Source organism: Engraulis encrasicolus, chromosome 1 (assembly GCF_034702125.1).
Source record: "Engraulis encrasicolus isolate BLACKSEA-1 chromosome 1, IST_EnEncr_1.0, whole genome shotgun sequence".
Taxonomy (NCBI): Eukaryota; Metazoa; Chordata; class Actinopteri; order Clupeiformes; family Engraulidae; genus Engraulis; species Engraulis encrasicolus.
Genome location: NC_085857.1, coordinates 37460160 through 37521651, shown reverse-complemented (window position 1 = coordinate 37521651; position 61492 = coordinate 37460160). Strand labels below are relative to the sequence as shown.

General features: G+C 43.4%; 5 protein-coding genes across 8 annotated transcripts in view; 3 read left to right on the top strand and 2 right to left on the bottom strand.

Moving 5' to 3' along the window:
• Positions 1-4040: 4040 nt before the first annotated feature.
• LOC134451274 (E3 SUMO-protein ligase CBX4-like) lies at positions 4041-10279 on the top strand. Its single transcript, XM_063201610.1, has 5 exons — positions 4041-4272; positions 4493-4536; positions 5108-5173; positions 6689-6755; positions 6957-10279. Exons 1-5 carry the CDS (start codon positions 4204-4206, stop codon positions 8583-8585), a joined length of 1875 nt encoding a protein of 624 aa, XP_063057680.1. The 5' UTR covers positions 4041-4203; the 3' UTR covers positions 8586-10279.
• A 5669-nt stretch (positions 10280-15948) lies between these two features.
• Positions 15949-19890, top strand: cbx8b (chromobox homolog 8b). Its single transcript, XM_063220183.1, has 5 exons — positions 15949-16160; positions 16263-16306; positions 16658-16723; positions 16861-16927; positions 18607-19890. The coding sequence occupies exons 1-5, from the start codon at positions 16092-16094 to the stop codon at positions 19657-19659; spliced, it is 1299 nt and encodes a 432-aa protein (XP_063076253.1). The 5' UTR covers positions 15949-16091; the 3' UTR covers positions 19660-19890.
• Positions 19891-21371: 1481 nt separating this feature from the next.
• c1h17orf67 (chromosome 1 C17orf67 homolog) lies at positions 21372-25276 on the bottom strand. The gene is made up of 4 exons (XM_063220082.1): positions 24733-25276; positions 22743-22834; positions 22082-22203; positions 21372-21668 (listed from the first exon to the last, which is right to left on the bottom strand). Exons 1-3 carry the CDS (start codon positions 24953-24955, stop codon positions 22087-22089), a joined length of 432 nt encoding a protein of 143 aa, XP_063076152.1. The 5' UTR covers positions 24956-25276; the 3' UTR covers positions 21372-21668; positions 22082-22086.
• A 1476-nt stretch (positions 25277-26752) lies between these two features.
• On the top strand, positions 26753-43365 carry dgke (diacylglycerol kinase, epsilon). The gene is made up of 11 exons (XM_063201597.1): positions 26753-27857; positions 29461-29638; positions 30162-30281; positions 31322-31465; positions 32021-32178; positions 32934-32982; positions 33203-33316; positions 34332-34403; positions 35719-35846; positions 36850-36961; positions 38005-43365. Exons 1-11 carry the CDS (start codon positions 27385-27387, stop codon positions 38266-38268), a joined length of 1812 nt encoding a protein of 603 aa, XP_063057667.1. The 5' UTR covers positions 26753-27384; the 3' UTR covers positions 38269-43365.
• A 4130-nt stretch (positions 43366-47495) lies between these two features.
• The window catches only part of trim25 (tripartite motif containing 25), a 14072-nt gene continuing 75 nt past the window's right edge, over positions 47496-61492 (bottom strand). Inside the window, exons 1-13 of one of the 4 annotated variants that reach the window (XM_063201535.1) lie at positions 61470-61492; positions 60387-61060; positions 59969-60064; positions 57435-57668; positions 56387-56555; positions 56222-56248; positions 55241-55303; positions 54633-54833; positions 54141-54182; positions 52334-52420; positions 50511-50573; positions 50054-50235; positions 47496-48843 (exon numbers count right to left, since the gene is read on the bottom strand). The exon at positions 61470-61492 is cut by the window's right edge and continues 75 nt beyond it. In XM_063201535.1, coding sequence (XP_063057605.1) covers positions 48478-48843; positions 50054-50235; positions 50511-50573; positions 52334-52420; positions 54141-54182; positions 54633-54833; positions 55241-55303; positions 56222-56248; positions 56387-56555; positions 57435-57668; positions 59969-60064; positions 60387-61004 — 2148 coding nt within the window. In that variant the 5' untranslated portion in view covers positions 61005-61060; positions 61470-61492 and the 3' untranslated portion in view covers positions 47496-48477. The remainder of the gene's footprint in view (positions 48844-50053; positions 50236-50510; positions 50574-52333; positions 52421-54140; positions 54183-54632; positions 54834-55240; positions 55304-56221; positions 56249-56386; positions 56556-57434; positions 57669-59968; positions 60065-60386; positions 61061-61469) is intronic. The other 3 variants (XM_063201544.1, XM_063201552.1, XM_063201561.1) reach the window with 3 other exon arrangements.

Genomic DNA, 61492 nt, shown 5'->3' with positions numbered 1-61492 from the left:
ACTGGAATCAAAAATCAGCTTTGCTGATGTGAGCAATACAATGACATACAAACCAAATGCTGTCTCACTGAGTACACACAGTTAACAAAAAGCATGAATAAAACAAAAAAATAATTAATTAAACAAATAAAACACTACAATAAGATATCTTCGCAAGCAATCCATGATATTAGAACACAATGTACAGGAAGTTTGGTGTTAAAAGGAAAGCAGGGGTGTGTGGTCTGCTCCATGAGAGTAGAGTAAAAGGCACATTGTCAGCATAATGCTGCATGGGGCAGGGAGATAGGTCAGCTTTTTAACTGCTGATCAATGCTGATCAAGTGCTGGGCGGTGTTGGCCTGTTTGACATCGACTGACTGGAGTCGTAGGTCATCAGAGGCCATCAACAAATAAAGAACATTTTAAGTTTGAACAGCCCAACACATCATGTGCACACACATGGAAACTGAACTGAGGATGTTGTACAGAAAATCGTCATGTTGTTCGTACAATGGCAGGATCTACCTTACAGCAGTTGTTTTATTTTCCATTTAGTTGTTTTTGTCTTTAGTTATGTTGGGGTGTGTATCACACCTCTCAAAAATAAACAAATTATACATTATTATGTATGTTATTTGGTATGGGGACTGTCAACTGAGCTACCGCCTAACAGTTTCACAAATGAGATGAGTAACGAATGGAATAAAACACCCAAGGAGATTCATGATGTGCAATAGATGGACCTACTACCTTTCGGCACTTTTGTTCAGCTGAGACAAGAACCAATTTTTAAAAGCCCATATCTCATACCAGGAGAGTCAGGGGAATTCATGCCTACTACGGTCCTTTCACACTATAAGACATTCACTTTCGGATACAGACTTACTCATACCTGACCCATATAAGAGACTTTCATAAATATTTCCTTCCTGGTAGATCATAGTCTGTATGAAGTTTTCCCTTTCATACTGTAGATGAGCCTTCATTCAGTGTTCCTTCATTCAGTGAATTCCAGTCTTCCCAGTCTTTATATCAGCCTACCCCCTTTTTCATTTGAATCCTTGTTTGTTATGTTTTCCTGTTGGCATCAATGATGGTCAAGTGTCTGTAAATATGACTTGAATTATATCTACAACAAATGATAGACATCTACATGATGATGCCCAATACCAAATCCCCACAGCACTCCCCCTTTTGTAGACTCAATAGAGTCAGCATCCTGTCACAAATCCCATCATATCTTACACTCTCAGGACTCACGATGTTCGTTATGTAGGCTAGCCTATACATTTTTTTTTAAAACTCACTTCTCTCACAGTGTGTCAGTGACTTTACCAGCACTGCGTGTGTAGGCTTTAGAAAAATAGATCTAAAACCAGTCCAAGTTTCTCCTAAGTTGTTGGCGTTTATAGTTTCACCAATTTAAATGCGTGTACAGGTTTCTGAAAATTCGGTGTGGGTTGCGGGAAAATATCTCTGTAACGGGAATACAGTAGGCTACAGACTTTGAACTGTCTGGCATTTTAGAACAGCTCGTAGGTAACCATTTAAAAAATCTTTTAGATTGTTAGTTCCTCAAATCACCAACTTGTCGATGCGTGAGGAGGAGAGATGTCCATGTCACTTGAGGAAAATTACCACCACGAGAAACGAGACAAAAATGTTCTCAATATCAGTGTCGTGCTTCGTGAAGAGAACACATTATGTGTGAGAGATGACCTCGGTAATAGAACAGGCTTTCCTTGGGAAGGGAGAGCAAATAAAAGGTTTGACTTAGGGTTAGGACCAACAGGTATCCCTGGTATTGGGGAACAGGTGCGGTCGGTCCTATTGCTTCCACAATATCAGATAGCCAAAGCAATGTCCGGCAACTTCTATTTTCCCAAAATATGTGTTGCAGTTCGCAAGAATTGTCGACTCCGTTGTAGAAAAAGAAAACCCCTTTATAAGCGACATGATCTAACCTGGTGGATTTCACCGTGGTTCCCCCCTTGTGCTTATCTCTTCCGTAGTTACATTGAATTGTATAACTTCGATGCGGCATAACAGTGAAAGAGAAGTACTGTTGTTAATGTGTGTCTATTCCCCACAGAGAAGGCATGTTAATAGCAGTGAAAGTGTTGTGACGGATACACGTGCGTTGTGTTCTGTCAAACCTCAACACACGTGAGCTTTGTACCCTGCTGTAGAGTGGAGAAAAATACTTTCAGAGGTGTCCATTTTAGAAACCGTGTTGCCACGGTCTGCCTCGGCGCCATTAGAGGCTATATATTGCCATTCGCCATAAACCTTTGAAAGATCATGCCATGGCAATGTCTTTACGCACCAATGTTTTATGGCCATATCAGATCTCAACAGTGCGAGCTGTGCGTTGTTAAGGTCAACTGAAGGGGACTCAAGACTCCTTCCAAATAACAGGCGTATCAGTGTAGACTATTTTCCAAATATTCACACATAACGCGTATTCCATGATATATTTCACCATGTTTGTGTTATGATCTATACAACCAATCTATCGTTCAAAACCTATGGTGCCTATGGTTTGACATGTAATTGTGTTGCACTGGGATCATGCGACGACGAATCTCAAGCAAGCCCACGTCTGTTGAAGGAGAACAACAATGCAAAAACGCAGTTGGCCAACTATACTTTCCATGTTCTAACCCTTCACATACTTATCATCCCAGCTAAAGCGATAATGAAGCATAAAATCGGCAGTGCCGTTAAGACTTCATCAGATATTTCCCAGCCGTTTCTGCTCATGCCCTTATAAGGAAAGGCAGTCGTGCCTGTTTGCAATAGGCTGAGGATTGCCGCCTGAATAGTCGCTGGTGGTTTAACCCCTCGAGTGCTGAATTTTTTTGAGAACTTGTTTTTTCTCTTCCCTTCCTTTGGTTATTTTATGACACGCTATAATTCAAACGGGCTTTTAGATGCATAAACAATAGATAAGTATAGTGTTTAGCATGTGAACGACTGTTTCAGAGCACACTGGGGTGTTTCTGTGTCGTGCGAATGCCGAGTGCACAACACAGCCAACGTTTTTTTCCCCTATCGTCGTGTCCAAGCCTTCCTAAAGGGCACATAGTTGATTTTCCATGGCTTAGCAAATGAAATGTAATAATATGATCGGTAGTAAAATGTCTGAAACGGCAACGATGCGGAATAAAGGAGGGTTATACCCCGAGGTGTTCATGCGCCAAACTGCAACGGAGGCAGAATTGCCAAGTGCGAAACCAGCTGGTGCCCGTCAGAATTCAGATGGCACAAATAAACGCGCTTTAGGAAACGCCTGCGGGTTTAACACAGACTTAATATGACCTACATATTCTGTAGCCCATGGACTACCGTGTAGAACACCGTATTATCCATCTGTGTTTATACATTTTGTGTATGACAGTGTGTTTAAATAGACGCTTTGTCCACTTCAGGTTTTCTGTCCAGGTTATATGGAGAGGCTACGTGTGACCCATTTCAAAGGCACTCTCTTCCCCGCTGTCCTTCAAGCAGTTTTAATTTGCAGACTTCCAGACTCCCAAATCTCATTCTGCTTCATTATTTCAGATTATGGCAGTACTCTATGGGTTAAGATCTGTTTGCATCAGCATGCTTGAAACACTATCTAAAAGGCCTATTTGAGATTGGAGAGCTTCCAATATCGTCATTTGGTTATTCGCCCGATTAGGTGGGATACGCGCGAAAAGGCATACGCGCCAAAAAGCCAAATGCCCCTGTCGTTTGTCAAAGAGTTTTTTTCCCCAGTGGGTGGACAAGTGTTTTAATGGAATATATGGGCTACCCCCATGCTTTGTTGGTCATTGTCGTTTTGGATACCGGAGCACATTACTGTGTTAAAATGGACGACTGTCAACACGATTCTGACGAGTTGTGTATAGTGCAATAACGCATCACATAAATGATAATATAAAGCAGAGGAAAAAAACAAAGTATTGCCACCCTCGAACCTCCCCTCCTCTGGCTGACGTCACGTCAATGGTCATTTGCATGAACTGTTTTCCACGGACTTATCCCACACACTGCACACTCCAGTCGAGAGAAGAGGGAGGCAGCGCGACCGAGTGAAGGAGGGTGACCGAAGGCAGTCCGACCAACTAAAAAAAAGAGTACACATGTTTTGTTTTAAAGAGGGAAATAACCATCGAGTCGTTTGACCAGCGTGCTTCCACTCCTGGTGCACTCAGCATTGCAAGAGCACCAACCATGGAGCTACCCGCCGCGGGAGAGCACGTCTTCGCGGTGGAGAGCATCGAGAAGAGACGGATCAGAAAGGTTTGAGTGTGCACAATATTTCCAGCCTATTGGAACACTGGTTCGCTTCACGTCGTGTGCGCAGTGTATCCAGAACGGAGTGTGTCGTTATTTTAGGAGCTTTGAATTGCGTACTACATGGAAATATAACCGAGCGTAAAATAACCCGATGGTGTGCGAAGGAGCTTTCCAAAGTTTGTTTTCCTCCTTTTATTAACACTCCTCTGTCTTTATTTCGCAGGGCCGTTTCGAATACCTGGTGAAGTGGAGAGGGTGGTCTCCGAAGTAAGTGGTGTTTTCCCCAACATTACATATGCCCCACTGGATGCTTGCGTTTATGGGGAAAAAAGCCTTTCTACGACAACGACGTGGACTTAGCAGGATTTAGAGTACAGAGTGCGTGATGGCTTGTACGCGCGCCATATAATGCGCGTGTGTATGTTTGCAAGAAATACCAACGCTTGTTTACTTTTGTTTCACCAGATCCGTCACAAGTAAACGTAATCTGAAACCTTGCTCTCCAGTTTCAGTTTACTAATAACATTGAATACACCGATATAATGCATCGTCTACCCGACGCCATGTGCATTGTATGTTAGGCTACACATATGGACAGTATTTTGCTTATTTGTGTAGCCGTGTGTTTAAAATACGCACGTCATCATGCAAGAAATTGTTCGGCATTAGGATGCAGACGATTCTTGTTGAAGAACAACCATTCTGAACGGTGCATTTGAGGTTGTTACCACGAGTGTCTCTTGACATTCGTGCACCACCACTGCCTCTCTTTCTCGCGCCCGTGATCCCCCTCCCTCATCTAATCTGTCTCTTTCTTCCGTCTGTCCATTTCCCCTAGATATAACACGTGGGAGCCGGAAGAAAACATTCTCGACCCACGACTTCTTGTGGCTTTCCAAAACAGGTGAGAGATATGGATGCACGGACAGGACTATTTGCGCTGACCTTGTACCGTCGAGCGAGCGAGGAGGAGGGGTGGCGCTGTCAAGGCTACGGCCCCCAGTGCTCCCTCTCACAAGCACGGGGTGGATGTGCGCATGCGTGTAGTCCAAGTGACAATCTAACGGTGCTGGCTGTGCCAAAAAGAGGCCTTCCTGCTTCACGGTTTTCAGCGCAGACGACCAGGCCATCCAAATTAATGTCAGATGCATTAGTCTGGTCATACAACATTAAAGATATTATTTAGCCCCCAAGCAGATGTTTGAAAGGACAGACAAATTAGCATATAAACTGCATCTGGAAATAAAAATGAACTGCAACATCAGGTTGCTCCTTTGACACGATATAATCTTTTGGTTACTTAACAACAGTGTATCAGATTATGTAGGCTAATTGCATACAAATATGTATTGGTTACACTAAAGAAGATAGTGAAAGAAAGTATTACCAATCTTAAATTGAGAGGTGTTAGCTGGCAGAAATCCTACTTATGCCCCAGAATCTTTTGGTAACACTTTATTTTAGTGTTTGGCCTACATCTATTAGCACTACATACAATGTTAATGCCTGCACAAGTAACCTGTAAGGCAGGTACTAAGCAAACGCTAAGGCTTACTAGGTCCTTAGGAAGGTTAAATAGGTAATAAATCCCTTATTGTGCATGAACAAGACATTTGCGAATTTGCCTAACAAATGTTTGATTTTGCTTAGTACATACCTTACAAGTTACTTATACAAGCACATAGTAGGCCTATGTATTAATGCTAATAGATGTAACACTAAAATAAACCAATCTTTTAAGTGTGGACTGCAGTGCATTCACAGCTTGGAATCTCAATTTTGTGTGTAGGCCTATCAGGACTAAGATGTTTGTTGGGACAGAGTCTATGTTTCCCTTAGATGGGAGTTAACCACTACTATGTGAAAGAAGCTCTGTGTTTTCAAGGATGTTGACACTTCGACTTACTTTCCCACACACAACTGAGGCACTGCATCTACGTATCTGTGCCTGTTTTTCCACCATTCACGTCTGTCAGGAGAACATTTTGTTGTGGTTAATTGCATTGTTCCCTTGGGAAATAATGTTAATTTTCTGAAAATAGACAAATTGCACATGGCTATAATGTGACCAGAATAGCTACAGCTACTTACTGATGTAAACAGATATGCAATTGCTTTTGGTGCTTGCCAACATGGGCACATGTTCTCTTCATGGACAGAAAATTACTATGTTTGGATTTGACCCAGCAATTGGACAAGACAAGAAATTACCAGAACTACACACAAGGAATCTACACATTTAGAAATTGTAGACTGTTTGAACAATTGTATTGCAAAACATTACTAATTTCTGTATGAGATTGTTACAGAAAACAAGATTTATACTGTTTGTGAACCGAACACTGATTTTCATGTTCATGTAGGTGTCATCAGAAAGATTATTGTGCGCTGTCATTTATTGTATCTTTTATTATTACAGGGAGCGACAAGAGCAGTTGACTGGTTATCGTAAACGAGGACCCAAACCCAAGCACTTGCTGGTACAGGTAAGATAAAGAACAGTCTATAGCACAAAGTTAAAAATGTACTGCACTCTGTTGTCTGATCACAGGCTAAAGAAATAAGATCAAATTATAAGCAATGTCACCTCAGACTCCAAAACATCCTCTTTCTCAAGAAAACCAATTTCAGCGAAAGTTACAGACATGCTTCTTGAACGTGTTTCTCCTTTTTCTTTTCTTTTGCAGCTTCCCTCTTTTGCGAGGAGATCAAGTGTCCTCTCGGGCCTCCAAGAAACATCTCTAGATCTAGATGACGTGGTGAAGCCCCTGCACAAAGTGGAGCCGGTGCAGCAGCAGCAGTACCAGCTAAACAGCAAGAAGCACCACCCGTACCAGCCCAACAGCAAAGACAGCCAGGCCGCAGCAGCAGAGCAGACGCTCAACGGCAAGAAGAAGTTCTACTACCAGCTCAACAGCAAGAAGCACCACCACTACCAGCCCGACCCCAAAATGTACGACTCTCAGTACTCCTCCCAGAAAGTGCCCAAAGTGCCTCTGGAGGCGTCGCCTGCACCTGCACCTGCACCCCTGCTGCCCCCTCCTGCTGCTCTCGGCTGGGGGGGCCTCAAACAACACCCCCCGCCGTTGAAGCACAGGTGGCTGCAGCGGAAGCAGGACTCCCAGGACGATTGCCTGAGCAAAGTGAAGGACATCACGATGGAGCTCAAAAAGCTCCCCGCCATCTTGGACGGCAGCGGGAACAACGGTGAGCCTAATGAGGTGAAAGTGAACTCGCCTGCCAAGGACCACCAGGGCGGCGGCGATCAGCAGCCTCGCAATGGGATTAGCAGCAAACTAAAGATTGTCAAGAACAAAAACAAAAACGGACGTATCGTCATTGTCATGAGCAAGTACATGGAGAACGGCACGCAGGCGGCACGCATCAAGAATGGCGGCGATTCGGGAGACGCTGACAGACTGTCCGGCGGAGACCATAACAAAGTGGATAACTTGACATTGGATAAGAAAAAGACGGTGCATAGGCAGGGGCCCACAGCAGAGCATGCACCTCACAAGAGGAGCAGCAAAGAGAAGGCCCATGAGCTCCACAATACAAAGACAATCAATGGTCACCACTCACCAAAGGCCTCTCTTACAACAGACAAGTCAGCAGCAGCAACAACAGCAGAAACCAATGAATCCCAAAGTGCTCAGGAGCTTGGTGGTGGAGATCAGCCACTGCAGCTGACCACCACCAAGCCCGCCACGAACCCTTGGCTCCCAAACGGTACGCTGATGCCATCTTCCTTGAATGGCACACACACAGACTCTCGGCACAAGTCCTCCTCATCGTCGTCCAACAAGCGGCGACATTCGGAACACGGCGAGGAGCAGGCGGGAGGCAAGCGCTTCCTGGCTGCCAGGAGTATCAGTGTGCCTGTGGTGCCTCCCTCTCCACTTACCTCTCCAGCTGCGGGCCATTCTGTGGATCTAACAGGCCAGCAGCTGTGTCCCACCAACGGGCAGGAGTCGGACTATAACTTTCTGCACTCAAACCCAGAGGAGCCCATGGACTTGAGCTGTGTGCGGTCCAGACAGGAGAGGAATGGATTAGCTATGGTCCAAAGCGCCACCACGCCGGAGGTGCCCCAAAGTGCCACGCCGGAGGTAGTACCTGTGGCTGAGCCTGCGGCAGTGTCAACAACAGCAGCCGCAGCAGCAGCAGCAGAAGGAACAGCACCTACGTCAGCACCCTTAGTGCCGGCCGGGGAGGATACCGCCCAGGCCTTTAAGCCTTTCTTTGGGAACATAATCATCACTGACGTCACAGCCAATTGTCTCACCGTGACATTTAAGGAGTATGTCATGGTATGAGACGTGGCTGGATTTCAGGACTACATGAAGAAGACTACTGACCGTTTATTTTGGTTTGTTTGGGGATTTTTTTGTAAATGTGTACAAATGTATATTGGGATTGGAGAGAAAAAAGGATATTTTCAGAAGAGTTTGGTTATAATGTAAAAAAGAAAAAAAATCTTGTTTGTCCTCATAACTTTGTATACTTATTCTTTTTTTATTATTATTTCACCTTGCCGGTAATTACAGTGTGATTGACCCAGATGGATATTTTCTTACCCAGTCAACTCACTGCATTGTGTTTAGGCTGTTGGTGCAATTTTAACATAAAGCACTTGTGTAAAGTGTTCCGTCACTTGTTATTTCCTAATTGTGTTGCGTTTTGAGCTCGCTGTCATCAGAAGTCATCAGAAAAGGGGAAAGGAGCCCATTGCTTTATCCACTTTCCTGTGTGTGTGTCTGTGTGATATCACAGTTGTGTTTGGACACTTACACATGGGTTTAGCTTGTGGGCACATGGGTAGGGCCTATAGCCTGTGAAGATGCAAAGTAATGAACGGAGGTGTCAAAACCCCAGCTCAGAAGTTTACAAAACCCTGCCACGGTTTCTTTCCAACACAGGTGACTTGAATGAGTAACTCGGCTCACCTGTCTCAAGGACTCATTTCGATCATGTTATTGAGAGCTGGTTGGGTGAAATCAAAGGAATTGTTATTTTCTAATCTGAGGATTGACACATCTGGTAGAGAAACAACACCTGAGAGCTTTTTTTTATTATTATGATATCAAACTGAGATAGAGACCTGGTGGCTACAGATTCCATGCACAAGCTCACGTGAAGGACCTTGGTATCACAATGCACTTTGCACTGTTCTTCAGAGTTTAAGGAGTGACCATTTGTCAAGCAGTGAAGATGATAATTTGTTATGTAAGGGGTTGGCAAAGGTTGACAACCCTGTTTTAGTCTAAAACATGTATTTTAGGTTCAGAAATGCAAAGAACTGTGTTAAACCAGATATTAGATGCTTCCATTAAACTCTAAAGCTAGAGTAATGAGAGATTATACAACATTATTTGTTTGCTGTTTGTTTCTGAAAGGTTCGAAACAAATCTCTTACAAGAGATTCTGCTCATTACTCATGCCCCTGTTGGAGTTCATATTTCTCAAGCTATAGATGTGAATTCTAACCTAGTGATGGTCCCTTCATATTAATTTATGCTTTTGTTGTTTAGAAGTCCGTTTTAACTCTAGTCAGTGCCTTAATTTGACCCTCTAACGTAAACACAAGACGACGTATAACATGAATTGTACATTCCGTTGCTAATTGTCTAAGATCCGTCTTTACAGCGTCTGCAATGTTTGAGTTTTGTTAAGTACATTTTCTGCTGTTAAAGCTGATCAACATTGATCAACGTATTGTCATGTCGGTGAAGTTATGTTCCACGGGGTCTCCGCGTGGGGCTTTGAAGACCCGAACATGCAATGTCCCGATTTGTCACTGATTGCGCTTGATATGTAGCCATACCGTTGACGTTTTCTAACAATGGCAGTGTCAGCACTTGGTACACAAGATGAATTGTGACTGATTCTGTAGTTTGGACAAAGTCAGTAGTTCTGTTGAACACAAAAAAAGTTGCTTGGAACTCCTGTAAAAACAAACCAACAAACAAACAAAAAAACAATCGCAATAAAAAAATGTTGAAATACTGCATATTGTGTCTTAATCGATATATCCTACACTGCATGCAATAGTCTATGTCAAACACATGGAGATGTCTGTGCGTGCTTAGTGCGTGCGTGTGCGTGTGTGTGTGTGTGTGTGTGCGCGCGCGCGCTCTTGATACCTCAAAATCGGCCATGGCAGTCGGACACCCATTCAGACATTGATTTAAAACTTACCAGTAAGATGTTTTTTCCCCGTCCAAAATTAACTGATAGAACTCTGTAAGTCTTGGTTTAAGAAGCGTAGCTCCCAATCAATCAATCAAACAATCGAAACGTATTTATATCACAATAACACAACTATAAAGTGCCTTAAAGTGCTTTCAAGTAGCCTACACATACACATTCACAAACCAGCTCATAGAGGCTGCCAAGAAGGTGCCAATCATAAGAAAGCTCTCTCTCTCTCTCTCTCTCTCTCTCTCTCTCTCTCTCTCTCACACACACACACACACACACACACACAAATAGTAACAGTCACACTACATTATACACTCACTGAAAGAGTGTGTATGATAGTTTTACTTCTTTTTAGGCTACATCTATAGTTGGATAATGCGTATTTCTCTGCAAGTCATGCCGAATCTACATTCCTATACCGCTCATGTCCACTAACTGCCCATGCATGATCCAAATGCGTCTGAAAAGCTTCTTGTTACTTGTTTCATAATTCTGCTGGCAGGTAATTTTTCACTCGGATATAAAATACACGAATTCAAACACTTAGGCCTACCTGTCCGCAAAACATTTCCTTCCTTGGCGAGGATGACAGCGGTCGTGTAGAAGTTGAGTGCAAAATAGGCTGTAAAAAAGATCAAACGTGTTGCATCAATACCCATCTCAAGAAATTAAGATAGAAATTGGGAAGTTGTTAGCCTTCCCACAAATCTGACTGATGATTTAATAACCTCCACATTTAGCTCAGTCAAACTCAGTGTCCAAATAAATATTATCTGTAGTGTAAGAGAAACATTTGACATTTTGGAAGGTGTGGATTAGACAAGGGCATGTAGCGTATTCCGTCCTATTTAACACAAGGACGACTAGGCGCATTGGGTTTGAGATGTTTTCAGTAAGCTGAATATATGTACGTTAAGTTCTATGTGGAATTTGAACTTCTTGGGTGGGATAAAGTAGGCTAAGTAAGCGAGGATTCACCGGCGAACTATAAATTAGTATAAGAAACTAACATGGCGGACACCAGCGGTATCATCAGTGTTACAAATAGTCGATGCTTTCTAATTTGAAACGTATTTACACGGTCGCTTTGGGTGGGCTGAAGACAGCACGATGAAAGCTCGAACCCACCCTAGAGCGAGCCTCATCGACCATTTCCGATCTCCCTTCAGCCGCGCGGCTGCATTCGATAAGTAGGTTATTCTCCTCGCAGACGAGAGAAAATGGCTGTCTCGCGCAGCCTATCCAGCCTTTTTTGCGATCGTAGTGGAAGAACCATGGAGACTGGCAGTATAAAATTCCCTGTTCGCTGGCTTTGCCGACGAAATTATAAGGACATACTTGGAATTAGTTTGCCTACATTTCTATCAGATAGGCCTACATTTAGCGGGTTAGATGTCATTCAAAAACGCACTGGCAAAATGACAAATTCTTCACACACACCTCTCCACAAAGATGATGGACTTTGATATATTTTAAAGCAGTTTCGTAGTTCAGACTATCAAAGACGTTTTAGTTTTAGGTCCTTTCTTTCTTTCTTTCTTTCTTTCTTTCTTTCTTTCTTTCTTTCTTTAGTTAACCATAACCCTAGTGAAAACGTCTGTCTCCAATTCTCAGAGAGGCAATCTCCATTTCGTTGCTGTTAATTAATATTTTCTGCTTGTAGCCTATTTGGACTAAGTCTGAGAGACTTCAGGTGGTGAAAACGGTGCATTATTTTGACGACGCGGGCACGGCCAAATTTTTTACATTTTACCATGTACATTTTCTCCAATTGCTAGAAAATCCGTCATTTTAATAAGACGCGGAAGCCAACCACTTCAATTCAACTTCTGTGTTTGACATAGGCTATAAAGGAAAGATGGATGTGTAATACTGACTATAGGCCTATACTCCCCACCAAAAAAGAAAATTTCCCCCCAGCTTGTAAAAGCCATTTTCTGTCATTTGGTTGCTCTAAATAGGGTTGATATGACATGGAAAATTGCTCGGTCAGTATATGCACAAGTGCATGCGCAAGTTACAAGTCTATGCACAAGTATAATAGGCAGTGGGTCTGTCCAGTAGCCTGACTGCAGGGCAGAGTGTTGCACAAACAGGTATTGTGGAAGGTGAGATACCCAGATGCATCGTGGCATGGCCAGATGGGCTGTTGCTGATGGATTGAATGTGTGGTGAGATGAGTCGACACTGCATGCCCATGCATACCCTAAAAGCCGCGCGCGCGCGTGCGTTTGTGTGTGTGTGTGTGTGTGTGTGAGTGAGTGAGTGAGTGAGAGAGAATGAGAGAGAGGGGGGGGCGAGGTGTGTGTGTGTGTGTGTGTGTGTGTGTGTGTGTGCGCGCGCGCGCGCGATAGCGAGCGCATGCACGCGAGGCAGCTATTTTGCCGCGTGCTCTGTTTATTTCTGTTTATAAATCGAGCTGCTCTCCTCTCCTGCATGCTTTGCTTGTAGGCTGTGGTATAATGGCGGTTGCCCAGAAACGAGAGAGCCAATAATCTTCTAACATGTCTACCGCGCACCCATATACGGCTGTACCCGGTACTGCAGTGCAGACGTGCCGAAACCAATAGCGTGGCATACCATAAAAGGAGTCCGTTTCTCGCCGTCTTTCCCCGTGGTGCAGTAAAGGCATTAGAACAATTTTGATTGGAAAACCATCTAATATAACTAAGGCACCCCGTAAGGATTGTAATGTTAGACAAAAACGTGGCAAAAGGTTGTTTATTTGGGCAATCTGGATGGGTACACGGCGTTCCTTTGTCCTCGGACGCTTATTTGCACGCTTGCGAATCACGGTTCCCCCAGTTATTGAAATGCAAAACCATACCGAACAGCCCATGAAAGAACGATCGTTTATAAGAGAACATGGTGCTTCAAAGTCCGATCAGTTAAATTTAAGTAAGGCTATATTCGCTGCGCTTTGAATGCAAATCCACAGCACATTTACCTGCCGCAATACACAAGGAGCCCACGAGAAAATGGCCCAATACTAATCAATTGAATGGCCTAATAGCCTACTAATTGAATAGCCTAATAAAGTATAATCTTTGAGCGTGCAGTCAGGAACAAAATAAAGAGAGATAGCACGTCAAAAACTGCCCATATCTTGGTCCTGTAGCCTACATTTTTTATTGTCACATAATATCTCAACCTATGAACAGTTCAGCGAGTCATCGATAGGTAAAACGTCTGTGAAGAGGCTTCTGATAAAATGTTTGGGCAGGCTGTGGAACTATCAGGTTACCTGAATAGGTTATACAGGTATGTCCAAATTAACAAATGTACCGTCATATATAATAAGGAACCACGTCATGCAAAGCAGCCTGCAGTCAGTCGCCATGTGTATAACATAAGGTTTGTTTTTTTCTTCCTTGACTATTACAAACTCATTCGTTCATTCCATCAGGCACGTAATCCCCTCATCCTCAAACGTCTCTGGGCAGTGCATCTGAAATTGCCACATCTGTGCCAACAATTAGACGATTCATGTCAGCACGCTAATTGTATCTGAACTCTTATGACATTTGAAGTAATATGATATAGGCTGTAGTGAATCATAACACAATGAACATGTTCTTGGAATAAATTACATTCTATTACGAACTAAATTATTATTGTTGCTTTATTGATGGCACAATTGATGGTATTGTTTTTAAATAACTATGAAATCAGAATGTATTATCAATAGAAAATACATCTTTAATCTTAATATTTTAAGGAATGACGAAATTGCCTGTATTTTGTCTGATACGTCAAATAGGCTATTTGATTGTGAAGTTATCTTACTTGTTAACTGATTCATAGTATTGAATGAGTGATTCATTGTAGGCTATTTCACAGTATTCTCTAATAATAGCCGAATAATAATAATAATAATAATAATAATAATGCCATAATAACAATTATTATTATGCCTATTAATAATAATAATAGCCTATCTCTGCTTTAAAAACTATCTAGCTTTAGGCCTACATAACTGGAAAACATAATTATAATTATAAATGAAGCTACTCCCAGTTCTCATGTGCGTCATGTGATTTAAACGTAGGCCTAATAAATAACTGTTAAAAACAACATCAACAACGATTAAAAAAAAAAAACGTACATACATATATACAAACAAACAAAAAAAACAACGCTGGCACCCTCCCTAATGATAGGCTAAGTCCAGGTATAGATGATTGCAACATGGTGGAACTGCGCAAATATTTGCGTCAGTTAAGGTGATTTTCCTGGAACTTGATGATGGGCCATAGGCAGTGGTTTGGACGTTATCGGCTCTGATGGTCTTGTTTTGGGCATGAACAAAGGCTTTATCTATATATATCTTAATATATATATTCCGACCGTATTCTATTTTAGATTACCTTTTTTTAGAAAGAGAAATGAGTGCGGAGGGGTTATGTCATGTGTATATAGAGATAAGGCAATGTGTGTCAGGCAGGAAAATAGCTTGTAAACCTTGATTTAATTGCAAGGGGTATTTAAACATGCCAAGCACGCATGTGTGAACCACTGCGGTCAGCTAATAGCCTTTCCTCCCAAATAAAACAAACCGCTTGAAAAGACACTGACTGAAGCCTTTATTTCTGTTTATTGAAATGATTTGTTAGATTAATTTTGTTGTTTCCTCGCGTAGAACAGGCATGCGCCAAAGCTGTGTACATATTCAATATATGGGGGCTAAAGCTGGGGATTGCAAAAAAATAAATACAAATTTGTTTTAAAACATGTAGACTAATTTTCAGAGCATGTGTGAAAACCTATAGATTTAGTAGCCATTATTAGGCTGACCCTCAAGAGCTGTCCGACACCCGAAGTGTATGCCTTCCTTTTCTTTTTTGTTTCTTTTATGTCCACTTTTGTCTGACCTTTGACTAGCGATAAAAGTTCAGTTTAAAAAACTAAACTCGCTGATTAGGATTAGATCAGTTAATCATCCTTCCTTTGACCACTTCCACAAACAACTTTGAGAGAAAGCGTTATCTAGAATCCCGCTTTCCTCGCTGTTTGGCTGGAGAGCGAGGCGAGGAAATCTCAAAACTGTTAAAATGTATCACCTCAAGGGAGACGTCCGGTAGAAGAACAATGTAACTAGTTGGGATTCTAAATTCTATTCAACCGGATATTTTTATAGAATGTTTCCTACGCCACAGCAACCATTTTGGTGCAACGGTTAGCCTTGATAAAAAGTACCCGTGCGATTTTATGCAAACACAAACGCCTTTTTAGAAATCATACAATCAAAAGAAAGATTCTTAGCATCCTGTGAAGTTTTGCAGACCACAGATTATATGACCCACACAGATAGATTTACGGTGTGAACTCTTCTTTCCACTAACCCATTTTCCCTCCTGTCAAGAATGTTGGGCGAACATGCTCCTCCCTCTCACTTAGCAACCCCGAGCACGTAGCAACAGCTAAGCCAATGGTCTTTCATTAAACGGTTCCACCGACGGCGCTGCCTCGGCAACATATTAAAGAACGTGGTGACGTCTTTGCTGCTCGGTGAGTATTATGGGCTGTCTGGAATTCTGAACCGAGTGGGGAGAGAGAAAAAATATCCATCCAGCAAGCAAGCAAGCTGCGTACCAAACTAACGGTGGGAAGAAGACGTAAACATGGAACTGTCTGCGGTTGGTGAACGGGTATTTGCTGCAGAATCTATCATCAAACGGAGAATCCGACGAGTGGGTATACACAGAACTATGTCGATGTCGTGTTTTTGGGTGCACATTTTCACGCTGCAGCTCTAACGAAGCGTTTTATTTCCCCTTTCTGACGTCTCGCAGGGTCGAATGGAGTACCTCGTGAAATGGAAGGGCTGGTCGCCGAAGTAAGTAACGATCATGCTAAACATTAGCCAGTTAGCCTGTTATCTCCATTGCCGCTGTAGGTATGGACGTCAGTTCGCCGTTTCGTTTGCGGATACCCTCAGCACGGTTGTGGCAGCAGCGGCATGGGCGAAGTAGCAGCCTACCGAGCAGTATCACACTGGCTGTCTGTGGTGGCAATTGTGTCGCTAGCTCGCATGCTAAGCGCTAACTGGCTTGGCACCAAACCCAGTCTCAAAGCTGGCAGCGGTTCACATTTCGTTTCTGGTGGTCCAGAGTGTACAGTTTAGAACGTGTAATTTATGACAATACTGAAGAATTGAGTCACGTAAACATGTTATTCCCCTCTTTAGATACAGCACCTGGGAACCAGAAGAAAACATTTTGGATTCACGTCTCTTCGTCGCTTTTGAAGAACGGTAACGTAACACATTTTGCCACACCGTGGTCCAGAGCACATTTTTTAATAAACTATAGTCTGAACCTCATGCACATGTGTCTAAAATGTCTGTGGAAATCATCTTGCCTTGGTCATATGCATGTCTTGCCGTTGCAGAGAACGCGAGAGGGAGCTTTACGGGCCAAAAAAGCGTGGACCCAAACCCAAGACATTTCTTCTTCGGGTGAGTTAATTCCCTACGGTCAGACATGTACAGCCCGGGAGAGACGTATGTAAAGTGACGTCAGGGCAATTACGTGCCGCCGCAACCACAGATAAAACACCCCGGGCATCATTCCAAGCGCGTGGAAATAACCCTCTTTGATCCCTCTTACCGCATCCAAATGTGTGCTGTACAGAGCAGACCTCGATTTCGACCGAGTTTTGAGAGTACCAACGTGCGCCTGTATGGTCATGTTTCACGTTTTTCAGTCGTGCAATTAATTAAATGTATACCGTTGAATCACAAATTGCCAGTGACCAAAACCACCTTAGTTCAGTAAGTGAAGACCTGTCAAGTGTTGTTGGTCACGCCAGTGTAGTGAAACTGTAACTCTTCTATCCGCTAGATGTGTTCATTAGTTTTTCCCACCTCTCTCCGCTATTTTGATACTGTATCAACTTTTCCCAAATCAATGACCCCACCTCAGTGAGGCTGTTGTATAATGACTAAAATACGTGCACATTCAAATGATTGAGATCTTCTGAGTGTTTCTAAACACTGCACGATGCTCGCTCAGGCTGTATAATTTGTCTGATCTAAGTGGCTCATGATTTTGGCATTGGTTTCAGTATTTGCTGCCAGTTCAATCCAGTATTGCTTACTTTTCTTTTCAAGCACTCAAACAGGTTTTGGATTTGATTATGTGACAAGTTTGAAAGTTTCTAGTAGGCCTATTGAAATTATGAAATTATCACTGCTTAATAGCTGAAGACGGGGGATCTGAAGAAAAGGAAGGTTTTAATGGTTTCATTTAGTATGTTAACAATTTGTGTTGAGTGAAAATCATTATGTCTTGCTTTCCAGTGTAGTTGCTGATGAGTCAAGAGTACTTCATTCCTTTGAATATTATTGACAGTACTCTGATTTTGGCTGTTAATAACCCAGAGAATGACATAAAAAAGTTGCAAAGTTAACACCCTCCCACCTATGCTCTCCACCTTGATGGTGATCATATAAAAGAAAGAAGGACTGAGTTACTTCAAGTCATTTGTCAGCTGCAGAGTAGAGAATGAATTGGGAATGAAGGTGGCAAGGAGGGGAAGGGGGGGGGAAGAAAGAAAGCTGGTGCAGCACATGTCTCTGTTTTATATCATTTATCCAGGTGCATAGCAGTGGCATAACGTTTCAATACAAAGTATTTCCCTCAGAACCCTTGCGGTTCTTTTTACTCTTTGCACAGGCTTGATCCCATTCCTGCTTGCAATGTATTGTCTTATTTCGCAGAAGCGTGGGCACGCCGTGGGGATTTTTTTCTTCTTCTTGAAATTGTTGTAAGAGATTTGGGATGGAGGCCTTTTAACCTCTTTGTGCAGAGCCCCTATCATACACTTGTTGTTAATAAACTGTTAGCTGAGACCCTCACTAATGTCATAGCATTGTTAAGATGTATTTAAGATTTATTTATTTTTTGTTAAGAGCTTGCAGGCCCATCTCTACAAAGGGGCCAAGACTGCTTATCAAGTACAGTATGTGTGGCTGGACTTCATACGTTGTTTTTATGTTTTGAATTTAATGTTGTGGAAATGGCAAGTGAAGTGCAAGACAAAATCTCTTGGCAAACAGACATGGAAGTATGATCGTATCTTATCTGAAGTCCATTATTAAGGGTTTCACCTCACTTCTTCTGTGTTTTTGTCCAGGCCCAAGCCAAGGAAAAGGCCAAAAGCTATGAGTTCCGCAGCGAGACCACCAGCCGCTCCCCCATGGCCGTGTCCTACCCCAGCCCCGAGCCTGTGATCACCCCCCGGGCACGGGAGGGTCTGCGGGCCGTGGTGCCCACCATCTTCCCCCCGAGCACTGTCAACCGGGGGGAGAGCGTCCGCGTCCGACCCCCTGAGCCCCAGCACCGGCTGCCCTCACCTCCTCCTCCTCCTCCCCCGTCCTCCGCACTCTCGCGGACCATGGGTGACCCTTTCCAGCAGCGGATCCCCAAGAAGAGGGGGCCCAAGCCCAAGCTGCGCTTCAAAGACGGCCTGCTGTGTGCTGCTGGTCCTCTTTCCCGGGAGAGCAGAAGCCAAGAGCCATTGGGGTACAGCAGCAGCAGCATCAGCAGCCCTTCCAAGCTGTTGAAACCCAGCATCCTGGGTGAGAGTCTAGAGCGGGACTCAGATGGGAGGATGATGAAGCTGGGTCACCACGGTCACCACCACAACCACCACCCACACCGGCCGTTCCACAGCGCAACATGCTACCCTACCAAAAGCCAGATGAGGCTGGGGTCAGGAGGTGGCACCAAGCCCCCACACCACCACCACCACCATCATAATCACCACCACCACCACAGTAGTATGAACTCCCACTCCCACCCACAGCGATCGGGCCTAGACGGACACGGTCACCACAGGACTAAAAGCTACCTGCTCCACCACCACCACAGCCCTCTGCACTTGAAGCACTTGGCACATTCTAGCAACCCCTTCCAGAAGAAGAAGAAAAAGAAGAGGGAGGAGGATGCCCCCCTGTTTCCCCAACCTCCGGCAGCAGGGACGACTCTGTGCCAGCCAGGCCTCCTGGCCAAAGTGCCCGCGGTTCCTCCACAGGTCCCGGGTCAGACGGAGGAGGACCTCTCCTCCTGGAGGCCACCGTTGGGCAACCTGGAGAAAGTGGTGGTCACGGACGTCACAACAAACTTCTTGACAGTCACCATCAAGGAGAGCACCACAGACAAGGGATTTTTTAAGGAGAAAAGATGATTTGATTTGTGCCCTGACACTTTTGAAACCAGAGCGTGGTCATGAGTTTAATTTTCAAAAAGTTCTTTATGAGTGTTCTTTGTTATTCTCAAATTTTATACATGTGTGTATATATGTATTAAAAAAAAGTTTACCAGTTGTATGTGTTTGTTTATAACTCCTGTATATGTACATGTAGTGGACTTGAGTAATTGAATCAATTGAATTCATGTACAATCTGTTCAAATAAGACTGACTTTTACCAAACGTGTTCTGTTTGTTGAGAGCCTTTACGCACCGATTCATTTTGGATGCCGGTGCATTTCTCCTGTTTGAGTAGACATGTTACTAATATTTGAAATTCCCGAAGTACACAAATGTTTCCCTCGTTGCTGTTGAGTGTTGACTAAACATTTTTTATATCAGACTTTGATATGGACTTCTTTATGAATAAATTGTCTTGTATGGGAGGGAAAATAATTTTCGCGTAGGCCTATCCTGTAGGCTAGGCTATAGAAACCTTTTTTGTTTACAGACAGGCGAATATGACGGCCTCTATCGTATAGTATTTTAAATTAAGTCATGAAATTTAAACATTTAAACCTACAGATTCAGGAATCGCTTGAAATATGACTTGTGAAGTTTGGCACCGTTTCCCTCGTCAATCTACAGCGCATGTTCCTGTCACAGGCTGCCACATTTCTGAATGAATTTCCAAATGTAACATCGTAAGTAAACTTTCGTTCCAAACGTTTCTGAACACGTTTTAGCACGGAATCTTTGAGGTAGGCCTAACATATGGCGCTAAATCGGGGCGTTTTAATTTGTGACGGCTTATATAAAGTAGGCTAATTGTGTCAATTATTTTAAAAACAATAAAACTGCGTAAAATTGTTTTTGGTCAGAAATAGGTCTACGTGGGTTTGGCCTATAAGCTGAAAATTACTTCCTCTAATGTTTGCTATCCGAGGCAGGCTGACTAAAACATGCTGGTCTTGTAGCGTAGCCTATCTAACAGAAAATCTTTATAAACAGAACACCGGCGTTATTTTCCAGCCACAGTCAGGCCTACATAATCTCTACAGATAGTCTTTGACCTGGTCGTTGTCGTATATCCATCCCATAGAAACATATTCATAGTTAAGGTGAAAGCCCCTCGGAACAAAGCACAGAGCAATCATTTGCAGACTATTCCGGGTTCGGGTTGCCCAATAGGCCCACTTCATTTCGATTTCAGGGTCTTGTAAATCATATCAAAATGATTAAAAACATGCCCATAGGCCTACCCAACAAATGAAACGAGATGACTAGATGATGTCACTTTCGCTGTGTCAGCGCGTATACCCTAAACTTGAATTAGGACTGGTAGCTGCCTTGCAAACAAAACTGACCCATTGTGACCCATGGGCGTTTTCTATTAGCCCATTTCCTTCGATAAACCAGGGGAAATACAACAAACCCAACCCCCTGTTCTTTTTTTGTAATGTGCAGAAAAACTGCTGGCGGGTAATTTGCTGGAAATAAGTCCGTAGGCCTATTTCTTTTTTTCCCCCACGGCATGCACATTTTAAGAATATTTTTTGCGGCAGTTAACTTGTAAACTATGTTAAACGTTTCTAAACATTGTTTTAAAAAGGTCATCCCATGTCAAACCCAAATATTTGCATTTTCGGCACTTGTTCTATCCCTCCCACAATCCCATAGAGAGCACAGTTTACACATCCAGTTATTAATTTATTTGCCATATGCTTTTATTGAATGCTTTATTTTCATCCAGGCATAGCTTTCGCAAAGGCAGTCATTCTAATTACACGAAATTTTATGTAGCATCGTTACCATTATACACGTGAACAGTATGTCACCTAAACTAAATATAGCCTAGGTGTCAAAAGGATTGCAAATTCCCCGAAGACGTCCTTCTATGCGGCACGCGTAAAAGAGATGCGCCGATAAGCAGGACTTCCTTCCGACGTCTGTCTCTTGGTCTGTCATTTCCATCGTCGTAATCAGCATCACCAACACCCACAGTTCTGAAAATGAAGAGAAGAGAAGAACTTGTGTTTAGCTGTCATACTATTTGTCTTTGTCTTTAATTTGCAAACATATTTCCTAACACAGTGTTGTCTATCCACAGCGGGGCGCCCGTTTCGTGCTAACAAAGATGCGGGGGATTTCTTTTTAATTTGAGTTAGGCCTACTGTATTTCTTGCCCCATCCGGGTACACCCAGGGGGCCTCATCAGAAAGTATGGTGTGCTGCTTCTGCCTGCGTCTTTCCGATTGGTTCATATTTGTCTTCTGTGTGCTTTTGCGAATCAACTGGTGCAGACAAGGATTTCTCAAATGGGGCACGTTTCATTTCCACCTCATGCCACATCTGTGATCTGCTGCAGCTGTATCCTACTCTAATCATATGTCGGGAATACTGGATTGTTTTTACGCACTGGTACTAGACGGGGTAGCCGTAGTTGCGGTCGCAGCGTGGGAAGCAGTGAGGATTCAGCCAGTTCTCCAAGTTGGTCTCGCGTGCCCTCTGCTCCAGTCGCTGCATGTGCAGCATGTGCTCCTGTGGAGACAGAAGGTGGTGGTGTTGATGATAATGATGATGATGATGATGATGGCAGAGTATATAACCTGAATATAATGAGCCGTGTCGATGTAGGCTAAATAGCTATATTCAACCAAGCACCCTGCCAGAGATTCTTTGAGTATTATTATTATCCAGGCTCTCTGACGCTTCATTGACATTTAACACAACACAACCAACCCAATGGTAGATGTGTCAATCCCGGGTTCAGAGAGTAAAAAAAAGAAGAAACTCCTACAAATTTGATCCAACCAGTCCTGAATCATCTGATAGTCAAAACAGGCAGGCCAGTTAACCTTCTTGGTGAGGTCATCTGTGTTGGAGGGCGACTGTGGCGTTTTTTGTTTTTTTAAACTTCTGAACCGGTGTTGGTGCTTCTGCTTTAATCAAGCTCGAAGGGCAAATCAAGGGGGTACTGTCATAAAATAGAGCCGGTCAAAACATGCTGATAAGCATGAAGTGGTGTAATTTGTAGGCTAGACTAATGTCAGTGGTTTATGACAGGTTCTCCACCTCACCCTCATGGGCTCGTCAGGATGTCCGGCCTTCTGCCTCTTGGTCCGGAGGAGCTGCTTGGCGAAGCTCTCCTTAATGACCGGCGATGCCTCGGCTATAGGAAAAAACACAGTTGTATGAATTAAACGGCGTTTTTAATATCTTATATTTAGGATTTATGTTATTGTTTTTGATTGAGTCTCATCATACCTTACAGTAGGCTATCCTATAGAAATGTGACTACCAATCAATTTAACGAGAATCCGGCATAGGCCAACATTGTTATTTCTTATTCGCATTTCACCCGTCTTGTCGTTGGCCATAGGCCTAAACTATGATTTAGAACCTCTTACATAATCAGAGTTAGTCAATGTCTTTAGGCGCATTTTAATGAGTGAGCGTGCTCTGAGTGCCATCCATCAATTGGTCATTCGTTCGCGAGTCCAAATATATTATTGATTTCAGATTTGGCACAACGGTAACAAAGATCCCACACGCGTCAATGGACATTGTTTTGTCATGAGACGCAATGAGGACAAAACGGGTAACATAAATAAATTAATTAATTAATAGCATTCATTACATAGCTTTTGATTTTGTGGAACGTAAGAAGAATGAGTATTCCAATGGATATAGGCTTTATCTGACACAGATAATTTAGATGTTTTATTTTGCTTTATTCTCAGGCCTAGACGAGGTGTTCTGAATCAGCAAATGGTAAATAGCCTAGTGTAGCCTATTTGGCCAGCAGTTCCAAACATTTGCACATTGACACTTGTGCCTGTGAACCATGTCCTTTCTCCCCCGCACCATCGCCCTCCTTCCCTCTCCTCTTTGTCAGTCTGTCCTTTTTTCTTCACGCAGCTTTGTCTCTACATCTTTTTTTTCTGTCTGTCCATTTCACATGCTTGTGAGAACTAAAGCCAGTCAGTCTCTCTCTCTCTCTCTCTCTCTCTCTCTCTCTCTCTCTCTCTCTCTCTCTCTCTCTCTCTCTCTCTCTCTCTCTCTGACACACACACACACACACACACACACACACACACACACACACACACACACACACAGCGCGCACACGCTCTCTCTCTCAAACACACACACAGTTGGTGCGCTTTCTCTCACTCGCTCTCTGTCACACACACTCAAACACACACACACACACACACACACACACACACACACACACACACACACACACACACACACACACACACACACACACACACACACTGCCCCCCCCCCCTCTCCCTGCATCTCTGCCTGCCTCGTCTCTGACCAGAATGCTGTTTTTGGAGGGAGCAACAAAGTGCCCATTCATTCCCGCCTCTCTCCGGGGAGTCGGCCTGGGCGCGAGCATGTGACCCGGAGGGCCAACCTGCGAGGGGGCTATGAAAATGAACTGGCCTGAGTCAATACAGCGCAATGCTCGCCTCGCCGTGCCCCGCTCACACGGCAACGTGGCACACCGTGCCTAATCGTTAATTTGCAGATGAATCCTGCATGTTTTTTTTATTTATTTATTTATTTTTTTACGTTATTTTAATTTGGCCTATACATGTCATGCACTGTGTTCAAAAAGCATGATTATCTGGCACTAGTCTACCCTTGGATCACAATTAATTATAAATGTAGGTATAATTATAGCCTATTCGGGTTATGCTTTGATATGTAAACAAACAGATAGGACACGTGAATAAGACACTGCATTTCTAAAGGTGCGGTGCAATTCCCTAATGCGTGGGAAATTGCGGATTATCAAATTAATATTTAGGATAATCTGCATATGAATTGTTTAGCGGCTCACTTTTACGCACGAGAATAATCTCATCGCAAACATTCTGGGCATCATAATTATCGGATGGCTACACTTTTACTTTTGTATTTTGTCCACAGAGTGTAATGTGGGGTCCCTTTTGCATATTTTTTTAAAAAGAAAAGTTAGTCTTCTCAGGCGTTGCAACCCTGTCCGTTTAGATAATTAAAATGGATATTATTATGATAAAAGATGATACTTACCAGTCAGATAGGTCAGAAGGACCACACAAATAACACAAGCCACAAACTTCATCTTTCGTCCTCTCCGTCTTCTGCAGCTGCTGTACTGAACTCCTGTGCGGGATAGGGATAAGGTAGGGGGTAGTCCCGTTTTTGCGTCATCAATCATTGGAAATTTACGCACAACTGCAAAACATCTGGTTAAGGTCACAAGCATACAAGCGAATCGACATACTGCAGTCATTTTGGAAACCGTCTGGCATGCAATTGGCTATTGAAGAACATTTGTTTATCGGCGGGGGGTATTATAATTGCTTAACCGTGTAGTCTGTGGATCATTAAATCCAGGATCATGTCTGGAACATCTGGACACGAGATTAGAATTCCAATAAATTCGTTCTCGTGAGTTGCTGGAATAGCCACTAGGCGGAGCGCGAGCGTCAGTTATCAGAATGGTCTCACTTTTTGGCACTGATCAGCATTTTGGGTCCTGCACATGAATTACCAAATACCAACAAAGAAGAGATGGATGTACTTATGATGAGGACTTATATTTTGCACACCTTTGGCACTAGGGCTATTTATTATTATTACAACTACATATTACTATGCATTTATAGCTATTTCTGCATTATTGCTTACTCCTGTTTATCTCATCTTAGTAGCAGTCCTGATGTCATGTTCTTCCTCTGCTAATTCACTTCAACGTGCAACATTGTATTCATCTTGTAGACAAGCCAGTGCCCTACTGAGTGTCTCTGTGGAGATACAGCCATAGGGGCCAGAATACAGCACATGTGCAGTCTAACAATGTTTATTAAATGGCATCTCTTCCATCAGAGTATGAAATGCCGGGCGGTCAAGATGAATCGAAAGAGTGTGTGAGGGTACTGTTAGGCTGTTACCAACAATTACTCATTGTAAAGGATCTCAATCTCTTTTCCTTTAATACATGGTAAGCATTGATTTTTTGGTCTGCATTGTACTGTAGATTGATCTTTGTCACTGAGTACTGTGTCATTGATCTTTGTAGATTACTAAAACAAACATAGTGTAAGCGCTCCAGAATGCCTAATATGTGAACTTTTGTCTACTGACCCAACACCTGAGATAATGGATTGTGTCTAGAAATCCAAGTGAAATATACATTCAGAGCCTTTATTGACCGTCTTTCCCTTCACCAACACTAAGAGAGGTACCCACCATCTGTGGTAGGCCTATTTAGTATTGACTCTTACACTCCCTGGTTTCAATAGGTTTGTTAGATAATAGGCCATGTTAATGATTATTTATTAAATCAAGTGTTTGGAATAAATATAACTAAAGATATACTTTCTTGGGCACATAGTAACACCAGCTGATCCATACCCTTACATGAAAAGCTTGCATATAGGCCTATGATAAGGAGATGGAATTGGATTTACTTTGCTCCCTCCTGAACAACACTGTGTCCTCCTCAGACTGAGGTAGAAACTAATGTAGACACAGGTCAGTGGTGACCAGAGTAGCCTTGTCCAGTGACACTGAGGCATCACAATATTGTGCTGCAAGGTTAGACTAATAATATGCTATTAATGCTTGTTGTGGGCAGGTGTGGGCAAATGGTGAAGGGAGGTGGTCTTATTACCAGAGGGTTGCCCTCCCTACACCTTCGTCATCCATGGCTGAAGTGTCCTTGAGCAAGGCACCTGACCCCACATTGCTCCAGGGACAATAACCAATACCCTGTAAAGACATGTAAGTCGCTTTGGATAAAAGTGTGTTGTAGTGTAATATACTATAATACCTACTATATTATTACAATAAGATAGTGCCTTGAAAACGACACAGCCAAAGTTAAGCTAGTGAATGTGCAGGTCCAGTAGCCTAGCAAACTGGACGGCCATGGCTTTTGCAAGTATATCTTTCAGACTGCATGAAGAAGAGGAACACAGTGTTCAGACCGTGCCTCGTGCCATTGGAAGCTGAAAGTGCGCTTGCACAGATGGGACAGATGAACGTAAACAAACGACGTCATCATTTCCGTTTCCGCACAATGGGCTGCTATGTCAGATGAGGAAGGCTGGAGAGTTCCAGCGCGGTTAGCATAGGGGGTGCGTCACTGCGCTAACGTTTTTAATGTTTACGAAATCGTCGCGTTGTTAGACGAGCAGACAACAGTTTTGCATATGTGAAAGACACGCAGATGTTACCGTCCAGTGTTTCGGAGGTGCACTTGTCCTGGTTTAGCGGTGGCAATGGTGAGTTGCGTGGGAGGGGTACCAACTTAGCTAACGAGATCACCATTGGGAAACGAGCAAGCGGCGGTGGCTAACACCATTTAACTGATCAGCTTCTGGATTCCTAGAACTGGCAAGCATCTACCTGAGTGTTGTGTGAGTTAGATGTACTGTTTCTCTTGTTGCAAGTAAGACCACGAGACCAGGCGTAATGTTAACATGCGGGTAGGGTAACGGGGCGTCCTGTGCGTAAAATGCGCTAATGTCATTGGGCTTGGCAGGTTATTCAAAACAACTGCTGTTTTAGGCCAGTGCGCATTTTAATGTAGCCAAACAAATCAATATGCCAGCTGCCCCGTTGCGTTTAATCGCATCAGATAACGCTGGTTAACTACCCGCGTTTGTTTACATAGTAGGATATTATCGTAAGCGTTTCCCCTGGCAACTAGTTCAGATGGAGCCCGAAGAGATAGAAAGCGTCATCGGTGAGGTTGACAGCAACGGTGATGATGATGCACGGGAGGACTGGACCCTTCTCATCTGGACCTCCCTGGCCGTGCTGGTGCCAGTCATCATCACGCTGTGGTGCAGCGTGAGACGCTCTAAGCGGCAGGTGTACATGAAGGACTTCGTCCGCAAGAGCAAGCACGGCTGGCACTACACGGATCTCTTCAACAAGCCCACGTACTGCTGCGTGTGCTCGCAGCACATCCTGCAGGGCGCCTTCTGCGACGGCTGCGGCATCTGCGCGGACGAGCAGTGTCTGCGTCGAGCCGACCGCACCATGGTGTGCAAGGAGATCATGTCCGCGCCGCAGGCGGATGGCACGCTCAAACACCGCTGGGTGCGTGGGAATGTGCCCCTCTGCAGCTACTGTGCGGTGTGCAAGCAGCAGTGCGGCACTCAGCCAAAGCTGTGCGACTACAGGTAAGATTCTGACCCAGCCCGGGTGCTGGCAAGCAGCCCTCTACACAGAGATAGATTTACCATAAAAAGCCCTTACCATAAAAGCACAAATGCACAGAATAGCTTAAGCTGTGTGACAGCAGGTAATTCTTCGTACCCAAACCGGTTCTGATATACCATATTGTAGACAGGGATGTTTTTAATTCAGAGAATAAACGCAGACATGCATGAAAGAGTAGCCAAAGCTGTGTGGCTGACTACAGGTAAATTCTGACTCTGTCTATTTCTGACACTTCAAGGGATCTGAGTCACCCTTACAGAATCACACATGAATCTGCCATTAGTTGTACAGAAAGCGAATGACAGGATGGCAGGAGGGTAGCATCGGGAGCCGTTTATCCCACTTAGCCGTAGATTAATTCCACCCCCCCCCTCCCCAGTCATTAGGATGATGGATTTGCGATTAAACTGGACGTGACCTGACCCGCCAGGACACACATGAGGATGATTATGTCTACTATGCATCAGCCTCCACTCCTCTTTCCATTCCTTTCTATCCCTCGCTCACTCATGCTTTGTGTCTAACCCCCCCTCTCTCTCTCTCTTTGCATGTGTGTGTGTGGTTGTGTGTCCAAGTAAAGTGTAGCCAGCTAGGAACAACTTTCACTCAGCGTTCATTTAAAACATTTCCAAGGCACTAGCCCAATCGTAGACTCATAAAGTGACATGTTGAAACGCATCTGTGCAATGAACAAACGCAGTGCATGTAGTGTGCGACCTCTCTTGTTTCATTTGTTTATTATGTGTGTGTGTGTGTGAGTCCACTCATCAGTCCGTAGGCAGGGTGTGTGTGTGTATGGTGCCAGACTGAACAGTAGTGGTGCCCAGCAGAGGCCAACATTAAGACACATCCCTTCTGGTATAAATTAGCTGTTACCAGAATGGCAATTACCATGTCGTAATGTATTACTAAAGGCCCTGTGTACTGTCATAGTGGTGTAGTGCGTAGTGAAGTTTTTCCATTGACTATTGCAGCGTTGGAACGGCGAGCGTTAAGAGCCTACGACAACATGAGACAAGGGCTCAATGCGTGTGCGTGTAAATTAGGTGTTTTTGCGTAGTCCACTACTCTGGGCTCGAACCTGCAACCTCCCAGTCCACGCTCCAGTTTGGGCATGGAAGGCACAGCACAATACCGCTGAACAAAAGGACCAGTCCGATAGCTCAGCGCTACCGATACTGTATGAGGCTTCGGGAGGGAGGTTTACCAACGTTGCGCACCATTCTCTACTGGTTGGCCTCTGTTACACATGTCGTAATGTATGACTAAAGGTAAACGCCCTGTGCAGTGTCATAGTGGTGTAGTACGTGCTATGGTACAATGACTATTGCAGTAGAGTGGCGTGTGTTAAGGGGTTACAACACAACAACATGAGACAAAGGCTCAATGTGTGTGTGTGTGTGTGTGTGTGTGTGTGTGTGTGTGTGTGTGTGTGTGTGTGTGCACGCTCTCTGTGTGTGTGTGTGTGTGTGTGTGTGTGTGTGTGTGTGTGTGTGTGTGTGTGTGTGTGTGTGTGTGTGTGTGTGTGTGTGTGTGTGTGTGTGGACATCCACCTGTCCATAGGTGTGTGTGGTGCCAGACCACGGTCCATGAGGACTGCAAGACGAGCCTGGAGGAGGGGGAGGGGGAGGAGAGGGGCGAGCGCTGTGACCTGGGGGAGTTCCACAGCCTCATCATCCCCCCGCACTACCTCTACAACGTCAACAAGCTGCGACGCAGACAGCCGGACGAATACAGCAAGGTCAGCACACACACACACACACGCAGTACTCAGGCGCACACACGCACACACACGCTCCTCACTACCTCTACAACGTCAACAAGCTGCGATGCAGACAGCAAGGCCAGCACACACACACACACACACACACACACACACACACACACATCCTCATCACTACCTCTACAACGTCAACAAAACTGCACCACAGTTTTCGTGAGTGTGTGTGTGTGTATGTGTGTGTGTGTGTGTGTGTGTGTGTGTGTGTGTGTGTGTGTGTGTGTGTGTGTGTGTGTGTGTGTGTGTGTGTCTGCTTGTGTGTGAGTGTGTTCTCTTCACCCATGTCTGTGTTTAGCTGGCACTGGCAGTGATGCAGTAAAATTGTACTCTATTGTATTCTGTCTTATTCTATCTTATTCTATTCTGCTCCAGTTGGCGGTGGCATGTGGCATGCTGGTCTCTGGTGCTGGTGCAATTACATTGTACTCTATTGTATTCTATTGTATTTATTTAATGTATTCTATTGTATTCTATTCTTGTGTAGTTGGCGGTGGCGTGTGGGGAGGGCTGGGCTCCGGTGCTGGTGCTGGCCAACACGCGCAGTGGCAACAACATGGGAGAGGCACTACTGGGGGAGTTCAGATCACTACTCAACCCTGTACAGGTCAGACTCTCATTCTTCTTCTTCTTCTTCTTCTTCTGACTGTCCTCTCCTGTACTGTCCTCATCTTCCTCCTGCTCATCTCTCTCTCTCTCTCTCTCTCTCTCTCTCTCTCTCTCTCTCTCTCTCTCTCTCTCTCTCTCTCTCTCTCTCTCTCTCTCTCTCTCTCTCTGTCTCAATCCCATCCACGTCTGCTCCTCCTCTCCTCCCTTTTTTGCAACATGGCTGAGAGACATTTTGCAAGTCATATTAACATTCAGCAATATGTTCTGTCTCTGCTGTCACTTTCTCTCTCTCTGTCTCTCTCTGTGTCTCTCTCTCTCTCTCTCTGTCTTGCACTTTCTCAAAGCTCCTTCTTTGTCGTCGTCTCTGTTAATTCAGGCTGAATTTAATTTGTCCTACTGGCATGCCTGATGAGAAGCTATTTGTTTTTCTTTCTATTTTTGGCTCTCTCCATGTCTCTTTCTTTCTTTCTTTCTTTCTTTCTTTCTTTCTTTCTTTCTTTCTTTCTTTCTTTCTTTCTTTCTTTCTTTCTTTCTAAATATGAACACTCTAGGCCAAAGTGTTTATTGAAAGTCTGTTTACCTTATACAACATGGCTGACGGGCATTTTCCAAGTCATGTTATCATTACACCATCCAGTAATCTGTTCACATATCGAAGGATCCAAATACTGTAGAGGCCACACGCGCACACACACAAACCTTCAACTTGACTGGCCAGTAGGATATTTCACTCTCTGAAGAATGATGAGATTTGAACGTGTTTCTCCTACACCACAGATGTATGATCTATCTTTCTTTATTCAATTTGCTTTATTGGCATGCCCAATTACATCTTTTTGTCTTTTGTCTTCTGCTGCTGTGTGTGTGTGTGTGTGTGTGTGTGTGTGTGTGTGTGTGTGTGTGTGTGTGTGTGTGTGTGTGTGTACCTCTCTCCATCTCTCTCTCTCTCTCTCTCTCTCTCTCTCTCTCTCTCTCTCCATCTCTCTCTCTCTCTCTCTCTCTCTCTCTCTCTGTGATTTCACCTGATGATTGCCGCAGGTGTTTGACCTGTCTGAGTTGGCCCCCTCCAAGGCTCTGCAGCTGTGCACCCTGCTGCCTCCGGGCCGCGTGAGGGTGCTGGTGTGTGGGGGGGACGGCACGGTGGGCTGGGTCCTGGATGCCATCGACACCATGAAGCTGAAGGTGGGTGGAGCTTGGCTTTGGGGTGGGGCAGAGGCAGAGGCAGGCATTGCCAGGTTATGAAAAGAAAAAACAACTTGGGTGCATTCCAATATGCAGACTCCCGTCCTCCACTCGTGCTTGTGGCTTCGCATGTTGCTGATGCCCCGCCTCATGGAGAAAACAATAAAGTTTCCCCGGTGTCAGCCTAGTCGCAACAACTTTTGGAGGACCATTCTTCATTCACCATCCCTGTTTGCAAATGAGCAAGTTACATTAGAATTGAGCTTTTGCGAGATAGTGGCAATGTTTACATGAGACATTCAATTCAGAATGAGCTCACTTTAATTAGGAATAAAGCTTAATTCCGCTTTGAAAACGTGGAACACACTTCACGATGCAGAATGAAATGAAAGCTCAAAGTAAACTCTACGGAACTATTTAATTCGAAATGATTAATTCGTAATTAAAAACGTCATGTTTATGGGCATTGGCTGTGACTGTACCACCTGACGTCTGAGCCCAAAAAATGTAATTGACCCAAATGTCCTTCTTTTTATTGTCCTTGTTTGCTGACAGGGCCAAGACCAGTTTATCCCACGGGTGACGGTGCTCCCGCTAGGCACGGGTAACGACCTGTCCAACTCGCTGGGCTGGGGGGCTGGCTACGCTGGGGAGATCCCCGTGGAGCAGGTGCTCAGGAACATCCTGGACGCGGAGGTGGTCAAAATGGACAGGTAGGACAATTGACAAAGTGACTGCTATGTGGGACCTGTGCTAGCTGAAAATGTTTCCCCATATTAATATGACATTACTCGTGGCCACGGCAACAATGTCACATGAAAAGTGTCGATATTAAGTAGGAATAATACCAAAATATTGGAGTTTAAGAGCACTTCACCTCACCACAGTCTTCTGCAAGAGCCAAGAATGTTGCAAGTATCTTAGGATAAGGTCCAGGGGGCGTTTATTCAAAAAAGGTTGAGAACCACTGCTCTAAAACAAGTGTTTCAAATTAACAACCAATCAAACATCATATTAGTTTAAATTCAAAGCCATGCTCTGTATGGTTTGTCCTGTTAATAAGATTTAAGTTTTCCTGCAGTCCTCAGTCCTCAGAATCTGGACTGACTGAGATACATGAGGTTTTATGTAGTGTGTCGAAATGTAGTTATACACATGTAACAATAATTAGAAGACATCTAAATAGTTACCTACATTAAACACATTGAATTAGTAGACTCAGTCCATTGTATCAGTCAATCAATCAGACTCCAAACTCGCCAACATGGGAAAGACCAAAGGATTTTAAAAAGATTTTAATCCTGAACAAGACTGAAATGGGCGCAAGTAAATTAACCAAACAGCACATAACAGAAAGCATAAAATGTGATAAAGTTACTATAATTCTGCTAAGATATTATTAACAGACAGTAACTATAACAGACATAGCTAACAGTGACCAATGCTCTTTCTGTTGTTCCCCATTCAGATGGAAAGTTCAAGTGGTCTCCAAAGGCCACTTTCTGAGGAAGCCAAAGGTTAGTGCTGCACGAAACAAAAGTGCTTTGTCTAAAAGCACATGAGTCATATAATAACTGTGCTTAAATGTCATCCTCTTTTTTTCCAAGATTCAGCATTTGCATTAGTCAGATCTGTGGTGAATCAGATCAAGAGGACAGGTGAATCGTTTAAATCGTTTAAAATGCAGCCCTGCCAGTAAACGGCCCTCCTCTGTACTGTATTTGTTGTTCCCGTCAGGTTTTGTCGATGAACAATTATTTCTCGGTGGGGCCGGACGCCCTGATGGCTCTCAACTTCCACACGCATCGGGAGAAGACCCCGTCCTTCTTCTCCAGCCGTATTATCAATAAGGTCAGCCTCATGGACCCTCTTTAAACCCATTTAGTTATGAGCCCTTTTTGGGAAAAGGTCAGTGGTGTAGTCTAGTAGAACGCAGGTATACGGAGTATACCCACTTCTAAATTTCAGGACTTTCAGTATGCCCACTTAAAATTGATTGATCCATTGTTTTGAATAGCACAAATATATACAGTATACCCACTTCAAAAAAATCTCAAATATACAGTATACCCACCATAAAAAAGTAGACTACACCACTGGAAAAGGTGCCCTCTGCCTATTAAATCCTAAATATGTCAGCCTCCGAAGCACATACAAACATGAAATAAGTTGCATTTAAAAGCAAGGACCCTTGTTTGGCATTAGAATGTGTTCGTTCAGCTCTAACATACCCACATTTTTAATAAAACCCCTCAAAATCTCAAGAGCCTGTATGCCGCGATCGCGTATATGTCGCTTTAGGACAAAATGGGTTATATTATAATATATTATATTAAAATGGGTTATATTATATTATATTAAAATGATATACTGTTTGGGCTTTTCAAGCCTTAATTTCAACTGGATAGCGAAGAACTACCCTGACATGCCAGAGTGAAGAGCATATAGGAAATGGGTGGCAGAATGAGACGGGTTAGGATTGGGAAATGACCCGGACTGTACTCGAACCTGGGTCCCCATGGGCATGTAGCCCACAGGTCGGGAGCATTAGTATTGTACCACAGCCCCGCTGCTGTCATGTCTGCATTAAAGGCGTAAAATCCACCAAAAACATAAAAAAGAAAATCTGATGATACCAATGAAGGGGGAAAACATTTTTAATGGTCGTGTAGATTTTTGGACAGGGTGGGCAACACACAAACTGCAGTGGCCTGAAGCACTTTTGATGTCTTGCAATGAACTCTTAGTTTTTCTTCATATTGCTCAGTCATGCACAGCAACCTTGGGTTTTGAAAGCCAACTTCTATTGAATGTCAATTCTTAGTTTGATGCATTCATTGATTGTGGTGGTCTTTTCTTGTTGCAGGCTGTTTATTTTCTATATGGCACTAAGGACTGCTTAGTGCAGGAATGTAAAGATCTGGATAAGAGGATTGAGGTAAGTGTTTACAAGCATGTTTTGATCTCAGCCTTTTAAAAATTCTAAAGCTGTGTCTTTAAAAATGTGACAGAATGCATATCAGCAAATCCATCTTAGAATTCAGCAAAAGTAAATGAAATCCTCATTAAGTTTGATACATAATACTAATAATACTAATAATAATAATAATATAAAATATTTGTGTAGCACTCTTCGAGACACTTAGACACTTTACAGACCATTAGACATCAGAAGTCCAACGTCCCATTTCCTTCAAAGCATGTCCATTGAAGACAAATTTGGACACATTTGCCGGTCTGCTTTGTGCACCACCGTAAAAAAGTCAGTAGAATAGGCTTTCAAAATGCTCTTTCAAAAAGGCACCTTGGCAGAGAATCCAGAGTAGACATGAGACTAGCCTTGATATCTCTAAAAGCTAAGTCAACAGGACAGATCTACTAACTCTTTATAAAGGGCCCTTGCCATACTATCAGCCAAGGCCCTTGTTGACTTCCACATTTGTGAACGTTGAAAAGACCCATACTGCCATTAACAAAATGTATATTGAGTTAGAGAATTGTATGAAGTCAGTGAATGGTGGTCAGAAAGGAGGTCATTCTGAAAAGACTAAATGTGCCTTAGGGCCATGAAAGCAGCCATGAGCACCAATGAATGCTTTCTCTCTCTCTCTCTCTCTCTCTCTCTCTCTCTCTCTCTCTCTCTCTCTCTCTCTCTCTCTCTCTCTCTCTCTCTCTCTCTCTCTCTCTCTCACACACACACACACACACACTAATTTATTAGTAGGTTTGACTAATATTTTTTTTAACATGCTGTGATTTAGGAGTCCTTTTCACTTCTTAGTGCATATTAGTGTCATATGTTCGTTTATCTATTTATTTGTTTGTTTGTTTATTTATATGCAGAACTAATTAACCCTTCATCATTTCACTACATGTAAAATGTATGCTGTGACAAATGGAAGCACTTGGTTCTCTCTCTCTCTCTCTCTCTCTCTCTCTCTCTCTCTGTCTCTCTCTCTCTCTCTCTCTCTCTTCTTGTTTTGAGGGTGTGAAGGATAGGGTGCCTCCCTTCTCGTGCCGAGGAAAGATGTTTTATTTGAAATACCGGTACTGTATGTTATGAACTGGTGGTCAAATCCAATGAATGAGTATTAAATCTCTCTCTCTCTCTCTCTCTCTCTCTCTCTCTCTCTCTCTCTCTCTCTCTCTCTCTCTCTCTCTCTCTCGCGTGCGCTCTCTCTGACTCTCTCTCTCTCTCTCTCTCTCTCTCTCTCTCTCTCTCTCTCTCTCTCTCTCTCTCTCTCTCTGCACAGCTGGAGCTGGATGGTGAGAGGGTGACCCTGCCCAGTCTGGAGGGCATCATCGTGTGCAACATCGGCTACTGGGGAGGAGGCTGCAGGCTGTGGGAGGGGATGGGGGACGAGCCCTGCCCACCGACACGGTGAGGAGACGAGAGGAGTGGAGAGCAGAGAGGAGGGTAGAGGAGGTGAGGGGAATGGAGGAGAGGGGAGGAGAGGAGACGAGGGGAGAGGAAGAGCGGAGTGGAGAGGGGAGGGGAAGGAGAGGAGGGTAGAGGAGGAGAGGGGAATGGAGGAGAGGGGTGGAGAGGAGAGGGGTGGAGAGGAGACGAGACGAGAGGAGGGGAGAGGAGAGGAGAGGAGAGGAAGAATGGAGGGGAGAGGAGAGGAGAGGAGGGGAGGGGAGAGGAGAGGAGAGGAGAGGAGAGGAAGAATGGAGGAGAAAGGAGAGGAGAGGAGAGGGGAGGGTAGGAGAGGAGACGAGGGGAACGCACTGTACTGTAAGTTATTTCAGCCAATCGCTATATTTAGAAAAGCCTTGTGTAACACATGCGAGCAAGCAGAGTTTAGACGAAGGAATGTTAGGGGGTGATTGATGTTTTTTGTGGGGGGCTCAGGTGGTAAAACTATAGCTAATGCCCATGAATGAATTAGTAGTTGGTAATTAACCCACTATGCTTGTGTAAAAACTTGAGAAAGGCCACACTGGCCGAAACGCTGTTTCTGTAAATAAAATTCAGCAAGATGGACAAGAGTGTGCGGTATCTTCCTCTCTGAGAGTGAACTTGTACCCGCTACCTGCACCTCGAAACCTCCGGTGTGCGTTGGTTTCCTCTTCCAAAAATTAACCCATTTTAGCCTGGAGCGACATATACGCCGCATTCAGACTCTTGATATCTGAGAAGTTTTTAATTTAAAAAGTGGATATGTTAGCTGAATGAACACATTCTAATGCAAAATGAGTGTCCTAGTGTTTAAATGCAACTTATGTCATGTTTTTATGTGCTTCAGAGATATTTAGGTTTTGATAGGCAGAGGGCATCCTTTTCCCAAAACTTGCTTAGGCTAAAATGGGTTAATGTACTGCAGTGAATATGCTTTTTGGATAGTGCACTAAAAACAATGCCTTCTGTTGTCCTCCCCCAGGCTGGATGACGGTCTGCTGGAGGTGGTGGGAGTCTACGGCTCGTTCCACTGTGCTCAGATCCAGGTGAAGCTGGCCAACCCTGTGCGACTCGGCCAGGCCCACACAGTCAGGGTGAGATCATCCTCTCCTCTCCTTCAGCCATGGTCTAGAACAGTGTTTCTCAACAGGGGTGCAGCAGGCCACCCTCAGGGTTGCCGCGGAAACAAGGCTGATAAATAAATTATGTAATATACATATTTGTCTAAATTGATAAGGTAATGTTAGTCAGTGGAATCTTTCATCTGCCATTTACGCACAATTATAAAATAAAGTAAATATAGGTCGCCCCAGTCAGCTGCAACTTCGAACGTAGGTCGTGTGACGTCTCCAAATGTGTTACTTTTCTAAGCTTGTGTGGTATCGGATGCGATGCCATTTTACGGCTTGTTGGTTTGGGGTGCCTTGAAATTTGTCATGAATTGAAAGGGTGCCTCGCCTAAAAAAAGGTTGAGAAACACTGGTCTAGAACAGTGTTTCCCAACCTTTTTCTGTTGCGTACCCCGTAAGGCTTTTTATTGTGCCGTGAGTACCCACTAACCCATGTTCTTTACCTCTTCCTCATCCTATATCTATATTCCTATATCTCAGTGTCACTATGCTCCATACATTTGTTATTATTATTACATTTTTCTACGTAACAGATGCACAAAACTCTCGTATCCTTATTGGTACACATATTCCTAGTTGTGAAACACTGTTCTAGAACCCTTACCTCCCTCTTACCTTCAAGCAACATCATGGAGTTTCTCTTAGTAATAAGGTTTGCCAAATGATTTCATTGAATGAATTCACATTGTTCCACACTCATTTCATTGAATTGTATTATTTCATTATTTGACTGTCTCTCATTGTCATGCTACACTTCCTGCAACCCTGCCCTAGCTGAGCTGAACAAGTAGGTTAGTTAAATAGAACACTTCCTCTGAACTGAACTGTTTTGTGTGTTTGTTCGGTGTCTGTGTGTGTGTGTATCTTTGTTTGTGTGTGTGTGTGTATCTTTGTTTGTGTGTGTGTGTGTTTCTTTGTTCGGTCTGTGTGCGCGCATGCACGCGTGTCTTTGTGCATGTGTGTCTTGTGTGCGGTCCGTCTCTCTCTCTCTCTCTCTGTCTCCGCAGCTGGTGCTGAAGAGCTCGCGCATGCCCATGCAGGTGGACGGGGAGCCGTGGGCCCAGGGCCCGTGCACCATCACCATCACCCACAAGACGCAGGCCCTCATGCTGTACCACAGCGCCGAGCAGACCGACGAGGACGAGGAGGACGAGGACTCCAGCGCCTCCGACGGAGAGGGACACCACCCGGCAACGGCGGTCAGGCACAACCGTCACTTAAGTGACAACGACGCAAGTGACAAGGGGGACAAAGACGAGATGACGGATTAAGGATGGTTACTGTATGGCCCAGGGTCTCGATGCTCTCTCTCTCTCTCTCTCTCTTTATCTCTTTCTCTCTGTCTCTCTCTGTCTCTCGCTCTATTTCTCTCTCAAAGTTGAAACCATCGCCATCCTCCACAACACGCAGGCTCATGTTCCACCATCATGCCGAGCAGACTGATGAGGAGGGCGGTGTGGAGGAGGAGGACTCAGGGTGCATTCCAATATGCGACCTTGCGTCCTCCACTTGGGCTTGTGGCCTCATGTTTTGCTGATGCCCCGCCTCCGTGGAGAAGACATTTAAGTTTCCCCGCTGTCAGCCTAGCCAAAACAGTTTTTTGGGGACTATTCTTCATTCACCATACTGTTTGAAAATGAGAATATGACTTTACAATTGAGCTTTTGTGAGATATTGAAATATAATGCTGCTGTCAGTGATGCCATCATGACGAATTACTTCCTGGTACGAGGCCACAAGCACAAGTGGAGCATATTGGAACGCACCCTGAGAGGGACCCAACACGGAGGGACACCCGGCTTCACCACGGCCATAAGAGATGCATGACCAGCAATCACGCAAGTGACAAAGATTACAAGAGGAGACAAGGAAGAGATGACGGATTAAGATTTTTTTTGCGTGTGTTGCCTCGCGTGCTGCCATTCGTGTGTCCAAAATTCAGCTCAGAGGTAAACACTCCGCCAACACCATCATCGCCACACACAAACGACACATAAAGGAGCCTTAACGTAGAAAGTGAAAGCCCCATTAAGGGAAACTCCACAGCACACAAGCGAACACTGCACACAACGAAATTGCATTTATTCCTCACCCATGCAAGGGGGCAGCCCCCAATGGCGCCCCAAGGGAGCAGTGCGGCGGGACGGTACCATGCTCAGGGTACCTCAGTCATGGAGGAGGATGGGGGAGAGCACTGAGAGCCCCCACCAGCCTGGCGGTTCGCGAGTCAAACCGGCAACCTTTGGGCTGCAAGTCTGACACCCTAACCGCTTACCCATGACTGCCCTTAACAATGCTTGTAAATGACGCAAGTGGCGTGTTCCTTTTTTAGTTTAACATAGCGGCGCAAGCATCGGCCTCATCGACAATGCGCGCAATGCGCATCAAGTATCAAGACATATTTTGTTGTGCATCGGCGCACTAGGGCCGCCCATCGTACCGATGCGTTGACCATGTAAGCAGTTTTTTTTTGTGTGTGTCCCAATGTTCGCGTCAAAACCCCCAGTTCAGATGTAAAAACCCTGCCACAGTTTCCATAAAACTACCTTATTGAGTATTGAGTACTCCCTATGACCAGCTGATTTTAGAGCAGCTTGGATCAAATTCATGGCAAGATGTTTTTTTATCTGAACCTGGGGTTGATACCTCTGCTAATATTCCGTTACTCCTCTTGCTCTGCGCACATGCAAAATATGCCCTCATGCGTACATCAGGGATGAGACTAATCATAAGGCTGTATTACAAGGCACTGTCATTCTATGTCAATTAATGCACATTCCTGACACACGCTCTCGTTCTATCTCCACACACACAGCTCACCTCAGTATTCTCCTCAAGAGTACACCTCCTCAAGTATCCAATCACTGCTGCTCCCTCAGTTATCCCAAACCCTGTGCTTGCAGCCATGGCCACAGTTTATGGGGTGGATGACGTTTTAGTATTAGCACACGTGACGTCAGGGTGGTGCAACCACACCCAATGCCAATATTGTATGGATTCTTTTTTTGCTTTGTTTTAGGGGATTGTGTAAAAAGCATATACATGGGTTCTAATTTTTTGTCTTCTCCTGGCTACGCGACACTAGCTGTGCACAACTTAACTTCTGATTGTTGGAAACCGCTGTCGGTCAAAAAACATGGTTGGCTGGTAGTGTCTTGCCCCGCTTCACAACATTGTGTTTATAAACACGGTGAACCCATGTATTCATTGCAGTAATTTCCAATTACTAATTAATTCGTGGGCATCAGCTGTGGTTGTACCACCTGACGTCTTAGCCCAAAGGTCATTGACCCTCACGCCTTTACTGAGATTATCTTAAAGGGTACCTTCCCTTCCACTATATAACAAACATAATGTGAAAATATGAACCCTGGACAATTTGTCCCCACCACTGTTCTAACCACACCTACAGCGTTGCTTGCAGCCCCGTGTCCTCACCTCATAAGGCCACAAGCTGTAGTAAATAATGTAGTTTTATTTTGCACTGTCATACACACAAATGAGATTGGCTAGTAAAGCAGAAAAAAACTACAAATCCCAGTGCCAATGAATTATAGAAGAGGGGCAGCTCTGCTGAGCTCTTGTGCCCCTGCCCTGACCTGATGGCCGTTACTTGTGGCCCCTGGTTGACATCACTTTAGTTAAAGGGACACTGTGTGAGATTTTTAGTTGTTTATTTCCAGAATTCATGCTGCCCATTCACATAATGTTATCTTTTTCATGAATACTTATCACCACCATCAAATTCTAAGTATTCACTATGACTGGAAAAATTGCACTTTTCATACATGAAAAGGGGGATCTTCTCCATGGTCCGCCATTTTGAATTTCCAAAAACAGCCATTTTTAGCTGCAAAAATGACTGTACTTGGACCACACTAGAAAATATTTGTTTATTACCTAGTAAACTTTCATGTAAAGATAAAATTTGGCAATAGGCAGCCCTGTTTCAAAGAGCAGCATAGTTGCAGTACCTTTTTTGACCATTTCCTGCACAGTGTCCCTTTAAAGGAAGTGGATGAAATGATGTGGTTCACTGAATGTCGTTATCGCTGCCTTTTCGTCATTGGCTCATAGTCTGTCCCAGAAAGACGCTATCTGAGGAAAAAAAGTAGGCAATGTCATGCAAGTTTTTAAAATAGTCTTACAACGGCATAGTTTTACAACCTTCATGTAAATCGTACTTATTTTTGTGCTTGATTTCCTGCTGATCTTTGTGGCCGTGTCCAGAATGTTCACTCGTTCACTTCGTAGTGCACTTTTGTAGGATGTGTGCTGCATCACTACTTAGGACGCTATATACAGTTGGCTGTGGGGTATTGTTTAACCTTGCATTGCTCAGTGTAGTGAGAACGAGTGAATATTTTGGATTCGGTCCATGTTACTTCTGATCTTCTTGTATCTTTTCACACAATGCACTGGATGTCGTATGGGAACACGATTTTTGTTATTGTTATTTATTTCTTTTCTTTGTGACTTGTCACTCATTCCCATCGTGCCCATTGAACCTGAGATGTTTAGCATGTAGGACATGTCTGTGTTAGGTCTTAACCTGGTGTGGCTAATAGGCCTACATACTAGCACAGCAAGTGTGTCAGCCCCTTGTGTCACGTGCTTGGCCCTGCTGTACGTGTGCTAGTTTGCATCGTAGTCCGGAAATTAGGTTCAGTCATGCAGCTGGAGAGGGAATTCCAAGGTTGTGGTTCAGTAACAAAATTCAGAGGCGAAAGGTAGTCGTACATCAAGTTATCAGGTGATATCAGCCCGGAGTCTTCATTTTCCTAACGAAAGCGACCCCTGAATCACTCTATTGGGCTTACCACTTCCTGCACGCTACCTTAGCCAGGTTTATCAATTAACCATATCTTTTGTATACCCCCCTTGGTAGATAAACCGTATTAAATTGACTAACAAAGGTGACTCAGACCATGAATATATAGATGAATATAGCAACAATGCCACAGTGGCTGTTCTTCACCACTTGGCTGTTGGCAAAGTCAGGTAGTCACTGAACCAGTTATTTGGAATTACCTCCCAGATGTGCTCTGTCTTAGTTTACATCATGTTCTAACTAGAGAATGCACTGATCTGCCCCGGTTCTGTCTGAACCGGCAGATTTAATAGTTTACATACTCTTCTCCACTGACTTAACTAAGAATAAATCAAGTATATACCATATTCTAGCTGTGGGGGAAAAAAAGACATATCAACGCTTGCAGTTAGGAATGTGTCGTTTGTGTTCCATTGTTTTTGATGACTGTTCCTTTAATGAAACTCCACCCAATTAGTGGACCACACGGTGGCAGTGTTGAGCTACTTTTCAGTCCTCTTGCAGGCTGTAGGTTTTAGAGATGGTTGATGTCTCTCTTTCAAATTAATTTACTAGTTAACAGCTTTTTAGAATTCACTGAATTACTTTGTACTAAAGTTATCCATTACTGTGTGCACTGATGAGACCACACAATTCTACAGCACTGTAAAAGCAATGCTGTCAGATCAGGTCAAGCAGAATATGTATGTCTCAAGTTTATCCCGAGGGGTCAAATAGACGTGTCTGGTGTTGAATTAGATTCAGTCTGACAGATTATTTGTAAATTTTACATGAGCTTTGACCAAATGTGTTGAAGAGCGAGTTGCAATCATATCTTGTTGTTTGATTGTGGGGGTTACACTCATGGTTTTTTGTTGTTCTTGTCTTGTCATTACCATTCCTGTCTTTAATCTTAATGGATTCTGCATAGCACTTAAGCACTAGGTCTTAAAAACGGTTACATGTGCACATTCTCTCGCTAAAAAACAATTGACAATGACGATATTATTCTTTAAAAAGAAAAAAGAAAACTAGCTCTTGGTTCTGAAGTGTTTGCTGAAGCCATATGCATGTGACGTCCTGCTGTTAAATTGTAAAATGTTGTCTTATCTCGCTGCTTGTCAGGCCATGCGGCTTTCGCCTTGTGTCTGCCCTCGTGTCTGTTTACGACTACTCTGAATGTGGCAGGAAGAGGCCATATGCTTTCTACGTTTAGAAACAAAGTTACACATCAACACACAAGTTTTCAATGGCAGAGAACAGCACTTTTTTTGTCTAGAGATGCGAGAGATGAGTCTGACTGCAGTACTGCAAGTTTGTGATTGTGCCAAATTCAGGGGTATAGCAACTCAAGTAAAAAAAAAAAAAGCTGTGGCCATTTTTTTGTCTTTATTGTTTTGTGTGAGGACAATAATGCTGTTAAATTATTTTATTTGGACATGTGACGTCTAGGTCTACTCTTTGCCGACCCAACTGGTGACAATTTCAAAACAATTTATAACTCAAGCCAAAACTTCATGATAACCAAAATCTCATGGCAAACCCCATTTGATAGATGGCTCAAAACTATTGATGAGTGAATCTGTTGTAGGCCTATCACACCAGTGGTGGAGTGTATAACTAAATCCGTACACCAAACACAACTCTCGTCACATTCTCATGACCAGGAGTGCTCTCGATTTGTGTTCAGTTGGAAAGTAAAAATTGTAGTAAATTAATTGACATAAATTATACGGACGGAAATCCGTCAAAACGAAAATCCAGTTGACGGAAATCCGTCGTAGCGACGGAAAACTTTAATCCCTGATAGATGGTTCAAGTCCATGTCCATAGTAATGTCGGTATGGGTTCAGTTGTCTTTGCCACACTATTCAGTGTTCATCGTCAAGTCAATACATGACAAAACCCCAAACAATTTTCCTTTTTTCATTTTTATTCAACAAAACATTTTTAATGTATTCACGTTTGGAAAGATTTAAGAGAAGCAGTCTGATAAATGGTAAAACATAGCCATATTTGCACAAGAATGTTTTTAGGCTGGAACAATATTCAAAAATCTTCAAATCAAGATGTTAAGATGACCATGCTTATTTAGAATATATAATTGGAAATATTTGCAGAATTCCACTTATCAGAGAAATCAAATGTCAACGTGGAAATTCAAGTGGTCACCAAAATGTACCCAACATATAGAACAAGTATGATACCTCCTCATGTGTAAATTGTATATTTGGTGGGTCGGAGTTGAATGTAAGAGAGTTCATGTACATTTTGAAAACATGCCAATAAATATTTTCATACACATTTGTTTACTTTGTCTTTTCATCCTTTTCAGTGATTCATGCAAATAACATGAGTAACTCAAAAGAACCCATTCCTTTTCCAGATACATCACGTTTGTAGTTTGAATGTTACATCATTTTCTCTGTTGCGGTTGACCACTTGCGTAAAGTCAGTTTCATATTGGAAATTGATATGAGATTGAAGAAATGACTTGCACTCTACTGTAAGTCTCACACATCACAACACATATGAGCCATTTCAGATGACATAATCCCCATGTCACAACCCATCCTTACAGGAGTAGGTATGGGGTTGCAATTCGGCATTGTGTTAAAATAAACGGACAAGTGGAGAATGGGTTATTCCAAGAAGGTGGTATAGTAGCAAACCCAGTTCAGTTAACCTGCAGTAGGTGGTAAATCAGCTAACAGAAGAGCCTGAAGTCCTCATTTTATTCACCAAATGACACCTGCAGGTGATCTAATAGTAGGTTTACCACTTGCCAGGTTTATCCATCGGATCCATAGCCATCCTCTTGGAATACTCACCCCTTGAAGATTCCACTGGGGCTTCTCTACATTATCATAAATGCCACTAGGCATCCGTGGTATAGTGGTTAGGGAGTTAGTCTTTCAATCTGGGGGCTGTAGATTCAAATCCCACCTGACCCCCTACTCCTCCATCCATGACTGAAGTGCCCTTGGGCAAGGCAACTAAGCCCACATTGCTCCAGGGACTGTAACAAATACCCTGAAAAGTAACAACTAAGTTTCTTTGGATGAAATCATCGGCAAAATTACAACACAAGGGATTGCAAAATCGGGATTCAGGAGCAACGTTCTAGTGCCACAAATTCCAAATGGTCTGGTTTTATCTACCCAAGGCTGTTTATCAAAGTCAGGTGTGCTTCCCTTGTTAGTGCCACAGCCTTTAAGTTCTACACTCACCAGACAAGGGCTCAAAGCCCCACAAGCATTTCAAACTATCAGGAATGGAACAGGCTCAAATGTCCTAATTGGTAAAAAGTCACTTTTCAAATATGTAGCACAAGATTGTAGCTTCTGTGTCCAGGTTGACCATCACTGTATGGCATAGAATAGAAAGCCACGTGAGTGCCCAGCAAACAAATATTTGTTCTCCAACAGCTGTTACACAGGTTGATTCCTGGTTTTATGAGAGCGCTGGGCCCCCAGAGCAAGGGCCAACGGTCAGTCAGAGTCATACTGCGACCTTTGGAAAACAAACCAGCTACTTGCTGCTTCTGTCCACTCGCCTTGGGGACGGGCCCGTCCACCCAGCCAAACCCAAACAAAGAATTCCATCAAAAGACGCAGTGTTTATTTGGCAGTCAGGGTGTATTATCAATAAGTGCCACACAAGTGCCATAAGATTTCATGAGCTGAAATCTTACCACAGAAAACTGCACTTGTCTATCCACCTCAGACGATAAAGCAAACCCATACCAGCTAGTTTGAAACAGCTGTTCAGGGTGGCTGTTGAAACGCAGGAGACAAGAGTTCCAGACAAGAGTAACAAGAAGGAGACTTCAATCGGGACAGAAACCATGCAATCTGGAAACATTGTCCACGATGTCCCTAGCAGGAGGGCATTCCAAGAACACATGTAAGTAAAAATAGCCTCCAACTTTGGTTATCCTACACACAAGGTGGTAAAGCTGCTAACCTTTAAGAGTGTACCGTCACACCGGTGTGACAGGAATGTTCGGGCAGTGAAAGTTCTATAGAATTCTGGGCGTCATTCAATAGAATATGGAATTGTAGAATCTTGCATTGTTATAGAACGCATTCTTTTTATAGAATGCTCAAAAACCCACACTCTTAAAGGTTAATGGTAGATAACCTGCAGGTGTTGGGGAAATGAGGGACTCACGACTCCTCTATTAGCTGCTTTACCACTTCCTCCAGATAAACTTGTTACAGTACCACCTTCTTGAACTACCCCTGTGGTCTCCAAAATTCTTCTAATTCTTTGTTCAGAATAACAGTGGCTGTCCTAACGGAAACATATCAGCCACGTTATTCTAGGATTGCCATGAGCACACTAATCTGATGTGTTCTTTAGCACAGGTAACCAGGGCCGCTGACAGCTTTTGCTGGCCTAGGACAACATCATGTGAAAGGGCCCCTCTCTCAATAAATACAATGCAATGTGTGAACCCATTTCTGGGGTCCCCCCTCTTCATGGGCCCGGAACAACAGACCCGTCTGTCCACCCCCTGTTGGCAGGGCCTGCAGGTAACACCCCACACATATCTCAGACAACTCCTTCCAATTCTCCTGGTTATCTGTCTGGACGTCATAGTACAGAGCAGAAATAAGTACGAAGACGAAATATTCTCACCATTACATAACCATATAAAGGGTCATTTTCTGTTGCCTTGAACAGTGAGATCACATTTCTCAAAACACCTTGTGCAAAGTCCCCCCCCACTGTTATGACTGTTGTGGGATAACAGCAGACCTTGGGAAACTTTGCCAAGGTCTGTGAAGAAAAATGACGAATCGAACACTGGCTTGAACAGGCATCTGCGCAGCAGAGACAAGACACCATGTCAAAAGACTAGCCATTTGGGCTGAGAGGACTTCCAGTGACTTAAAACATCCCACGCCTCGTGTTTTTCATACAATCTCACTCCATACCGCCAATGGATTACTGTGTAGAACAAAAAAAGGGAAAATCCACAGCTTGCTTTACATGAATAGTACTATGAATGGCCAATCTCCAATATTGGATTGAGCCCATTTACGAGAACACTCCATTTCAAACAAAGGCTAAACCACCAGATTATCAAACAAGCAAAACATCAAGCTCAACCTCAAGAGTATCACAGCCACACTGTATGACAATACGGTCAGACAATTTAATGTTTTTTTTGTTTTCTTTTCTCTCTTTTTTATTTTACTTTTTTTCTAAAATATTTTTAATATATAATAGAGTATCATTATGAAGCTGAATTACAGTCACATTAAGACTAGTGTTTGAACATTAAGAAAGAATTATAGTATATACGCAATAGAGGCATGAAGTTGTGTAGAGAGAGATGATGACGCCTTTACCCACCCATATAGTCTGTTCATAGATATAACAAGAGAACAACAAGCCAATGAGACAATAAATTGTGTACGATGCCCAGAGAGGATGAGTGCCATTGTGAAAATCACGCAGTGCAACAGCAAGAATTATACCACCCAAGTGGAATCGTGCCCTAATGATCCTGCAATTGACAGAGGAGGAGCGACCTGAGTAAATTCTTCATACATTTAGTGCTTGCTTGCTTGCTTTTCTTTGTTTTATTTTAAATCACGTGTTTAGGAAGATGACGAAACCCAACAAGATACCACTAGTGGTCGGAGTGGCTCACTGAGAATGTCCATTAGTGCTAGTTTTTGTTTGTTTCGGAACTTTATTCGCTTTGTCTTTTAAATAAAGAAAAGGCCTAAGAAATGGCAATAACTCTCAGGCGGTTGGCTTGCATAGGGAGGTGGAGGAGTGACCTGAGTAAATTCCTCTTACATTTTAGAAGTTAGATATTTTTTTCAAATCGTGCATTAAGAGCATTATTATATGGTGTGACGTCATCGGTCGAATGCTCCATTCATTTCAACGGGGCTCCCCAACGTTCGCACGTCTGTTATTTTTCGATAACGGACGGGTTGGTCTATAACAGACCGCTGTCAATGGCAACAAGACTTTTCACTGCTAAAGCGACTTTTCAACAAGACTCTAATCAGCTGCTGTGATAGACAACACCTGTTGTCCTGGCTACCTAGCTGTTGCCTAGCGGTGTTCCACAACGGCACTGTTTTGTTTTGCGCAGCAACAATCTTAACATGAAATAGGCCTAAGGAAATGTCCCCGCCATGTGTGAATCATTTAAGTATATCCATATAATAAGCGGGTTAACTTTCGGCGAGTCGGTCGCTTTGTGGAATAGCAGCACTTCAGAGAGAACAAGACCCCTCCGCTCCGCGTCGGGGTCTAAAGATTCTCTCTGTCGTGCTGCTATTCCACGGTAGCGACCTTCTCGCCGAACGTTAACCCTTACTTAAAGAATACAAGGCTCAAGTAGAAAGTCTCAATGTTAATCGACCACCACCCTCATGGGGTTGAGCTTACAGAGGGAGATGGCGGAGCAACCCGAGTAAATTCCTCTTACATTTTAGAAGTTTGTTACTTTTTTAAATTGTGAATTAAAGACCATTAAAAGAATACAAGGCTCATAAAGAGACCACGGACAATCGACCACCACCCTCAGGCGGTGAGCTACAGAGGGAGATGGAGGAACAACCAGAGTAGTCATTTTAGAAATTTGATATTTTTTTAAATCGCTCATGAAGAGAGCACCACGGACAATCGTCAACTACCCTCATGCAGTGAGCTTACAGAGGGAGATGGACGAGCCTTGGGAAAAGATCCAGAAGGCGGGGTAGACGGCCTCTTGGAAGGGGAAGACGAAGGTGTGGAAGGGGTAGGCCCGAGTAGAAGGGGTACGCCCGTCCACAGAGTAGAAGGTGGCGCTGCCCGCGTCACAGTCCAGCAACACGCCCACGCGGCTGGGGTTGGGGTTCTGCAGCACTGTCTCGGCGCTGTCATGCCACGCCGACAGCTTGACGTTGAACCACTCCACGCACCAGGAGTCGGCGTTGCGGCCCAGGCGGCTGGCGGGGCCCTTGCGGTCCACTCGGCCGTAGGCCAGGCCCAGCCCGCAGAAGTTGTTGCTGCTCATCTTCACCTGTGAGGGGAAGGAGGAATGAGGAGATGTTGTAGAAGACAACTCAAGCAACTTATCAACTGGTTATCTTCACCTATGGTGAACACATGGAGATCTTGTGGAACACATCTTCGGGGCCCACCTCTGGCCCAGTAAACAATAAAACGGACATATATAGTCAACAGCAACACACTCACAACTATAATTTTAACTATTATTTTGATTTTTAGAAAATGATTTCAAGGCCAACTGAATTAGCCTGATTAGCATCGACTTTCAAATCTCTGAGACTTGGTCTGACCAAGAGCATAACAATTAACATTTCTCAAACGGCATGGTTGACCTGCCTCCCTTGATTTGCTAATGGTTGTTTGCGTCCCGGCAAAGTAGGAGGAGTTACGGAATTTTACGTAACTTGCATTGCTCTTGACCTGACTAGTGGCAAAGCTGAAGGTGTTGCTACACTAGGAGGGCACGGCCTGGCTAACTTGGAATGCCCTTACCGTACGCATCCATTAATGCGTCTTGTTATCGCAGCTCGACGTATTGGATACCCCAGTGTCGACGTACTGCTACAACAGCTCGCGTGACCCGGGAGTTATATACAGAAAGTATATCAATCTACATTTCTAGCCGTTTTTATCGATGTAGCAAACCAACTGCCCCTAAATTACAACTCAATATGCTCTTACCGACCTCGGCACGTGTTTTTTTCACACACAGCTTGACCTCGTCTTGTTATGCTATGGTCGAAATCGAACATAATAATTTGAACCCAGGCACCATAAGCACATGCATCATAGATGTTTGTAGTCTATATTTTGTACATCCTAAAGTTCGATAGCTGTCAAAAATCTACTTATACGGAGGGAAATGCACCTTCTTGATGACCACAGGTATCATGGGACATCTTCATGTGCTCAACAGTCATTGGGTAACGCAGTCCGTCAGCCGTGGCCATTTGCAGAACTTTGGGGAGAGCTCAACTTTTTGACGTGCCACCGGACCCACGCTTGCCGTACCAGAATCCCAACATGCTTTGCGAGTCCGGTAACGACGATCTGCCGCATTTCATTGAAAATGAATTAAATGCGTTGGTACGGCTTGCGTCAAATTGAACAATGGATGAGCACCGTTAGGCCCCACAGTTCGAAAATCTCTGTTATAGAAGATACTGAAAGGGATCCCTAGTGTTCTACACCCATGCTCATCAACTGCTGCTGGTGCTCACCTCCCAGTAGTGGCGTCCGCGCTCGAAGCCCTTGGAGCAGAGGACCTGGGAGCAGACGGAGAAGCGCTCGGGCCCGTCTGGGTAGGGGCACGGCTCCTCCGCCACCGAGGCCTTGGTGAAGTCCTCCGACAGGCCGATGCGCTTGTGGGCCGACCTGGGATCCAGCTTCAGCACTGTTCCAACTAGAGGTGGAGAACATAATGTGAAAGTATCCACAATATAGATCTATACAACGGTAATGATGTCTCTTATACAGGAGAGATGTCTGGAGTGATGTTCATCCACATTAATGGTGGATGAACATCACGATGCCACGGAGTACCCAGACATGCTCAATTTTTCTGTACCCATTAAGATGACAAATAAAAAGATATTCTGTTCCACATTCTAAATATCATCAACAATATAAAATGTAATTAAGTACTCTCAGCAGTTTCACGGCAACATCCCAACTTACATTTTAGGAGGTCACTTCTTTTCACAGCATTGGACACATCCCGAGGAACAGAGGGGGGTTCACCTGTGGAACATATTAAACAGACTAAATACCTCGAATGCATAATTTCATAACATTGCATTACACTTACAGATAATACAGGGTATTGGTTACAGTCCCTGGAGCAGTGGGGATAGGTGCCTTGCTCAAGGACACTACAGCCATGGTGGTAGGAAGGGACTGGTAAGGATTGAACCTGCAACCCCCCCCTAACAATTACACCACGGCTGCCTCCCAGCAGGATACGGACATTAAAATACTGCTGTTGACTGTTGGTTTTCCCCGTCTGCTTGGTATGATGCCATGCGAGTTAAATGTTCTGTTAACCCATGTACAATGAAATGTTCAATACCTCCAATTATATAAGATAGCCTGTCAATATTATTAAAAAAGAAAAGAATAAATAAATGCCCCTTGCCATGACACCAGTTGAGAGCAATGTTTTACTAATCAGCAGAACAGCAGATACAATTCCACAAGCTAGATGCAGGTTGTACCTGCTGAACTGGTTGATATTTATGTGTGGTAATATAGCGGATGAATCAGCGAACGACTTTGTGGCAACTATGGGAACACATTGTTTTTGTGTGCTCGACAACAATGCAACAGAGTATTCTGCGGACACACTGCTTGCGAAGATAACATGCCTAAATGAAGGACTCTAAAAGTAACGATACACCGTACAACTGTTTGTTGGGCAATCACATATTTGGCTCCTAGTTTTCTGATGGAACGATTGAAAAAAATGTTGTCTGATGTGGATCTAAATTCTGTTGATAAGTGTTAAATGAGTAATGATAAGTAATGATAAACACCCCAAGCGACATCTTATAGTATCGCTGCCAAAAACATTGCTCAAAACATTGCCCTTTGTATCATTATCAAGGCCAAAGGGCATGGGCACACTGGTATGAGCAACTTAAGGGTGCATTAAAAAGGATTTAATCAGTAATCTTAAGTACCTGTGCATTGTTAGGGCAATGACACAGGCAACTGCACCATCAGTTGGTCTGTTGGAACAATTTGTGACTGACATTAGACCACACATTTTTCCTCAGGGAAACTTAAAGGACCAGTTCAGTCAATTTCAATATGCTGTTGTATTGCTCAGGCTACCCTTGACTTGTCAGTACCCGGTGATGCCACATTTTTCGTCTCAGCCCTTTCCGAGATATGAGCAATTCTAATGGGGGCAGCGTTTGTTTACATTTTTAAAAAATGAAACATAAGCCAACTTAAAATATTTTTCCAAAAGGTACTGCTGTTTGCTAGTTGTCTGCTGATGTTTTATAACCTTTTGGATGTTTTTGGGAATAATGTTTTTTTTTTTTTTTTAATGTAAACAAAGAGCTGCCCCATTACAATGACCAGGATCTCGGAAACGGCTGAAGAAGAAGAAAAAAAAATCTCAGGCACTGACAAGTTCAGGGTAGTGTGAGCATTACAACTGCATGTGGAAATTGACTGAACTGTCCCTTTAAATGATCAGCATAGGCCAGCAGAGAGAACACATCACCAGTCATGCAAGAACCAGATCTGAACATGTTGCTTTACTTTTTTTTATTATCATTATTGTGGTACGTTAGTGTGATGTGACTGCTATTAGTGTGTAACTATTTGTAAGGACATGCATTGACCAGGTTTTAATGTGTGTGTTTTGTTTGATAGCTTCCTGCCCAGGGACCACAGATGCAAATTAGCTTTGTAGCTAACTCTGGTACTGGAGTTGTCCTGTACATGGCCCCTGTCAAATAAACCAACAAACTAAACTAAACTAAACGTACCCAGATTATCTGGTGGGCATGGATCACCGGCAGGAACCCTGGTGGATGGATCAGGTTTGGGTGTCTTTTCCTTTTTCTTTCCTTTATCTAGGGATGAAGAACAAATGGTAATGAACATACACAGTCATAGGAAAAAGTTTGTACACCCTTTGAAATGTCTTACTTTTCTGTTAAAATTGGTCATACAACATGGTCTGATCTTGTATCTTGTCTCCCTCTTCTTATCCCAGAAACCTTGTTGAAGAGGGGTAGTTTTATAAAGAAGAGGGAGACAAAATACATCCAGATTGTTTTATTAAAGTTATTGCGTCTAACTGAGGGTTAAAACCTATTGAATGCAAGGGTGTACTTACTTATGCCTTGCCGTCCTGTGAATGTTTACATCTTAAGGCCAGTAAAAATATAATAACATGTAAATGTTTGGGTGGAATTAGTTAAAGCAGACCCTGATTGTTCCTTCTTGTGATTCCTGGGAAGACCAGACCATGTTTTTTGACCAATTTTGACAGAAATGTAAGAAATTACCTGAAGAGGAGACCAGATGCAAAAGTTTAGAGATATTTTAAGAAGCAAAAAAGGGTCACACACATTTTCTACGTTTACACAACATTTTTAATTCCAAATTAACAACTCAGAATTAAATAGTTTCGTTGAGTTTACTTTGACCTTTCATTTAATTCCGAATAGTGAGGGGTTTACGTGACGTTTTCAAAGCAGAATTAAGCTTTATTCAGAATTAGGGCTGCATGATTATGGAAAAAATCATAATCACGATTATTTTGGTCAAAATCGTAATCGTATTATTAATCACGATTATTGATTTTTTTGCAGATTTTTTTGGAAATTACAAGATGATATATAACCAAGAATGAATTACATACGGGATGAGCAAAATAAAATGAATTGTAATAATTATGTAAAGGCAATAGCATGACAGCATGTCAGCCTGTCAGTATGTTCTGGCTTCAAGGACGCTCTCAAAGGTTAATTCCGTTAAGTTAATTCCGAATTAAATGTCTTATGTAAACATAGCAATTGTGCGTCAATGACTGTTCAATGTAGTGTAGCAACAATGTTTTCGTACAACTGGCCTTCCTCAGTTCACATGGCAAAAATATGTACAATGCGTTTTAAAAAGGTGTGTGCTTGATTGCATCCACCTGCCACATCATTTCAGAAGGTGCATAGGTAATCAAACCTGGGATGGCATTCTCGAAAGCGTCTTTGCTAACGATGGTAGCAACGTCCTTCGTAAGGGCAACTCAACTCTATCTCAACAGCGATGCTCACCACTAAATCCAAGGGAATGTTGTTACGTCTTAAGACGGTTAGCAACGACAAGAATCGAGAAACTGACCTCTGGTCTCATAAAGTTTCAAAGCAATAAGACATTGTTCACACCTACGTACTACACATATGGATATTTTTGAAAAATGCCTTGGTTTTGGTCTCCCAATTACACGTAAATGCTCATTTCAAAAGTCATTTAAAAAAAATCCGATTTAGGGGGCCAAAACGCACTCACCACAAAGGAGTTTTTATTGTTATCCACATGTCCACATCATCATCCACAAGTAAACAGAAAAAATATCCGCACTCAGCACATAAATACACGTTCTAAATCAATGTACACCTTCAAAATCAAATCCATCAGCTCACAACACAGACTGCTGGACACCTTAATCATGAAGAGTGTTATGCAAACCGTGAAAACAAAAAAGCCGATTCAAGTATGGCACAACACTACAAAATGAATGAACGTTTGGAACAACGACTTTGCAAGAAAATGTAAAAGAGGAGTTCTTACTTTGGTCTCCCTTGGGTGTCTTGGGATTCCCTGGCTTCTTCCCTGAAATAGTAATGCGAGAAATGCACAAGTGATGAAAATGGTTAATGACAATTAATTTTAAAAATGTTAAGAACACCTTTTTATTTATCACTACACTTAACATTGTGCAAACTAAGATGTCTATGGTAGTACTAGTGTAGTATACACAAACAAGGAAAAATTGTATGGAACAAATTTTTATTATTACTCATTTACATAAATTATTTATATAAAAACATATTTGCCATGTATGCTATACTCCTGAAAGTCGCCCCTTTTGGTTTTCTCATGCAGAATTATCAGGTAAAACTAGTATGAATAAAGTGCATTGTACATGGCATTAACAAATAATGTGTTTGACACAATTACGGTCTTCGTATGCTTCATATGCTGCTTGTAGTTTTTATTGATATTTTTATGAAGCATATCAAGAAAGTAAATGTTCGTATGGGCAGGTTCACGATAAAATACCTGGTGGGTGGTGGTGAGGTGGTTGGTGGTGAGGTGGGTAGTGGTGAGGTGGTGGGTGGTGAAGTGGGTGGTGAAAAGGTGGTTGTTGGAAATGTGGGTGGTAAAGAGGTGGGTGGTGAGGTGGTGGTTGAAATCTGCCGTTGCCCGCCCTGAGGGAGGCTCCTGGACTGGGAGACCTCATGTTCCTGGGGGGACCTCCTGCTGAGACGAAGAGCATACAGTAACTAGCCTCCCTCACAGCATTGCAGTGGTTGCCATACACAGGCCATTCTGTGGTGCAGCCACAATTTTTCAATAATAATCCATTGAATTGCATTGAATTTTTAAGTCAGTTCCTGGGCCGAATAGGTCGCTACTGGAATGGGCCTGCCTTACAGGATGACTGACACCAAAATCAGTCATTGACTGGCATCAGGTCATCTGAGACAAGGCCACGGTCATTCACCGCACGCACGCATGCACGCACACGCACGCACACACTTCGAGTCACTGTGCCAGTCATACTGAAACAGCTTATACTGCAGCTTGTACGTATAATATCAGCAAATATCAAAAGGTGATTGTAATCATGGCCAATTGTGGATAATTCTAGTCAAAGACCAACTCACCTCTGCCACCTCTCTCAGGAGGCCCTGGTCGCAGAGTAGATCCTTCAGGAGGGTCACTTGAGACTAAGAAAGGAAGACAGGTCAGTAGTCTGATGAAAAAAGGATGCCTCACCATAGACCACACCCAATAAAGGTATGCATAATTATCGTAGGGTAATTCAACACCCTTAACATCCAGAGGGCTTTTTTCAGAACGTGGGAGTTTACACACTTACTCAAGTAAGTTAGCATGGTGCAAAACATGTAGAAGAGCTGTCTAACGAGGTTGTGAGGTTCCTGTGTAGGATGGTGGCCAGAGTAGGTATTGCAACTATGCTGCTCATTGAAATTGCTGCCTATTTCCAAATTAGAGCTTTTTGTGAATATTTACTGAATAAACTGATAGTTGCTAGTATGACTAAAGTACAGTAAGTTTTGCAGCTGAAACAATACTGAAACCATTTTAAGACCAAGTTTACCTCTTAAGCTAACGCCATGTTAACTTACTTGGGTTAGGGAGTAGACCACACTGATTTTAAAGCAGGTGTGTCAAAAACATTGTTCAAAAGTAAAAACCCTGTCATAGTTTTCTCTTCAACAAGAGACTTCACTGAATAATTGGTCTACCCATCTTGATTACTTACTACGGTCAGCTTACCAAGAGCTTGTTAGAACAAATTTCTGGCAGGGTTTTTACTTGTATTAATTACGTACATCAGTGGTTCCCATAGGCAGAGCTACTGCCGGGGAGTCACAGACAGAAGGTAGTAAGTTTGGGAAAAAACAATTACACAAATTGAGAATATAATGATTTTTTGCCCCCACACAACAAAACATACGAATCACATGTAACACAGACAACACAATAATTAATGCACGACGTACAGTGACGCATCACAAACTAACACACCACAAATGACACAGACAACACACAGCAAGATTATAATCGATGATTATGAATAGACATCAAGAGAGTATATCGAGTTAATAATACATTTTCACCTTTGCCAAGAACGTCCCTCTCAAAATCTGCAATATTTGTAAAGACATTCAGAAATGTTTTGCAAAAGATGTACAGGTACATTATCCAATACATGCATGCATTCATTAATTCATGCACACATACAAAACATGAGCATGCATGGCCGCACAAACACACACACACACCTGGTTTAAGAACTGAAATGCGACTCTCCACTGGCGTTGCCAGGATCTTGTTGAGAAGGTCCTTCACAGCCACTACAGACGAGTGATAGGCGATAACTGCCTTTGAGTCAACATTTACTTTCGGGCAGTACGGCTCAAAGTTGGCATTGGCTGGCAGTTCCACTGAAGCCTATCAGAAAACAAAAGACAAGGATGTAAGGTAAAAGCAAACAAAGGAGCATATGTAAGTTCTGTTACACAATAAACTATAGATGCTTCCCAAAACATAACATAATGGAAAAGCTCAAAAAAACAAACAAAATGAGCTTATTTCCAAAAATGGTACAGTATTGCTTTAAATGGTATTTGTGGAAATAAATGAACCTTTCCCATTGTATTTTTGGAGAGGGCCTGAAAGGTCCGGTGCAGTACAAGTATAGTATGTACCATTATGTACTTGCACTGTTGGATAGGGTTAGGGATGCACAGTGTAAATACATAATACTACACGCCGACACGTATGGAGCAGATGCGCTAAAAAGAAGCTTAATTGTTATCTTTATACTTTATGTTTTTCACCTGCCCAGGGACTACAGGTGGAAACTAGCCTCTGAGCTATAAACTAATTCAGCACATGTAGCTCCAGTCATTGTCCACCACACCATATACTTTATATAGGTCCAGGCCATATATTCAAGATTCAAGAGCTTTTTATCGTCATTGACGAAAAAATTTGACAACGAAGTTGTGTTAAAGAATACACTGTTCAAGTATTCCAGGGCCGCTGCAACTAGAGCACTGCCAATAAAATATAATTAAAATATCATGAAAAAGTTGATTTATTTCCCTAATTCCATCAATAATGTTTAGCTTCAAATGTGGGCAATGCATCTACAATGAAAATTAACCATTAAAACCAACCATTTAAACTATTCAATTATTCATTAATTTATTTCTTTTTGGCCTTCCAGCTAAAAACATGAATTGAGGAATTGATGAAATATTGATGGAATTATGGAAATTAATAAACTTTTTCATGATATTCTAATTATATGGCCAGGACCTGTACCTGCAGGAAAGATAAAGTGTCCGCGCTGGTCAGGAGGCGGTTGATCTCAGCTTTGGTCTGGGTCATCTTCTGCACGTTCTGGCCAAACTTCTTGAGGAGCGACTGGAGCTTGGCCTGGCCGCTCTCCATCTCCTTGTCCACGGCCTTCAAGGCCTGCTGCTCGTCCCGGTCGATCAGGTCCCGGATCAGCTGGTACTCGGCGCTCAGCATCTTCTTACGAGCGTTACCGTCATCCTACAAGCACACAATGAACAGGGAATAGAACATTATGTTACAGTCATCCTACAAGCACACAATGAACAGGGAATAGAACATTATGTTACAGTCATCCTACAAGCACACAATTAACAGGAAAAGAAAGCGTTAGACATTATGTAACCGGCATCCTACAAGCACACAATTAACAGAGTCTTTAGGGAATAGAAATGATTAGACATTATGTAACCGGCATCCTACAAGCACACAATTAACAGAGTCTTTAGGGAATAGAAATGATTAGACGTTATCTTACCGTCATCCTACAATAATAAAACAAGAGCTACTGGAGAGGCCCTGCCATGGCCAAACAGTAGGGCACTGCTCTACCATGCGGCTGACCCGGGTTTGATTACCGGCCCGGGTCCTTTGCCAGCCCTTCCCTGTCGCTCTCTCCCCACCTTCACTGTCCGATCATAAATATAGTAAAAATCACCAAAGAAATACATTTTAAAAAGAAGAAAAAAAGAGCTATTGGAGAGAGGTCATCCTGGCTCCCCTGGTCAAATGTAGACAGCCATGGCCTAATGGTTAAGGAGATGGGCTTTAGATCAGAGGGTTGCAGGTTCAAATCCCACCCTTCCACTCCCTATCGCACTCCATGGTGGGGGTGCCCTTGAGCAAGGCACCTAACCCCATACTGTTCCATGGACTTAAACCAATACCCTGTAAATAACTGTAAGTCACTTTGGATAAAAAGAACATCCGCTAAGTGTAATGTAATGTCATGTAATGTATGACTTGGTGCATGTTTGGCGAAACGGGCAAATCGCTGAGTACCTGGCCCAACAGAATTATTATCAGACCACTGTAAAGCTGAATAACCATCCGTGTCCAACCACCCAAGTCATGAATCATGTCAATCAAGGCATGGCAATGGCTATGTGATTTGCTTTAATTCTGTTAAAGGATAACTCCTGCCAATTTCAATATGCTGTTGTATTGCTCAAGCTACCCTTGACTTGTCAGTACCCGGTGACGCTGCATTTTTTTTGGCTCAGCCCTTTCCGCAATCTGAGCTATTCTAATGGGGGCAGATTTTGTTTAAAAACAAAATAAACAAGATTAAAAACTTTCTTAACAGAAGTCTACTCCAAATGTGTTTCCAAAAGTTATTGCTGTTTGCTAATTGTCTGCTGATGCTGCATAAACTTTTGGATGTTTTTCGGAATATATACAAATGTTTTTGTTGTTGTTGTTTTTAAAGGGACACTGTGTGAGATTTTTAGTTGTTTATTTCCAGAATTCATGCTGCCCACTCACTTATGTTACCTTTTTCATGAATACATGCCACCAGCATCAAATTTTAAGTATTCATTATGACTGGAAAAATTGCACTTTTCTTACATGAAAAGGGGGATCTTCCCCATGGTCCGCCATTTTGAATTTCCAAAAATAGCCATTTTTAGCTGCAAAAATGACTTAGTAAACTCTCATGCAAAAATCAAATTTGGCAATAGGCAACCCAATTTCAATGAGCAGCATAGTTGCAGTACCTTTTTTGACCATTTCCTGCACAGTGTCCCTTTAATGTAAACAAACACCTGCCCCCATTACAATGACCAGAATCTTAGAAAAGAATGAAGAAAACAAAAATCTCAGCTAGTATACTGACAAGTCCAGGGTAGTGTGACCATTACAACTGCATGTTGAAATTGGCTGAACTTGGCCTTGCCAAGGCCAACCGGTAGGGCACTCATCTGCCATGCGCAGGGGCGGTTCTAAGGGGTGGCAGGGGGTGGCATTTGCCCCCCAAGAAATATGATTTGCCACCCCAATTATGAGCCCTGATTGTGACCAATAGCCTTAATGCTTGACATAATTTCAGACATAGAACTTTAGGTTGCAGGGTTTCACTTTAAGGGATTCACTGTATCACATAAGTGTATGTGTCAATTGTATAGCGTTTATAATTTTGCCTTAGTGTAGGAGCATGCCCCCCTGAAATACACTTCGCCACCCCTTTGCCACCCCAAGAATAAATGTCTGAAACCGCCCCTGGCCATGCGGCCGACCTGGGTTCGATTGCCGGCTCGGGTCATTTGCAGAGGCCTCCCCGTCTCTCTCCCCATTCGCTTCCTGTCCACCTCTGACGCCGCCCTATCATCAATAAAGTCGTAAAAGACCAAAAAAAAAAAATCTAAAAATGTTCTGGAACTGTTCTACCTGATGAGGATCCAGGGGGATGGGAAACATTTCATGGTTCAAGCCTAACTAAATTAAGTTTACGTTGTTAGACAATAAGTACAGAGTATACTTCCCCCCCCCTACAACCTTACCTGCAACTGCAGTTGCTGTTCCTTCATCTGAGCCATGACGATGTTGTTTTTGTCGATCTTCCTACTCATGACAGTAAGCATGCCCTTCAACTCGGTCTGAGGAAGAACACAAACATAAATGTCCAAAAAATTACCTCTCTAATTTATAGCATTAGCATACAATAACATTTCAGTGGGAGAGAACTTGTTTGAATGTGCATGCATATGCATGCACAATGTAGCCTAGATCACTATGAACTTATGGGGAAAAAACATGTAGTCTACCTGTTTGCATGACAGAAAGAATAGCCTACCACTCAAGTAAGTGGATGCCCAGTGGAAGTCAGTGGATGCCCACTTGTTTGGATGTATCTGACAACATCAACACATAGGCCTAACTTCAGCTGGCATGCATATATGCACCCGATAACTGACCAACCTCTTTCTTATCCCGTTTCTCCTGAGGTGATGTGTAGTCACAGCCTCGGTGCACCTGCTGCAGGCAGGCACTGCAAATACTACAGCCGTGCGTCTGGCAGAAGAACTCCATGATCTTGCAGTGGTCCTGGCAGATTCGCTCCTGGAGATCTCCCAGTGGCTCGGCCAACTGGTGGGAACGAAAAATTGGGTTCTCCTGGTGCGGCTTGACATGCTCGACGCAGAACGAAGCCATGCAGGTGAGGCAGGTCTTAAGCGCGGCGGCCTCCATGCAGGTGTCACACTTGACGTCCGGTTCCTTCTTAATTTTCTTCTCCTCCTCGCCGCCGTCGTCTAGGACCATTTTGGAGAGGTCCAGCTCCGAGGAAGAAGACCTGAGTTTGAAAGTCGCCACCACGGCGCTTATGACCGTGTTTTTCTTCAGTATGGGCTTGGTCTCGTACTGGTGGCGACACTGAGGGCAGAACAGCAGAAAACTTTCCTTCCAAGTCTCGTCCAGACATCCCTGACAAAAGTTGTGGCCGCACGGGATAGTGACGGGGTTTTCGAAGGTACACAGGCAGATACTGCAGGTGAGCTCGTCCTCCAAGCTGAGGAGCGATGGCAAGTCCTCGGCCATGGCTGCTGCTGTAGCCGCCGTCACTCAGTCAGAGTTCATCTGCGGACAGCTGAAAGCTACGTAGGGGAAAGGGAGAAACGAAACTTAAATGGAAAACGAAACTTATCCTATTGGACGGCTAGCAACGGCTACGGAAGTTATGCAATTATGAACACTGCAATTATGAACACAAACTATATGGCTATAATAAACAACAAATTGAGCAACAATGAACAAATTGAACAATTGAAACGTCTAAAACTAACAATGGATGTTATTAGGCTACTTGCCGTCAGTTTAGTTTGTAATAAGGCAGCCTAACTGTCTTAACAGTGCAGGTGAAATTAACATTGTTTTGTTTATGATTATGGTAAACTGAATTGCTAGTGATTCGAAATATTAACTTCTTTCATCATATTAGATTAATTATTTCCACTAATGATATTTGCAATGAGTTCATATATTGAATGAAGAGTTAAGACCTACCGAAGTTGCCGTGGCGTTCTCGG

Coding starts and splice junctions, on each gene's coding strand:
- cbx8b (XM_063220183.1), top strand. CDS start 16,092: ATGGAACTGTCTGCGGTTGGTGAACGGGTATTTGCTGCAGAATCTATC. Junction 16,161..16,262: donor TCAAACGGAGAATCCGACGA/GTGGGTATACAC, acceptor GACGTCTCGCAG/GGTCGAATGGAGTACCTCGT. Junction 16,724..16,860: donor TTCGTCGCTTTTGAAGAACG/GTAACGTAACAC, acceptor TTGCCGTTGCAG/AGAACGCGAGAGGGAGCTTT.
- LOC134451274 (XM_063201610.1), top strand. CDS start 4,204: ATGGAGCTACCCGCCGCGGGAGAGCACGTCTTCGCGGTGGAGAGCATC. Junction 4,537..5,107: donor TGGAGAGGGTGGTCTCCGAA/GTAAGTGGTGTT, acceptor CATTTCCCCTAG/ATATAACACGTGGGAGCCGG. Junction 6,756..6,956: donor CCAAGCACTTGCTGGTACAG/GTAAGATAAAGA, acceptor TTTCTTTTGCAG/CTTCCCTCTTTTGCGAGGAG.
- dgke (XM_063201597.1), top strand. CDS start 27,385: ATGGAGCCCGAAGAGATAGAAAGCGTCATCGGTGAGGTTGACAGCAAC. Junction 27,858..29,460: donor CCAAAGCTGTGCGACTACAG/GTAAGATTCTGA, acceptor ACCTGTCCATAG/GTGTGTGTGGTGCCAGACCA. Junction 32,179..32,933: donor GAGGTGGTCAAAATGGACAG/GTAGGACAATTG, acceptor TTCCCCATTCAG/ATGGAAAGTTCAAGTGGTCT.
- c1h17orf67 (XM_063220082.1), bottom strand. CDS start 24,955: ATGACTGCAGTATGTCGATTCGCTTGTATGCTTGTGACCTTAACCAGA. Junction 22,835..24,732: donor CCTTCTGACCTATCTGACTG/GTAAGTATCATC, acceptor TTTTTCCTATAG/CCGAGGCATCGCCGGTCATT. Junction 22,204..22,742: donor ATCCTGACGAGCCCATGAGG/GTGAGGTGGAGA, acceptor CTGTCTCCACAG/GAGCACATGCTGCACATGCA.